The sequence below is a fragment of the Elephas maximus genome, chromosome 7 (assembly GCF_024166365.1).
Source record: "Elephas maximus indicus isolate mEleMax1 chromosome 7, mEleMax1 primary haplotype, whole genome shotgun sequence".
In the NCBI taxonomy this organism is placed as follows: domain Eukaryota; kingdom Metazoa; phylum Chordata; class Mammalia; order Proboscidea; family Elephantidae; genus Elephas; species Elephas maximus.
Genome location: NC_064825.1, coordinates 18,776,712 through 18,848,800, shown reverse-complemented (window position 1 = coordinate 18,848,800; position 72,089 = coordinate 18,776,712). Strand labels below are relative to the sequence as shown.

The following is a 72,089-nucleotide window of genomic DNA, read 5'->3' as shown; positions in this document are numbered from 1 at the left end:
TGTTTGGTAGAATTCTCCAGTGAAGCCATCTGGGCCAGGGATTTTTGTTGTTGTTCTTATTGTTGGGGGGTTTATTACTTCTTCAGTCTTTTCTCTTGTTATGGATCTGTTCAGATGTTCTACCTCAGTTTGTGTTAGTTTAGGTAGATAGTGTGTTTATAGAAATTTGGGCATTTCCTCTAGGTTCTCAAATTTGTTGGAGTATAATTTTTCATAGTATTCTGTTATGATCCTATTTATTTCAGTTGAGTCTGTTGTAATGTTCTGGGTGTGTAGGTGTTTACTAAGGTTATATCTTCTTGGTGAATTGTCCCTTTAATCATGATATAATGTCCTTCCTTGTCTTTTATTATGAGATTAGTGTTGCCATTCCTGCTCTTTTTTGGTTACTGTTTGCTTGGTATATTTTTTTCATCCTTTTGAATGTATTTATGTCTTTGTGTCTAAGGTGTGCCTCTTGTAGATAACATATTGATGGGTCATGTCTTTGTACATTCTGCCACTGTCTGTCTCTTTATGGGTACGTTTAAGCCATTTACTTCCAGTGTGATTATTGATAGATATGAGTTTATTGCTGTCCTTTGCTGTGCTTTTTCTTTTCTTTTCCTTTTTTTGTGGTACCGATGTTTTCTTTGTTCCTTTTACTTTCCTGTGTTGAGTTCCTTTCCTTTGTGGGTTTTCTTTTCATTTCCTTTGTGACTAAAGATTTTGTGCTTACTGAGTCTGTATGTTTATCTTCTTTTTTATTTTGATGAGTAGGTTTGTTAACTTTCTTTGTGGTTACCTTTAAATTTACCCTTCTTTTCCTAAGTTTAACCCAGTCTTTTAATACTTGATTTCACTTTGACTTTCTCTCCATTTGAAAGCTCTATACCTACACTGTTTATTCTCCCTTTTATTGTTTTGACATTGTTGTCATTTGCAGATTGACATCTTTTGTTTTAAATCTTTTAGCTTTGTTTTATTATTGAGAGTTTTTAACCTGGGTTATATCTGGCTGATGCTGTCCTGTGTTCTAGACTCAGGTTGTTGTCTGATGTTGTTGGTCCTCTAATGAAGGGCTCCCTTTAATATTTCTTGTAAGTTTGGTTTGGTTTTTACAAATTCCCATAATTTCTCTTTAACTGGAAATGTCCCAATTTCACCATCATATTTGAGAGAGAGTTTTGCAGAATACATTATTCCATGTCGGCAACTTTTTTCATTCAAGGTTTTATATATGTCACCCCATTGCCTTCTTGCCTGCATGGTTTCTGCCAAGTAATCAGGGCTTAGTCTTATTGTTTTCCCTTTGTAAGTGACTTTTTGTTTTTCTTGAGCTGCTCTCAGGATTCTTTCTTTGTCTTTGGTTTTTGCAAGTGTGATTATATGTCTTTTTGACTTTCTTTGGGGGTCTATTCTACATTAGGTTCACTGAGCTTTTTGCATGGACAGCTTTTCGTCTTTCATGATATTTGGAAAGTTTTCTGATAGCAATATTCAACAATTCTCTCTGTGATTTCCATTTTCTCCATCTGTTCTGGAACTCTGATCACATGCAAGTTTTCGCTCTTGACTGTATCCCACATAATTCTTAGGTATTCTTCATTTTCTTCATTCTTTTCTCTGACTTTTCTTCAAACAAAGTGGCATCAATGGATTTGTCTTCAGTTTTGCCAGTTCTGTCTTCCATTGCTCAAAATTTGCTTCTAAAACCTTCTATTGAGTTGTTCATTTCTGAAATTTTGTCGTTTATCTTTTGGATTTCTAGTTGCTGCTTTTGTATGATTTCTAGCTGTCTGTTTATTTTTGACATTTTGTTCTTGCCTTATTTTCCTGAATTCTTCTATTGCTTTGTCTGTGTTTTCCTTGATTTTGTCTATGTTTTCATTGGTTTTGTCTATGTTTTCCATTATTTTGCCTATTTTGTCCTTGGTTTTGTCTGTATTTTCCTTGATCGCTTTCTTAATTTCTTGTAGAGTACTAATATTAGACTTTTAAATTCTGTATCAGGTAGTTTTAATGCCTTTTCTTCTACCAGATGGTTATCTGATCTATATTTTGGTCACTTGCTGGAGACATCTTGTCCTGATTTTTTATGTTTTGATATTGTCTGCTGTCTCCTAGGCATTAAGGTAGTATTTTCTTTATTTATTACAACCTGCTTTTCTGTTTTGTTTTGATACGTCATAGCGGGCAGGCTGGTTATATTTTGCTGCTTGCTCATCTGTGATTACGATAGTTTTCACCACCTTGTCCAGGTGGGCAGGGCAGCAGCAAGCAGGGCAAGCTTACTTTGCTTTACACTGGTTTGGTGAGGTGGCTGAGGGTGGACTAGGTGAGCTCAGTCTGTCTCCCAATGTTGTTCCAGCTTTGTGGGAGTGTTCACAGCCCCTCACAAGACAGGCGAGGGTGTCAGACAGGTAGAGGTGTGGGCTTGCTTCCCACTGTTCAGTAGCTGGTTGAGTGGTGGGAAGGGAGAGGCAGTATGAGTTAGGGTTAGCAGTGGGCCTGTGTGTGAGAGGCACTATAGATGCGGTGGCGCAGTGGAGACCAGTGGGCGGGGGGGTGGCATAAAGGACAGAAGGGTGAGGCGTAGGAAAGCATTTTTCTGTGGTTACCAGGTGCTCTGTCAAGATGGCCATGGAGGGGCGGGGCCAGCGGAAAAAGAGGGGTGCGAGGCCAGGTTGCTCAAGTGCAGTGCAGAGGGGCAGGGCCAGTAGGTGGGGAGGGGCACACGGCCAAGATGCTTCACTGGGTTGCAGCTGGATGGGGCCGGTGGGGAGGAAGTGGTGTGGCGTTGGGTCACTGAGCCACAGTGTAGCAGGACAGAAGGGGTACAGGGCTAGTTTGCTCAGCTACGGCACAGCTGGCCAGGCCAGAGGGAGCGAAGAGTTCAAGGCTAGGTCACTTAGTAATGGTGCAACTGAATGCGCTGGCGGGGAGGGAGAGGTACACGGCCAGGTCACTCAGCTACAGTACCACTGGACAAGACCCATGAGGAGGGAGGTGAGTGGGTCTGGGTCACTCAGTTGCAGTGCAGCTGGACTGGACCAGCAGGGATGGAGGGGCACGGGGCCGTATCACTAAGCTGTGGTACAGCAGTGCAGGAGTCTGTAAATCTTTACCAAAGCTGGCTACCACATCCTTCTCCCCCAGAGCATCTGGTGGGTTTGAATAACTGACCTTTCAGTTAGCAGCCAAGTGTCTAACCATTGCACAATCTAAGCTCCTTATTATATACTGTTGTAATGTTAATTTTGTTTTAAATTAAATTTGATTCTTTGCTATTGTTTTCAATGAATGTATATTTCACGTTAAAACTTAAAATCCATAGAGAAAAACATTTAACCGTCCTAGAAGCCTGGGACATAGTTAAGGCTCCTTTGTAATATGTATTAGGGAGGTACACAAACTGAGGACTTGCATGGAGTGTTCATTCACATGCAGGATTTCGCCCATTGTCATCCTCAGTTCTAAGACTACAGGACACTTAGCCGTGTCACTAAAGCTAAGGTTGTCTAGGACCAGGGATAGAGATGCACTCTTTGGCAAAAGCATTAAAGCAAAGAAGCAGAGAGGTCTGGGGTTGTTGGGAACCATGAATGTGCAGTGTTCACATAACAACTGGTGGTTAGACAGAAAATTACACACACACGAACATATACGTGTGTGTGCACGTGTGGGTGTGAGTGTGTAAGAAGGAAAGGTTAGGGGTGTAACTGGACTCCTGTTCCTAAGGAAACAAGTATCTAGAATCAATAGAAGAGGCCAACATGTGTTCCAACTTCCGAAAAGTGGCACAACTGACTCAGGCCCTTACAGCATTGCCACTGATACAGAGACACTTACACAGACCGTATCACCTACTGGATGCCACCAGTATAACTTTATAAACAGTTTATTACACTTAGAAATGAAGCATGGGCTGCTGTTGGTATTTATGGACAGTTGTTAGGTATATGTTCAAAGATAGAATTCACAAATGTTGCTTGATACAAATAGGGATAGTTGATACTCATGGGTATTAACATAAGACAGATGAGGACAAAGTCTTAACCGATTGTGAACTGAGAATACTGTTACTCCATAAATTATAGATTGTCATTGCTTTTATGTCAGTAATAACCATTGTTATCCTTAAGGAGGGAAAGTACACGTGTGTTTAAGGGATGTTATAAAGTAGGAAATGTAATTGCACTGCAGCAGGTGAACATGTTTACAGGCCTCCTGTTTCCACATTGGAATCCATGGACTCTGGTATTATGGAAAGGGTTAAGAGCTTTGCCAATACCTGTCGCATGTCCATTTGTACTGCATTAGCCTCTGTCGTTACATGAAGTTCATTCATTCCTAATTGACAAAATGCAGTGACCCAAGACCAGAAAGGATGAAAGTATTTAGCATTGTCTTAAAAATAGAAGTTAACTCAGCAAATTGTTCATTGCACAACTCTAGAGGGCACCATTCACTATTATGACAATTTTTTAGCAAATGGCCGTTAAGTATCTCAAAAATAAGTTGCTGCTTTCTGATCTATTCAAAGTCAGTGCTAAAAATCAGATAGATCTGATGGAGAATCTTTCCATAATATCATGAATAAACCAAAACCAAACCGGTTGCTATCGAGTCAATTCTGATTCATAGTGAATAGGTATTCTCCAATGGAAATGACTGAAAATTGCAAGGCTAATTGTGCACTGTGGAAAGACAAATACTCAGGCCTTTATTGAACATTGGTTTTGACAGTAAAATCCTAAGAAACCAGAATGCCACTGTGGTCTTTCTTTTCATAATAGGATTTATGGGGATCAAAAGATGAGTGGATCTTTGACCCAAGACCACTTTATCATAAGCCCACTGAGACCCAAAGATATCACATTGTAATTTCCCCTAGTTCCTCAATGGATTGTTGGAATAGATATCCTCTGCAACCAGCGAAATCTCCACAATAATTTACGATGTATGAAATAATGGCCTTAGTAGCGGAAAAAGCCAACTAGAAGCACACTTAGCTCTCTAACTCTACCAATAAGAAATCAAAATCAACGTTTCATCCATTATCAGTATCTCTGAAGCCTTGAAGAAATTCAGAATTGAGGATTCATATCACATTACCATCTAAAATTCTAGTTTAGTCACTGCAGAATGTAGATGATTCTTAGAAAATAAGAGAAAAACATTGTAAGCTTAATCAGGTGGAGACTGCCCTTACCATTCTTGTGCCTGAAATCTGATAGCATTTCATTGAAAACATCTGTGACCCCTGGGATCAGTCATCATCAATGACTTATGGAAGCCTTTGGTTGGGATAAGATGATTTCTTCTCTGCCTCCCAGAGATTCCCAGGGAAATTGACCCCAGTTGCCCATAGAAATAGCCTGCTCAGTAACTCACCCCGGATTGGCTTCCTTCCCTTCCTTGCTTTGTTCACATCACTACACCTTACTGGTGTTTCCTGTGTGTATCTTACCCTTACTTGGTTATCTTGCCTTTACCTGGTTATCTCCCAAGTAAATAACCACTTACACTCAAATCCTTGTCACAGGGTTTTCTTCTGGAGGAACCTAGCATAAGAGAATTCCATGTTAAGTTAAAAAAACAATGCATTATAAGTCAATTCCTTTACAATTAAAGGAAACTTTGTTTGTAAGGAGAATGCTCTGGAATATCCCAAGATTTGATGTATAGACAGACTTAGTTTATTACTAAGAAACTTAGTTTATTACTAAGAAATTTAGTAATATTGACATCGACGTAATAAGCATAAATAAACAGCCTCAGCTTATGAAGCCTCATGCCCAACTTGAAGTCTCCAGAATCTTCTGGGCTTCTAATCATCCCAGAATTTATCATTCCTCTTCCTGGCTACCAGATTTCCTGGAGTCATCAGTGGCTGAATCTTGTTCCCAGGTGGTTTCAATTTCTCAGAAGGACTATTTTTGTCAACTTCCCTCCCCAGACATAAACTGACATAGCCACAACTTCTACTAAAGTGCTACATGGTCTCTTCTACCTCTTCTCTTTAACCACATCCACTTTTCCTATGCTTGAACCCTGGCATCCTATGACACTAGTTTGCCCAAGTCCTATTAACCACCACAACCAGCCCCAGGACAGCTAGGTGCTCTGACTTTAGAGGCAATCTGAAAGTCTGGGAACAGCCCACCCACTCACTTTCCATCAGCCCCTGCCTATGGGGCAGAAAGATGAACATAAGGTATGTAGACCATAAGCAATTGATAGCAAGGACAGAAATTAAGCTGCAACATTCCTTTCAATGGGATATTAAGAAAAGAATACTCCTGCATTTCTTGGGCATCTATTATCAGACCAAATTGAATGCTTGCTCTCAGCTGCCCCAAGGTTCAAGAGTAAGGTAGTATGCTGTCGAGTTGTATTAAACGACCCTGTCCAATTGTCACAATGGTCTTGGAGTGACACCAACATGAAGGGTAAGACTTGAATTCTTAGTTGTTTGGGTTTTTTTTTTTTATACAGAATTTATTTTCGTTGTTGTTGAGAGTATACACAGCGGAACATACACCAATTCAACTGTTTCTACATGTACAGTTCAGTGACACTGATTACATTCTTTGAGTTGTGCAACCATTCTCACATTCCTTTTCTGAGTTACTCTTCCCTCATTAACATGAGCTCACTGCCCCCTAAGTTTCCTATCGAATCTTTTGAGATGCTGTTGTCAGTTTGATCTCATACAGATACATCTTAAAAGAGCACAATGGTCTAGGCAGATATTCTTTACTAGCAACATCAAATTATTGTTTGGTTTTAAGAAGATTTCAGGGGATATTTTTGGTTTAAGGTATAAAGATTATCTCAGGGCAATAATTTCGGGGATTCATCCAGAGATTCATCCAGCATCTCTGGATTCCATGAGAATTTGAAATTCTGCTTTGCATTTTATTCCTTTTGATCAGGATTCTTCTATAGAATCTTTGATCAAAATGTTCAGTAATGGCAGCCAGACACCATCTGCTTCTTCTGATGTCATGGCCAAGGGGCAGTTGTTCATGGAGGCAAATAGCCACAGATTCCATTTGCTCCTCCTATTCCTTATTCTCTGTGAGAAGTAAGTTCTTCAGACAAGCCAGATAGCCATGGTTTTCTTCGCTCTTCTCCATGTTGGCATCTTTAGGCCTCGTAAAAAAACACCACCCCTGATGTTTATTAGCAGGGATAAAAAGACATAATTCTGGGCTAACCACCTCCCCTCCTCAGAAAGTCAGAGGAGGCATGATGCAGCAGAATGTTTTGTTAGTAAAGTTAAAAAGATACAATTAGTCACTCAGACTCAGGGTATGAAATAGATGGGAGAGGAAGTTTTCTGAGTCTCTTCAGCTTTGGTGCAGGTGGAGCACATACATTGTAAGCTTACAGTCTGCCTAAGTGGACCTACCTGGCCAGGGGAAGACTAGCAGTAGACACAGTCCCATTTAAGCCCCTCAGCCATGGCACCAAGTGGAATGTGCAAGGAAGAGTCATCATCTCTGCCCAGATAGCTTTTGAGGGTGAACTGCTCATGATGGAAATTTTCCTACTGTACGCTGTCTGATTCTTGTAAGTAATAAAAGCTGCTTTCCATGTGATAACGTGTGTTCAGGCTCTGATTGGAAGGAGATGTTTATGGAGCAAGCCATATTAGTTATTGGTGCCCTTTTTCTAATGGCCTCCTGGCTATCTAGAAATCAAGTACAACCTGTACTGTGAGCACCACACGGCTTTGGAGTGTTGTCTTCCAGTTATGGCGTGGTTGAGCAGGACATGTTGTCCTACATTGTCCTTATTCTGTTGCTCCAGGCAGATAGAGACCAATGGTTTCACCTCGAATGGCTGAATTCTTGTTTAAAAGCAGTAGAAACTGAAACTCATCTAAGCAAAATTTATTAACAGTAGTGTCCACATGCTTGTTTCCCATTGCTCCTAAAGTTCAATTGCTTTTATGGCCTTAGAACTTGAAAGAAATATCATTGTGTCCGTGAAAGAGCAAGTAACTTATGAGGACTACCGCCTTGCACAACCTGCTGCCCTTATTAGATTCTGACACCTGCTATGATGTGCTCAGTTCAGGAAAAGAATTTTTCCACACTTATAGGGCGTATGACACAACCTGGACCAGCAGGAAAATTTGGCCACCAGAAGGCTCTGTAACTCAAAGCTTTGGAACAGCCATTCAAATATCTGTGGCACAACTGCAATGTATGCAAGGAGTAAGAAAAATTGCACCAGGAAGGCATGATTATATATCCGAGTGGCTTTCTTCAAACCTGAGGAATGGGGAAGGGAGCCTGAGAAAGCCAAATTTCTATTCCTTCAGCCATTTCAGTGCTTCAGATACAGATGGCCCAGAGATGAAGTGTCCTTTAGTTTCTGGGAAGTTTTGAGATTTTCCCTAGAGTGGACTGAGCTTCTAGCTAAACAAAAGCCTTAGGGGCATCCTGTATGTTTCAGGTTATACATATATAAGACCCCCTGCTGCCTGGGCTGCATGTATTCTGTTCACATCCTACTGTTTTATCTGGCTTATCATCTGTAACTCTCCTTACTTATAAACTTTTTTCCAGGCATTCCAGACTTTCAGTCCTTCCAGCTCTCTCCCCATCTGAGGGCCAACTCGTAACATTCAACGTTCTGAGCCCGGCCGTTTAGGTTGCAGACTCATATACTTGACTGGTCCTGCTCTTAAGCAAGAGGGCTGTTCCCTGGCATGTAGACCTTCCCAGAACAGGGGCCCATGTTAGCCCAGATCCCCTAGAAAATAGATTCTAACGCACAGCTTAAGTGCCATTGCTTTATTGGGAGGGCAATCCCAGGGCAGCAACAGTTAGGAAAAAAGAAGCAAGGCAGGGCTTACCAGGGAAGTTCTGGTATTTCGACCTCCTTAATTCTAAGCTTCCTTGGGATTCAAGCTTGAGTTAGCCACCCTATCCGATTATTAACACTGCTTCCAGATACTCAAGCCAATTTGTTAACTCTTCAATCCTGGATCAATGCATTTGGCCTTATTAAGGCTTATATTTTATTCCCATATTTTAACATCCTTGTAATCCACTCCCATAATGCTCCTCAGACTCCTAGGAAGGGCTATATTTAACAACCCAGGAAAGAGGGAGAGGCATATGTTGATTACCTTCCCCACAAAATTCTGTGCCTTATAAAATCATTGCCAAGCTGTGATTCTTTGTATCTCCAACCTTGTACTCTATCTGGAGCCCTGGTGGCATAGTGGTTAAAATCGCAGCTGCTAACCAAAAGGTCAGCAGTTTGAATCCACCTGCTGCTCCTTGGAAACCCTATGGGGCAGTTCTACTCTCTCCTATAGGGTCACTATGAGCCGGAATTGATTCAAAGGCAATGGGTTTCGAATACTGTATCTAAATGTCAGTCAGATTCTAACTAGAGTGAAACCTGTGAAAGCCAGAACTCAATTGGACTGCCTTACTTTTCTGGGTCTCACGCTTTTCCACCTTTGACAGGATGTCATCTAATCACTTTCCTATTGCTCTCTGTTGGTGGAAAATATTTGAGTTTTCGTTGTCTGACAGGTTTCTGCCTTACGCAGGTTCCAGCCTTTGTAGGTTTTACTGTATTAGGGCCCAGGTGTCAGAACTTAGCCTGGTGTCTGTCTCAGCCCCACAAGATACTAAGAAAGTAATGATATTTAGGGATCTCAAGCAATTGAGGCCATTAACTAAAAGTGTGCCTTGTAGAAACAGGACAAAATAAGTCCTTGCTTCAGTAAACAAAGCTCTAGGACATATTTTGATAGAAGGTTGAATCCTCCAACCTTTGGGGGTTTGCCAGAGTGCCCCTTCTCCCCACAAAACAGCCCTATCCAGAACAACTATCCTCATTCTCTGCATGACCCTCAGATGTTTCCCAGGCAAAGGTTGGAAGCCATCTGCACTCATTTATCCACAAGTTTGAGGAACAGAAGGAAGCTGCCTATGGATGTGAATCTCTTTAGACAGGAAACAATCATGGAATGAGAAACAACTACCAAGCAAAACTGAGCTAAAGACAAAGGCAAAGACCACAATGGGCTCTGAAAATAAAAAGTCCATTAGTTCTGGAATTATCCACTGGATGACAAGCGATGTATATAACGTATACACACACACTTTCATACACACACACACACACATCTGAGCCTGCCACTTCCAGTAGAGTCCTGCAATCAGCTAAGAAGCTATTTAAAGGAAACCTTCTACCACCAACCCACCACCCTCAAGACCCTAGTCTCAATTTTGGTTCTTGAACTTACTCCTTACAAACTATAGTCTATTCAACAGAAGGCCTCTTAAATCCTTTCTAATCTACCTACCACAGCACGTAAAGACCTTGCTCTGACAAGGGACTGGAAGAGCATGTTTCACCCAAATAATTACTAAAAGAGACCATAACAAATCGAAGCCTTCACAGCCAAGTTGTTCTCATCCTCCTAGGATGAGCCTTGCAGTCTCAAGGAGGGCTTTTTCTACCATGAAAGGTTCCCAGGAAATGTGCAGGAGTCAGGACACATATCAAAATAGCTAAAAACTAACCAAACCAAACCCAGTGCCATCAAGTCAATGCCGACTCATAGTGACCCTATAGGACAAAGTAGAACTGCCCCACAGGATTTCCAAGGAACAGCTGGTAGATTCGAACGGCCAACCTTTTGGTTAGCAGCCAAGTTCTTAACCACTGTACCACCAGGGCTCCAAAATAGCTAAAAGGTACATTTATACTCCATCCTTTGAATGTCCAGTGATAGAGAAGTGTCATCTAAGAAATAAATGTGTTCATGGGTAATCCAGCATAATTGACTAGGTAACCAACACTGTAAAGCTAATTGGTTAGTGGATTATGTGAAGTAAAACAAAACAAAAAGGTAGTGATAATAGGAAACTAAAACAAGTAAGGATGAAGGCTATATTATCTGACTGATTAGTCATATTACACGTACCAGCAATCACACCCAGGGAGCAGACACACCCAGATGTATAGCTCTGGTCTATTAGTGCTGCCTCAAAGACTAGGTCACTGTGTACTCAACAACAGCCTATAGAGGTAAAAACAGCACAAGTCATGATGATGCTGGCTGTAACTATCTCCTGCTCTTCAATTAGATACGATACTTAAAATTGCTTGTAAAAGTCAAATAATTTTTTACAAAATATTGTCAAACGTAGGAAAAACACAGAGATTTTGAGAGAGCTTATAAACATGGACTGTTGAGGTCATTGTGCTTAGAAAATACGGTATTGCTTTACAGAGAAGGAAGAAATTGGTGGTAAATTCGGACTTAACTGGTGCCCATGGAAAATTTCTCATCTGCTCTCTGAGTTCATGCTGTTGCCATTCCAGTTCCAACTGCCATTGAGTCAATTCTGACTTATAGTAACCCCATGTGTACCAGAGTAGAACTGCACTACACAAGCTTTTCAATGGCTGATTTTTCTTCCAAGGTGCCTTTGGGTGGACTCAAACTGCCAGCCTTCCAGTTAGCAACTGAGCATGTTAACCATTTCCACCACCCAAGGATTCCATGCTGTTGCAACAGTATATTAATATCTTTGGCAATAAGAATTTCATTTATTCACATAATAGGAAATCTGAAAATAGAACAGTCTAAAATAAGAGTGATTTTCTCAAAAAAAAAGAAGACCTTTAGGTTGACAGGGCTAGGTGACTGCTTATGACCAAAGATGTCTTCTATTTTTCTACTCTGCTTACCCCAGCACTTCTGTAACTTCTGTTCCCAAAGTTGCTTCATGGTCCAAGATGACTACTGAAACTTCATCATAGTTGTGTCTATGCAGGCAGAAGGAAAGAGGAGAACCCCACTCCTACCCCAGCTGTGTCAGCAACCTATAAAACGGAGTATTTAAGAAGGCTTCCAACTTCCATCCCCTCAGTAAGAACTTAATCACATGGCCACACCTATCAGCAAAGGAAGCTAAGAAATGTAGACTTTTTGCTGGATTGACAATGTTGATTTTACCCAAGTTCTGTGATCCTAGAAAACAATCTACAGGTTAAGGAATTTCCCCTACCCTTGTGTTCCCAGAAATGGTTTACAGCAAAGAAACACCCTTCCCTATATGACTTAGATAAGACTTACTGGTGCCCTTTTATTTATATAGGACAAGACCAGACATAAACCCTTCAAATTCCTGTTCTTTGCCTCATAAATGATTAGCAGAAGAACTATTTTGTCCCCACTGATGAATGTGAACAAAATACTAGTTAACCAAACTTTAACTAAGTTTCTCACCTTTGCCGAGGCCCCTGAATTTTGATCCACTCTCAATCTGAACTAGGTTATAACTCTATTTTAATGGTCCTTCCCAGAATAGGCTGTCTTCAGGGTAAAACATTCTCTGATCTACTGTCCCATCCCTTCACCGTTCATCCCATTTTCTCACACTTCGTTCTTTCTAGCCTTGAGGCAGTGATGGTTCAGTGGTAGAATTTTCCAGTTCCATGAAGGAGGCCAGGGCTCAATTACTAGCCAGTGCACCTCAAGCTCAGTTACCACCAGTCAGTGGAAGCTTGCTCTGAGTCTAAACAGGTTTCAGTGGCACTTCCAAACTAAGACAGAGTAGGAAGCAAGGCCTGGTTACCTACTTCCAAAAATCAGCCAGTGAAAACCCTATGGATCACCATGGTCCAATCCCCAACCAATCATGGGCATGGCACAGGAATGGGCAGCATTTTCTTCCATTGTGCATGGGATCACCATGAGTTTGGGGGCCTACTCAATGGCAGCAAACAGCATGAGACGCTTGCAGATCTCATGATCAACATTCTCTCTATTGCAATAGGAGCCCCTGCAATTGCAGTAATCCTTCTCTCCACTCTTGCAATAATCTTTTGGAATAAAATCTCTCCTTCCCTAAATCTAGGTTTGTTTTTTATTTGACATGTGTTGCTACTCTAATTAAAATCAAGGGTCTGTTACAACAAAAGAAAGGAAGGATAGATATCTGATAGCAAATAAATGCTACCTCATCTTTCAAGTCATTCTCAGGAAATAATTTAATTTAATCATTAGATACTAGGCTGTAGGCCTTTTTCACAAGTCAAAGTGCTGATATAATTTCTTGATAAATTACACAGGAACAAAATAAACACATGAACCAAAAAAAAAAAAGTTCTGATATATTGCAAGTTAGTCAGCCAAAATCAAAGCTTGAGCTAAACATCTCTGCTGGGCAATCTTTCAGGAATCCAATTTGCACCTCTGGGCACTGATGGCAAAGGGCCCTGTGGAAGACAACCGAACCCCAACAAGCATCATCTCATGGAAGGTTAAGCGACTGTTCCACCGGCCTTAGCCTGTCAGCAGGGAATGGCCTCCCATAAGCTCTGAAGAGAACAAGACTAAGTATCTTGTGATAGCTAGCATTCCTGCTGCCCATCTTCAGGTAGAAAACTTAAAGCCTGAGGTCTGTCCATACACATGTTCCCAAGGATCAGACTCTAGCAGTAGGGTTCTATCAAGGAGGATTGTGGCATTGCAACGAGACATCCCTATCTGTTTGTGACCCATAATGACCTACTGGGATAGACTCGTAATCATGGACTTATTCTTGAACGTTTGTAAAATATGCCTTCAGAACCCCACTCCAATGGGCGAAACAGCCATACCACAGAGAGCGAAGGCATATCAAGCCTAGGCAAGTACTGGAAACAACCCTGCTAGAACAAGAATTTTCACACCAATCTCAAATTTTTTGTAATGCTGTAGACCCAAGTTGCAGATCCACTACAGCACCACTAGAAGGAGCACAAGTAAAGTTGTGGCTGAAGTCTAGGAAAAAAAAAATGTCTAGAAAAGACCGTGCTAAATATGTTCTGAGGTTACAGTGGGGGGTAGATAAAACTGGAAAATTAATAGGTACGTGGACTGCACAGAGGAGTGGGAGAGGCAGTGCAAGAGCAAAAGTGGAGGGCATGCATAATGGGGTCATTTTTCATGAGGCCAGGGAGCAGTTTAAAAACAGCAGAATCCCATAATCAGACATTTCTAATCAGCCATGGTCATTCAAAAGAAAATTCATGAATAATGTGGGATCAAATGTTTCAAGGATTAGGGACATAAGATTTAGGGAAACTCAGCTTCCCTTTCTCAGTTAATAATCAACCTTAAATATAATGAACAGCAATTCCCAGAACAGGAGGTAAAGCTGAAATGAATTCTCTGACCCTTATCCCAAGCTTCCCTGCTACGTAGAATTTAGCAACACAAGGGGTTCTGTATGTACAGGTATGCTCTCCAGATTTGCAAAAAGGATGTATTTGACTAAACTCTAGGAAATAGACGTTTTGTAGGTCAAAATAGCTGCATATTCACAATTTCCTGTGGTTGTATACATACTTTATCTAAAGTCCCATATGCCTAAATTTCTCTCAAGATATGTCCTCAAAGTCATGAAGCAAGACCCTGCTTTTACTGTAGCTGATAGCCCCATTCTTTCCAGGCTACTGTTGTCTTTGCTGGTAACTTGATGTAACTTCTGACCATACGCCATGGACCCTGACTCTCACACTTATGACTTCTCCAAATCACAACTTTTGAAGGTGAACAGATCATAAGAGACCTGTGGAATACCATTAAGTGGACTAACACATGCATTATTGGAGTCTCAGAAGGAAAGGAGAAGAAAAAAAAGGACAGAAAGAATATTTGCGTGAATAATTACTAAGGTTCCAGGGTGGCGCAAACAATTTGCATTCACCTACTAACCTAAAGGTTTGTAGTTCAACCCCATCCAGCCGCACCGTGAAAAAGAGGCCTGGTGATCTTCTTCCATAAAAATTACATCGAAGAAAACCCTTTTACGGAGCGGTTCTACTCTGTAACACATAGGGTCACCATGAGTTGGGGGCCCAACTCCATGACAGCTAACAACAGCAGGACCTACCACTAACTGTGATAGAGTCACAGTATTAAGATTGAGATGCGATATATTTACAAAAAAAAAAAAAACTAGTAGCTGCTGAAGCTGCATGTGTACAATCAAAGAGTCCACAGAAGAATTCTGATTAAAAGGGGAAAAATGCAGAACAGAATTTCAAATTCTTATAGAATCCAGACTTTCTGGATCCATGGAGGATGGATGAAGCCCTGAAACTATTGCTCTGAGATAGTCTTTAAACCTTAAACCTTCAACCAAAAATATCCCCTGAAATCTTCTTAAAACCAAGCAATAACTAGTAAAAAAAAATGCCTACCTTGAGCATCACGCTCTTTTAAGAACTATCTGTTCAGGATCAAATTGACAAAAGTAACTCAAAAGATTAGACAGGGAGTTTAGGGGGCAGCAAGTTCATGTTAATGGGGGAGGAACAACTCAGAAAATGAGTGTGAGAATGGTTACACAATTAGAAACGCGTAACAGCATCATTGAATTTTACGCGTAGAAACTGTTGAGTTGGTAGACATTTTGCTACGTATACTTTTGGAGCCCTGGTGGCGCAGTAGTTAAGAGCTTGGCTGCTAACCAAAAGGTCAACAGTCTGAACCCACCAGTCATTCCTTAGAAACTCTATGGGGCAGTTCTACATTGTCCTATTCAACAACAATAAAAAAGTTAAAAAGCCAAAAAATAAATATAAGTTCTTTAAATTCAAAAAAGAACAAGGCACTAAACAGCTGTGAGCTGTGGAAGCTGTGAAGAATGGTTACACCCCTGATTTATAAATGAATTTCCATGATACAACTGGTAATTATTGGAGGTGCAATATCTGGAATGGAGGTGCAGATTTAGAGTCAACAGCTTCAGGGGGCATCTGAAGCCCCATGTGTAAACAGAGTCACTTTGGAAAGAGGAGAAGGCTAAGAAGAGATCCTAGAACAGAATTCAGGAGAGCATCAGCACTTAAGGAGATCCAGGTCCTAGACCATATGAGGAAAGTGAGGTGTCTGGGCATGAAATTTAAGGACATGCTCATTCCCAGGGCCGTGCAAATGCAGGCCAGAATGAAGTAGGGAAGGGAGGAACTGCAGGGGGGATGCAATGGTCAGTAAAGGTCTCCTTAGCTCACAATGAGGACTTAGAGGGTTTGTTTGTTCAGAAAGAGGGTAAGAAGCCTTCTGTGTCCTGGCAGTGTTAGGAAAGGAATAGCCTTGAAAGGTTTGCTATGTCTAGTGTCTATGCTGGATATCCAAACTGGACAGAATCATGTTGTTGGAATAGTCTTTGAAAACCAGTATCAAGTTTATGTTTGGGTAACTTAAGCACCCAAACATCACAGTGGAGCCAGATGGAAAAAAGATTTCACTTCCTCTGGAGCAATTTATCTTCAGTAAAGAAGGAAAAGATAAAGTTAATGCTTCTGCCTTCTGCTGGGTTTGGCATTCAGGCTGCCTCCAGTGGAAGCCTACAAATGTCCTTGTATTTGGGACATTTGTAGGCTTATCAGAATTTTCAGTAAGGGCTTTACTCAGCGTAAGTGTTGAGGTTGTAGCCCCAACACCTTTAGCAGTGGCAAAAGGGTTGCAATCAGATATTTCACTTTGTTTTTCTTAAGAGACAGTATCTTGAGAGTGGGTGATGGTATTAGTGGAATATACATACCTCCTTGTGGGTAGTGGAGGCCTCAAGAGCTGAAAATTGTGAGTATATGTTCATGATGACAGGGCCAGACCTCACGGGAACAACCAGAAGCAAATAGAGGTATTGAGATGCCTTCAGCCTTCCTGACTTGTCTGCGTGTGTGTGTCTGCGTTTGGTGGTTTAATCATGGAAATGCATCAGATGCTGAACATGTGGCTTTCTGGCCTAGGTTAGTGTGGCAGTTGCGTGGATTAGTGCAATTGCCAATAAGAACTTCCCAAATCAAATGACTCTTGGGAGATCAAAGAGAACTTATCAGAATTCTAAGGTGACAATTGCCCTAGAATTGTGGGCAACTGGCTCAAACTGAAAACTTGTCTTCCTCATGCGTGAAAAATACTCAGAAATGTCTTGCTGAGTTATCTTCAGAAAAACAGTTGAATGTGGGGTTTTAAAATGGTCTACTCGTTTTCCATGTGCCATGTGGAATTAGGTCAATGAATATAGCATACGCCTTTAACTTCTACCCATAAATCAGCCACCTCTTTCTTGCTGAGAGAATGAACATCAAGTGAGGGATAAAGATTCATCCAAGCTAATAATGAGAATTCTTGTAGTTACAGGTAGCCCCGTGACACAGTTCTGGCCAGTGAGCTGTAACAGGAAGATGTTATTTCTAATGCCTTTTGACTGAAAGCAGTTGTGTGGCTTTGCCTTTTTTTTTTTTTAAGGTTACACAAAGTGGCAGACCATGATGGGACAGGAATGCAGTCCTAGATGTTTGATACCATTCTGACCTCAGAGCTGGCACCTGCCCTCTAATAGTCTTCTCATATTGTGTTCAGCCCCTGCAACCTCACACTAAGATGGCTTGAAGAGTCAGAGGCCAATCTATTACGGCTCGTATAGCATTTCACATTCTTTTAGCCCTAAAATCATGTGGTCATGGGTCTTCATGTCTCCCAGGGCTCAGGACTAGGATATGTCTCATTACTAGCAGGCTCTAGAGGATTGAGTTACCGGGTAATTACAACCCACTGTAGTCAAATCAATTCCAACTGAGTAGAATGGCCCCATAGGGTTTCCAAGGCTGTAATCTTTATGGAAGCAGACTGCCACATCTTTTTCCCCCGCCAAGCCACTGGTGGGTTCAAACCATTGACCTTTTGGTTAGCAGCTGAGCACTTAAACACTGTGCCATCAGGACTCCCTTCAGGTAACTATAATGAACAAATTTTGCTAATAAAGGCAGGTCAAGACTTGAGCAGAATTCCTCCTACTTTCATTGGCAGTCAGCTTTGTACAAGAATTTGAAGGGAAATTTCTATAAAGAAAACTGTAACCCTAAACAAGCTAATATAGCGTATACTAATGCTCTCTGAAAAGCAGAAGGAGCCAGACTGGAGGCCCATCTCCCAACTAGGGGCAATGAGTACAGATCCAAGCTTTTATCTGTGGTGCCAATATGACATGCAAAAATGACAGTAGTGTTTTTTTGTTGTTAGGTGACACCCAGTCAATTCCAACCAACAGTGACCCTATGTATGACAGAACAAAATGCTGCCCAGTCCTACCCCATCCTCACAATCGTTGCTATGTCTAAGCCCATTGTTGCAGCCACTGTGTCAATCCATCTCGGTGAAGGTCTTCCTATTTTTTCGCTGACCATCTACATTACCAAGCATGATGTTCTTCTCCAGGGAATAGTCCCTCCTAATAACACATCCAAAGTACGTAAGAGAAGTCTCACCATCCTTGTTTCTAATGGGCATTCTGACTGTACTTCTTCCAAGACAGATTTATTCTTTCTTCTGACAGTTCATGGATATATTCAATATTCTTCATCAACACCATAGTTCAGAGGCATCAATTTTTCTTCAGTCTTCCTTATCCACTGTCCAGGTTTCACATGTTTACGAGGCAATTGAAAACACCATGGCTTGGGTCAGGTGCACCTTAGTTCTCAAAGTGACATCTTTGCTTTTTAACTCTTTAAAGAGACCTCGTGCAACAGATTTGCCCAGTGCAATTCCTCATCTGATTTCTTGACTGCTGCTTCCATGGGTGTTGATTGTTTTTCTAGGGCTATGGATTATGGGAAAGTAGGGAAAATTTTCAGACACCCAATATAGAATGAGAGAACAGCCAAACCTAGTTCTAGTATTATGAGACAAGGACTTTTACGTGCCTGGCCTAGTTTTAAAGATTGGCCAAAGCTTCTTGGAGTACTATAGAAATATGGTACTGAATATATTTAGGTCAGAATTTTGTAACCAAGATGTGTGAGGGGGTCAACCATGCCAACCTATTTGTGAGGGAACTGCTTGGAGAAAGCCGATGACTGTGTCTGAAAGGAGTCACATCAAAGCATCTATGCAGAGAAAGTTCTGCAATCACTAACTCCTCTCTGAAGTAATTTCTTCTGCTACAGTAAGCAGCTAGATGGAGTATTTTTTTGCAGGGGGATGGGAATATGTTTTAATGGTATAAGAGGGAGAATGTTTGTCTCAGAGGTAAGAAGCCATTTGAAGCAGATTTTCCTGATAGGCTGTATTTGTCTTTGGGCTTGAGACTGTCCACAATCTCTACAAGTACATTTATGGTCCAAAATCACTGAACTAGTATCACTGTGAGAATGTCACGTCTAAGACCACAAGAAGGAACTAATTCTAAGGGCTCCAATTAGGAATATAGTTACCTCTCCTCTGAAGGACAAAGTTTCCCAAACTCACTAGACTCTGAGGTCCAGGGTTTCTATTATTCACAAACTATATTCTGGTGTATGGTAGACCATCAATGACAGAAAAAGGCTTCTTAAGCACCTCAGAGATGGTCTTTTCTGCCTCTGGCTGGGCTGGTATCTCTACCATGAATGTCCAGATTTAGTTTTACAGTGATTGAGGGATAGCATAAGAATAATCCTTAACAACATGTGTTGAACTTCAGAAAAAAATCAGTACTCTGACTCCTTGCACATATTTCTTGTACTTCACAGGAAAGAAAGAGAAAAGGACAGTCAAGCTGTGGGTCTCAGGTACTTCTCTACGCCTCATACTTGCTAGAAAAAGCACCCTGGCCTTGGGGCGGTTAATTATTAAGATTTTTCTGGAAGTTTCTTCAGAGCACCTGTGGCCATGACTGCCTCTATAACTATCCCACTCCATGAGGTCACTGTGTGGGCTGTGAAGATTCACCTTGGTGTGTTCCTAGGATTCTGGCTATAGTCCTGGTACTCACCAACTCCTTTCCACCTACAGTGGCTGCTTCTGATAATGTCTTTCCTCTCAGAACCTACTGTGGCTAAAGGTCTCCACCAATTCTCCCATTTTCTAAGAAGTTGGCATTAGAATGACTTGTTGTTTTTAGGTGCCATTGAGTCGGTTCCGATTCATAGGTACCCTGTAGGACAGGGTAGAACTGACCCACAGAATTTCCAAGGAGCAGCTGGTGGATTCAAACGGCCAACTTTTTGGTTAGCAGCCGTAGCTCTTAACCACTGTGCCACCAGTGCTCCTGGAATGATTTAGACACTATCATTTCCATTATGTAGTGAGGTTGAGAAGTTACATAATCTTTCCAATATCGCACAGTTAGTATGTAACTGAGCGAAGTGTGGCGTGAAATTGTACTTCACATATAAACACCTTCTGGTACCATTTATGTTGTCCTATTTCATGCTAAATGAATTCTATAAAATCCTGAGTCCTGACCTCACCATTTTCCCTGAAGCCCCAGCAGAGCCTGAATATTGGGTAAATGTGTCTTAGCTCAAGTTAATTCCTGAGCAGGAGACTGGGTACCCTGGACAGGAAGTAGGATGGTTCCAGATAGGAGTGGGCTCTTTCCTCGACTGGAAATATAGCCTCACAGCCTCTGTGAATAAACCTATCAAGGACATCTCAGAAGATGTCAGGAGGCCAACTCAGGATTAGAGCCTGAAGTTTTCTAAAGACTAAGCCCAAGGAGGAGACTGAGCCTTTCTGGACCCCCTAAGGGATTGTTCTGGGGAATCAAAGGGGAGAACAGTACTGTCCACTCTCCACACATGGGGATCCTCGGTTGGAGAAGAATAAGGGCTTCCAATCACTAACACCCTTACACCCCACCAGCCCACTTCCTATGATGACTGTTGCCAGCCTTGCTAATGACTGTTGCCAGCCTTGTTAGGAAGCATTAGTCATTGATTCGCCTACAAAACTATTTCTGGAACTTCTGAGCCTTGTTCACTTGAAGACAGAGTTCCTGATCCTCCGTGATGGAGGGCAAGGGTATCATTTCCTCATTTCAATATTTTTTAAGAACAAAGCACTACCTGGGGTCTTCAAATCTTAAAAGTGGTCATTCAAGGTACAACAATTGGTCTGTATTCACCTGGAGCAGCAGAGAAAGAGGGAAAGTCAGGACCAGGAGAAGGAAATGAAATGTGTGCCTAAATGCCTCCATGAACAACTGTCTCCTTTGCCAGGAGACCAGCATAACTGGATGGTGCCCAGCTACCATTACTGAATGTTTTGATCAAAGATTCTATAGAAGAGTCCTGATCAAAAGGGAGAAAAACACACAAGAGCATTTCAAATTCTTATGGAATCCAGACTTTCTGGAGCCACAGAGACTAGATGAACCCCTGAAACTATTGCCCTGAGATAATCTTTAAACCTTAAACCTTCGACCAAAAATATCCCGTGAACCAAGAGGCAGAAAGGACCACATAAACCAGAGACTACATCAGCATGAGACGAGAAGAACTAGATGGTGCCCAGCCACAACCAATGACTGCCCTGACAGGAAACACAACAGAGAACCCCTGAGGAAGAAGGAGAGCAGTGGGATGCAGACCCCAAATTCTCATAAAAAGACCAGACTTAATGGTCAGACTGAGACTAGAAGTACCCCGGAGGTCATGGTCCCCAGAGCTTCTGTTCGCCCAAGACAGGAACCATTCCCAAAGCCAACTCTTCAGACAGGGACTGGACTGGACTATGGAATCGACTTGATGGCATTGGGTTACTGGGTGGGTATGGGAAGGAAAATGATACTGGTAAAGAATGAACTTCTTGGATCAAGTAGACACCTGAGACTACGTTGGCATCTCCTGTCTGGAGGGGAGATGAGAGGGCAGGGGGGCCCAGAAACTGGCCAGATGGACTCGAGGAGAGAGAGAGGGAAGGAGTGTGCTGGCTCATTAGGGGGAGAGCAACAAGGAGTGTAAAGCAAGGTGTATATAAATTTTGTATGTGACACTGACTTGATTTGTAAACTTTCACTTAAAGCACAATAAAAATTAATTAAAAAAAAAATCCCCTGAAGTCTTCTTTAAACCAAACAATAGTTCAGCTTAATTAGTGAAGAATGTCTGCTCTGAGCATTGTGCTCTTTTAAAGAACTATCTATATGGGATCGAATTAACAACATCAACTGTAATGGTTAGATGGGAGCCTAGGATCTGGGCCAAGGTACTTTACTTCTGTTTAAGGCAAAAGAGAGGGATTTGTTACAAGTTTGCTAGCTCATTTCACAGTACTCAAGGAAAAAATGTAACTGCATGACCCTACGCACAACGGCACAAAACCCTACCTGGTCTTGCGCCATCCCCAGATCAAACTGTTGTGATCCACAAGTTTTCGTTGGCTGATTTTCAGAAGTAGATCACCATTTCTTTCTTTCTAGTTCATCTAAGTCTGGAAGCTCCGTTGAAATCTGTTCAGCATCACGTCAACATGCAGCCTCCACCAACAGATGAGTGCTGGCTGCACATGAGGTGTATTTGCCAGGAATCAAATCCAGGTCTCCCACATAGAAGGCAAGAATTTTATCACTGAATGACTGATATCTCTGTTAGTCATTAGGGAAATACAAATCAAAGCCACAATGACATTATTACCGCACACCCACTGAGATGGCTATGATTTAAAAAAAAAACAGAAAACAAGTGTTGGCGAGAATGTGGAGAAATTGAAACTCTCATTCATTGCTGACAGGATTTTAAAATAGTACAGTCACTGTGGAAAACTGGTGATTCCTCAGAAAGAAAAACATAGAATTACCATATGATCCAGCTATTCCACTCCTAGAAAATATATATATATAAACACATATATATATAAAGAATTGAAAGCAGAAACCCAAACACTCGTACACCAATGTTCAGTGCAGCAGTACTCACAATAGCCAAAAGGTGAAAGTAGCCCAAGTGTCTATTAACAGATTAATATATTTAAAAAAAAAAAAATGTGGTACATAAATACAAAGAAATATTATTCATCCATAAAAAAATAAAGTCCTGATATGCTACAACATGGATGAACCTTGAAAACACTTAAAAGAAAAAAATTAAAAAAACAGCTGCCGTCGAGTTGATTGCGATTCACCGACTCATGGTGACCCCAAGTGTGTCAGAGTAGAACCGTGCTCCACTAGGTTTTTAATGGCTGTTGTCTTTCCAAAGTCAGTCATCGGGGAATTCTTCCCAGGTGCCACTGGGTGGATTTAGTGACCACCAACATTTCCGTTGGTACCCCAGCATTTAACTGCACCATCCAGGCACTCCTTTGAAAACATTGTGCTAGGTAAATTAAGTCAGTCACAAAAGGAAAAATATTGTGTGATCCCACTTATATAAAATATCTAGAACAGACAGGTGTACAGGGACCAAAGTGTGTTAATGCTTACCAGCGGCATGTGGGAAAAAAGGGGACTCACTGATTAGGGGACACTGAGCTTCTGTTAAGAGTGATGGAAATATTTGGAAATAGATATTCATGATGGTTGAATAACATGATGAATGTATTTAATATCACTAAATTTTACATGTAAAAAATGTTCAAATGGCAAATATTTTGTTACATATATATTTGCCATAATAAAACAAAAGGCTATTGCATAAACTAATCTATGCTGTAAGAAGTCCGAATCATAGTTACTTTTATGGGATTAGTGACTAGAAGGCTGCATGAGGAAAGCTTCCAAAAGTTCAGGAAATGTTCTGCTTCTCTTCTGGGAGCTGGTTACATGAATATTTTTGATTTATGGATATTCAAACTACACACTTATGGTATGTGAATCTTCCTATACACATATTGTGCTTCAATAAAAAATTAAGATTAAAAAATTCAGATTCTAAACCCTAAGTGCCTTTTTGTAATAAAACTTACATCCAAGTGTGAAATTACAATATTGTTAAACACATAAATTAAATATTTTCAATCAGTTTCTAGGAAATTTATATAATTTTCAGGAAATCAAAGTTTTCATTATACCATTTGTTTCAGAAGACTGGTCTTTTGAAATACAAAATGCTTCAGGCATTAGTGGAAAATGAAATACCTCAAGTCTCATTTCCAGCTGTTTAAAGCATTAAATTCTTAAGTGCCACGTAACAGGTATTTGAACTTCTTAAATTCTACTTTTATAGAAAACAAAAAGCATGATTATATTAAATGTATAATTCTAGGACCAATGAAGTAAAAAAAACCTTTTTACCTTATTCTCAATTTTTCTCGTTTCTATTTCTTAAAGCTTTTCTACTTATGTTTGTTTATTTGAATTGAAAACATGAGTCCTGTGAACCTCTTACATCACTCCTTGCATAGTGAGCGACCTCTTTGAGCCTGATGACAAGCCTGGTTAGGGCAGATTTTAATAGGCAATAAGGGATTGTTTTTGACTTTGTTTTGCCTACCTTTCCTGGGACCTCTCGCTATTACGTCGACACAAAAGGTTTTTCAAACTCTTTCCTTATAATATCACTAAAACCCAGTCTCACTGACCTGATTTGTAAACTTTCACTTGAAGCACAATAATAAAAAAAAAAAAAGATTATCTGTAAAAAAAAAAAAAACCCAGTCTCAGAACTGGCATAAGAATTGTCTTGTCCTTTCTTATAAGAACATTGCACTACCTGCTAGCACAATGGGGACAAGGTCTTTAAAGTAGATTGGAGTCAGGGTCAGCCGTCAGTAAGCCTCCATATTGCGCACCTCACCTAGCTGTTTCAGCATGGTGGAAGGGGTTGAGAAGGGGTTCAAACTTCACTTCACCTACACATAAGTGGTATAGCTATGGGTAGTCAACTGTCCTTATTAGTCAAATGAGGATAATACCTACCTCATAGGGTTTTTCTGAGGACTACATGAGATCCACGTATACTATTTACCACCTTGTCAGGTGCAGAATAAACACTGAATGTTAGATATGATTAAACATTCATAATTACATGTATGTGTATATGCTTCATAGAATTGGGACAAAATTGTTTCTTCTTGACTTTATTCCTCAGCTCTAGACAAATACTATGAAAAGTGCCTCTCAACAAGGTTATACCAATTTACATTACTACAGAAGTATGGATAAGCCTATTTCCTAGCTTCTGTACAAAAACTGAGCTGTGTTCTCTCATATAAATGCTGACTTGACAGATTCAATATTAGGTCTTAATTTTCATGATGATTCATGAGACTCAATTTCATATGCTAATTGACGATTTATAGTCTGTGAATTGCCGTTCAAGTCATTTGCCTATTTTATTTGTTGCTGCTAGGTGCCATTAAGTCCGCTTTGACTCAGAGACCTTATGCGTAATAGAATGAAATAGTGCCGAGTCCTATACCATCCTCACAATCGTTGCTATGTTTGAGCCCATCGTTGTAGCCACTCTGTCAGTCCATCTCATTGAAGGTCTCCCTCTTATTCACTTGAAAGCATTAAATTCTTAAGTGCCACGTAACAGGTATTTTGACTTCTTAAACCCTCATAGAAAACAAAAAGCATGATTATATTAAATGTATAATTCTAGAACCAATGAAGTAAAAAATACCTTTTCACCTTATTCTCAATTTTTCTCATTTCTGTTTCTCAAAGCAGTTTTAGCAAGTATTATATCCTTTTCTAGCAATTGGTCTTTCCGGATAATGTGTCCAAAGTAAGCAAGATGAAATCTCTCCATCCTCACTTCTAAGGAGTATTCTGGCTGTATTTTCTCTAAGGCTGATTTCTTCATTTTTCTGGAAGTCCGTGGTATAGTCAATATTCTTCACAAACATTTGAACGTGCCAATTCTTCTTCGGCCTTCCTTTTTCACTGTCCAGCTTTTGTATGCATATGAAGTGATTGAAAATTAGGTGCACCTTCGTCATCAAAGTGACATCTTTGCTTTTTAATATTTTGAAGAGGTCTTTTGCTGCAGATTTCTCCAATGCAACATTGATTACTTGACTGCTGCTTCTATGGGCATCCATTATGGATCCAAGTAGAATGAAATCGTTGACAACTTCAATTTCTTCACCATTTATCATGATGTTGTTTATGGGTCCAGTTGTGAGGATTTTTATTTTCTTCACATTCAGGTGCTATCTTCATCAGTAAGTGCTTCAAGTTGTCTTCATTTTTGGCAAGCAAGTTTGTGTCATCTGTACTTTGCAGGTTTTTAATGAGTCTTGCCCCAATCCTGATGCCATATTCTTCTTCATATAGTCCAGCTTCTTATTTTTTAGGATGCACTACGTCTAAGGAATATAAGATGTCATTTGTTGAAAACACTTCTAGTTTTTCACTTATCTCTAATTTTATTTATGATGTTTGGAATACATATAAACCAGTAAATCAGTTGCCGTCAAATTGATTCTGACCCAGGGCAACCATATGTATGTCCTAGTAGAACCGTGCACCATAGGATTTTCAATGGCTGACTTTTCAGAAGTAGATTGCCGGGAATTTCTTCTGAGGTGCCTCTAGGTAGACTTGGGCTTCCAATCTTTCAATTAACAGCTGAGCGTGTTAATCATTTGCACCATCCAGGGACTCTTTGGGATATACAGAGGATTCAAATATTCACATAATCAAATGAAATGTTTCTGCCTTTGATATCGTGCGTAGAAAGTCCCTACCTCCAAAGAAACTAAAAGATTTTTCTGTTTGACTAATACTAAATAATTTTGCTCCTTCAGGTACTCAATCAATCTGAAAACATTTTGGTACAATAAGATATTGCTTTTTTTTTTTTTTCAAATTATTAACCATTTTCCCTATCACCATTTATGGGTTTGTCTCTTCCCCTAATGATATAAAACTCTGCAAAAAAATATATGAGAAAATCATATACTACATTATATATCTTTAATCATGTTCTGGAATTTCTAGTCTATTGACATTTCTGTTTTCCTACATTTCAACTGTTTTGATTTTGTTTATTGGGATAGGCAGAATTCTCAGACGGCCTCCAATATTCCTGACCCCTACTGTGCACACACCTTCTTTCAGTTATTAAATCAAACACTAATCTAAGTACTGCTCTGAAGGAATTTTGCAGATGTAATGAGGTTTCCAAATCAATTAATCTTAAGGTAGGGAGAGTATACAGGTGGGCCTAACCTAAATTCATGAGCCCCTTAAAAGCAGTTAGTTTTCTCTGACTGGTCACAAAAGAGAAAGTCAGAGAGATGCCTTCTGGTTGGCCTGAAAGAAAGCAAACATCCATTTTATGAAACATCCATCTTAAGGGAGTCGCATAGCCAGGGATTGCAGGTGGCCACTAGGAGCTGAGAGTAGTCCAGCCCACAGCTAGATGGGCAATAGGGACCTCAGTCCTACTACCTCAAGGAAATGAATCCTACCAATAACTAGCAAGCTTGGAAGAAGACCCCAAGCCCAGAGGAGAACTCAGCTGGATGACAGGCTCCATCAATCAACACTTTTTTCAAACATGTCATCCGTTCTCATGTTTGAGAACACTATACTTCTAGATGCACTTCAAAATTTTTCAGAACTCAAAAAGTCCTGTTGATCTTTCATGGTGTCTGTGATGGTTGTGTGTCAACTTGGCTGGCCCATGATTCTCAGTGGTTTTGCAGTTGTGTAATGATGTAATCACCTCCATGATGAGATCTGATATAATGTAATCAACTCCATGATGAGATCTGCTATGAGCAGCCAACTAGTTGAAAAGGAGTGTCCCTGGGTGTATAGCCTGCATCCAATATATATGGACTTTCTGGCAACGCTTAGCTTTTGCTCTGCTATGGATCCTGCATTTGGCTCATCATCATCTGACCACCAGTTCATGGAACTTGATCCAGCAACTTACTCTTACCTACCAATCAGGTTCATCAGTTCCCACAGGTATGTGAGTCAGAAGAAGCCTCCAGCCTGATGCCTGACCCATGGACTTGGGCCTTTTCAGCCTCTACAACCATGACAGTCATTTCCTTGAGATACATACACACACACACACACACACACACACACACGCTTCACAGGTTTTGCTTCTTTACAGAACCCAGCCTAAGACAATGTCCTCATGCCACATTTATCAATTGCTTTAGGGACAGATCCAGATGGCCCTGGCAGCTCATTATCTCACTCCTGTGGTAGCTTATCAAAGAGCAGGCTCAGCAGATCTCAGGTGGCTCAATGGAAACAGCAGACCAGGGTGCTAGCCACTTGGCTCCAGTGAGCCCTCCATTTCAAACAAGACCACTCCTCAATACCCTCCTAGAGCTCAATGCTTGTTAGAATGAGTGGGCTTTCCTACCTACCTGCCTGTATGTTTTTTCCTGATGACCTATGTGCCACTGAGGCAATGGTGGTGGTTATTGGTAAACCCTTGGCACAACATAACTATTTCTCATATATTGTTCCCGCAATGCAAAACTGCTCTTGATTCTCACCCCACCACGTAGCTTCATACATCTGAGCCCTTTGCATCAAATCTTCTAATTGAAAATTACGACGTGTGTTGCTACTGAGAGCCCTTAATTTTTTCAGCAATGTTTTATCACTACATTTAAATCATTACTTTTTTTTTAATCTTAACTCTAAGGACTTTAGCTCTCAAACCTTTACAAGGAAGTTCATTTTTTTCTATGTACACCTAATCGATGCTGATATAGAGAGAAGTGATTGAATTCTATATTCCCTTTTTTTGTTTGTTTAATTTTTAACTGGATACAGTGTTTACTAATAAGTTAGGTGTAAGTTCATGAAAGAATAAAGCATTTGTGTTTTTAAATGGGACAATTTAGTCAGGGAAGTCCTAGGAACCTGAAAGAATGAATCTATAATAGTGTCATTCAGGCCATAAGCAGGTGATTGCTACCTTTCACGCCTACTCCCAAGGAATGAGTGCATCCTTGTGGGGGCTAGACAGCAAAAGGGGACCAGTTGTCCTGACATCTTAACTTCTGCTAAGTCAGGTCACTTCATTTCTGGGAGTCCAAGGCTCAGAATTATTACCCAAAATGTACCTTCTTGTCTGCAATGGTATTTGAGAGCTCTTAATTTTTTTTTTTTAAACTTGTACAGCTTCTCATCCTAGGGACCATTAACCACCCGTAGCCATTCACGAGTCAAATGTATCCTCTATACCCAAGCCCAAAGAAATTAAATTTTTTTGCTGCTCTCTGAATCTGTCTTTCACTTAGCATCCTAACACTTATTCCCATTCTGCCTTACTCTTCATGTTTCCTCATCTCCACAGCCTTTATGGAGGGATGAAACTGTGAAGTCACTAGAGTTTGCAAAGCAGACCTAGATAAGCAAAGATTGCCCCTGTACAAGCTCAGCAAGAATTTTGAGGAGTCCCTGGGTGACACAGACTGTTAACCACGTGACTACTAACCGTACTGTTAAAGGTTGGTGATTCGAACCCATCCAGCAGCACCTTAGAACACAGGCCTGGTGATCTGCTTCTGAAAACTCACAGCCTTGGAAACTCTATGGAACAGTTCTATTCTGCACATGTGGGGTCACCACGAGTTAAAATCAACTTGATGGCAACTAACAAGTAACAAAATTATTACCATAATGTTTAGGTTAATTTACCTCCTAAATCATGACACTGCAGGTATAAAAGGCAGTGAACCCACAGTTCTGTGCTCCACCAACTAGCAGATATCTTACTCAATCGCTGCGACAACAGAACCTCAGCTGTGCCTCTGTGAAATGCAAGGAAACCATGCTCACCCACCTGCAACTTTGCCTCATGTATATCCTGTTCATATTTTACTCACTGCTTTGATAGGAGATCAGGCTGAAAGCAACTTTGAAGGGAGACCATGTTGTCATATTTGCCTATCCCTGAACCCAGATCAAGTTCTGCTCTGACATAGCTCAACCCTACTCTGCTCAGGTATCTATATCCTCAGACCTATTTTTAATCCAGTCCTTTTCTCACCTCATTTTTCAGCTACTTCTCCTTTGTGTGTTGTATAACGCTGGGTGGCACAAACACTTAAATGCTCGACTATTAGCTGAAAGGTTGTCAGTTCAAACCTACCCAGAGATGCCTCAGATGGCAGCCCTGGTGATCTGTTTCTGCAAGGTCACAGCCTTGAAAACCCTATGGAGCAGTTCTACTCTGTACACATAGGGTCGTCAAGAGTCAGAATCAATTCAACGACAACTAACAACAACAACAACTCTACTGCGGACAAAGTACTTTCCTGTTCAAAACTAATTCTTAATTGTTTCCCTCTTCTTTCTTATCAATAACTGACACTTGGCTCCAATCTTCCTACTGTCTTCTCCCATGGAATCCTTACCGTCCCAACGTCTTCCAACTCAGTGGAAGAAGTGGAGGCGACCAGCTTGCTCCTAGAGCCATACCTAGACTACTGATTCATCACTCTTTCTCCGCTGTCCTTCACTTCAAGTTCATGCCATTCCTATCGGTTTAAAAAGAGTAAAGAATCAAAAGTGTTTTAGAATGCAATTGATCAGGATATAAATATACAGTAAATTTATTATAAATAAGAACAAAATTATTAACCATGATAAGATGTAAAAATAAGTAGGACTTTATTTTGGCAGTAAACTCTTATTATTGTGGTATCACCTGGAAATAGTAAGGTTTTCAAACTGCATAGAGCTTATATGTTAATCTGCACAAAAGCTATTCTATGTAATTGTCTTCAATAGAAATTGTTTTCAGATTATACAGTTACCCACTTAGGATTAATAGTGTAAGACTCTCTTCAATCTTCCCAACAATTTACTCTGGTATAAGTGCTTCAAAGGAAGGGGAAGTCCTCGAAAGCACTGAAGACTCCAAGACAAGTTGTAATTCACTCAAAACAAACTTAATATAGTTAGTAGAAAAAAAAAAACATACACTGAGTCATGCTTTGTTTTATAAAACTCTATAAAATTAAAAGATTTGAATTAAACTCCTAACACCTGGGTGCTATCTATAGTTAAATATTGGCTAATATGTTTGAAACACTAAATACGAAGAGAAACTATGTAGAATCTTATATACATTATCAAAAATAACTATGGAACTTGAATTACAATTTAAAATGAGATCACTTAAAATATGGATTGTACATTCTTCTGATTTTCATGGAAACAGATTTAATCTTGACGGGTGAGTTGTTTTTGATCCATGTACCCCACTGAATTCCAGTTCCGAGTAATTTTCTGGGGAAGTGATGAATGCCATTCAGATTTGCCAGGCCACACTGACTGAACCACCAGCCAGTGTTGTTACTGAAGTGACTGCAGCTCTTTACAGACTGACCACAGACCAGGCACATGGGACGACACCCGTCGTTATCAACATCTGACGCGCTGAAAGGCATTGCATTTTGATTATCTTCCTTTCTGAGGCCCCGGAATGCATCACCTGGATGAAATAGATTTTTTTTTTAATAGTTGAATTTAAAGACACTTTTCATTATTTTCATTGATCATTACCAGCCTATTATGCAAAATCATTGCACCTAAAAATAAGGTTTAAATTATTTTTCTACTATTTATCATGTTAAAAAATCTCTCTTCCAGGTTGCAATATGCCCAAACCTGGTGATAAATTCCTCAGTGTGATAAGCATCATTAAGTGGACATTTGATATAAAATCACAACCGGAAATAGAAGTTTTGGCTGTGCAGGCAGAATCAGATGGTTTAGCCAAAAATAATGGTGTATATACCTATCATATTTCAGAAAAAAGTAATAGTATAGGTTTAAATTCATTGAATTAATTAACTAATTAAATTAATGTAGATTGATGATTTTAAAAAATAAAAATCCCTTACACCTAATAGGTGTTCCTACTTCCTACCATTTTACTTCACTGTAAACAGAGAGGTATAGAGGAAGGTGAAACACCTACCTTTAAGAAACTTAGATTTATAGTTGCAAAAGATGTTTGGTTTTATTTAGGAGCCACCAAGTTTATATAAAACCAATTTCCTCAAGAAAAATTCAGCTACTCCTGAGATGTGCCTTTTCTCTGTATCTCCTCACAAGATACGTGGACTAAATTGGATAGCAGCTAAAACAATACCATTTTTAAAGGGCTTACACTGCACATTGTATTACGGCATCCTCGATCTTCACAAAAACCCTTCAAAATTAAGTACCTTGTCCAAGGCAACCCAGTTAACTAAGTAGTAGAGACAGGAGTTTTGTTTTATAAAAGTTAATAAAATTAAAAGACTCTAATTAAACCCAAAGCACTTAAATATCACCTATAGTTAAACTTCGGCCAATACATTTTGAAACACTAACTAAAAAAAGAAGTTCTGTAAAATCTTGAGAGACACCAAAGCCCGTATTTGTTTCATTATGCTTCTGAGTATTTGGCATCTCTTGAAATATATCTTTGAGGACTGTGGAGAACTTCATTAGCACCAGTGGCCCATCCAAGACCCCAGCTCTGCTGATTATCCAAGCCTCTGACTGCCCTTCATAGGAAACAAAATAGCCACATTTCAGGTGTTTGTCAGGGAGAATATTATTTTCCATACCCTACAGGGCAATACCTTTCAAAAGTTCAAAGAGACAGACAACACTTATAGGGCATTGCCTGAATTATGCGATCATTCCACAAGTACTCTTCCTTGAATAAGTCCAACCACCAGAAAGATCATCCATCATTTTGGCTCCTCACTGTATTAAATTTAATAACTTATTTTTTAAATATACTGCATAGATCTATTTCTTAAGAAACAGCCCTTTGAATCTCACCACTGTTTTCTCTGAGAGTGTGGGTGGAGAATATGACACATTGTTTTCTCTGAGAACTCAGAGACATTTCTCTCAAGTTTTAGAACCAGGAATATTTGTGCCTCTCATGGAACAACTGTGCTGCTAAAATGTTCAAATTCATATTTCTTTTTTGGCTCTGAGCTAAAAGCCAAATGTGCAGCCTACCTCTCCCACACACGATCACACTTAACCCTCTGGTTTTGTCTGTTTCTAGCTATCCTTACGTTCCACTGACTCCTTTTTTTTTAGTTGTCTTGATCATATTAAGTGATCAACAGCTGAAAGTTATTTAACAACCTTGTTGGAAAAATGTAGAGTAGATGGCAAAATCTGAGGGTTCTGCAATGAAAAAAAACTTTTGCCATTCATTACAAATCTTATCCTCTAATTAGATCCAGTTGTCTTTTAGAGAATTCCAGGACGGATTACCCAATAAGCAAGGTATGCACGGGCTTACTTACTAATCTGTAGTGCACAATTTTCCTGTTTTTCACCACATCAAATGGAGACATGGTGAAACCCATGTGAAATTGTGCACTACACATTAGTACGTAAACACAAGTGAGCCCGTGTGTGCTGTGCTTATGTAAGCTAGTGCATACCTTGCTTACTGGTTAATCCGACCCTGAGAGCACCCATACATAAACGTTTCCTAACATAGCATATTTTGTATTTATGTCTTTACACTCTCAGAGATGAGGCACTGAAAATTGTATACAGGTAGTCCCCAGTTTACGTTTTCTAGTTACAACAAACCACATTAATGACCTTCCATTTTCTTTTTTTTTTGTACATTTTATCGTTAGTAATTTTTTAATATGTACTACATACAATGTTGCAGTGTATAATTTCCTAATGTTATCATTCTCAGACGTAATGTTTCCAACCCCCAAAGACAAAGATCGTGTTTATAAAGATACTGATAATAAAAGGCAATAATAATTAAAACATAAAAAAAAAAAAAGAAAATGAGGTATTCAACATCCTTGAGAACCAACTTACAATGAACAGAGGCCAGGTAAGTCAGGGACTACCTATATTGTAACCCTTTAAACTTTTACCTACATAAATTTCAGACTTTTACCTATTATTCCGAGCCTAAGCCCCTCACATGTCATAGATGGCAAGCATACCAGACAATTATCTGCTCTGTAATTTTCCTCCCTCTGTGCCTTGACTGCAAGCTGCTTCTTTTGCCAACATTCATGTGCGAAAAACCTGTCCATTGCTCTGAGTACAGACCAGTGGCTCTCAACTGCAAAGGTGCCAATATATCCATCCATGGAATGTGGGTACCACAGAGGTATAAGTAGGGTATGGAAGGTATGGCATGTGTTGCGTTGGCCCTGGGCGCATGGTGCCATTGAACAGTTTCTATTAACCCAGTACAGCCACCGGCGTATCTGCAGAAAATGGCACCTATGGCAAGCACTGAAATTGTGCCCCTGTCCAAACATCTGACACCCCTCCTTTAGATAACTTTACTATAATATCAGCTCAAAAATACAAGTTAAGCGCTTTAATCTTTTAATTAACACGTTACTGTGCCTGAGAAAAGATGTTGGGACGTACCAGGTTAATAGAAACTGCTCCGTGGTGCCAAGTGCCCAGGACCAGTGCAGTACCCTAAGTAAATAACACCATTAAGCCCAAACTTAGTGAATCAGATTCTCCAGGAACATGTACTTTAAAAAGTTTCCTAGATTAAATCTAATATTAACTCCTTGTTGATAACTACTCTTCCCTAAATATTTTCTAGATATAACAGTTGGAATCATTCTCTCTCTCTTTTTAACCCCAAAGCACTATCAGTATTCTGTGTTTCAGTTTTGTTTACCTCCCACTCTATTTTGTGATAGGTTAGAGAGCTGAGAACATAGCTTATTCAATTTTGGATTTCTAACAAGCACTTTCTATAATCAGCAACAACATGAGAATTGAATTTAGCATTTCTGAACTCAAGTACCTTTAAAATTTTAGCATCAGAATGTAAATTTAACATGAAGTACTTTGAAGTGCTAACAAATTAAAATGATTTGGAAATGAGTAGATGCACTAAAGCATAGAGAAAACGGCACTAAACTAGTTGTTCTATATCAACCAGGATTCTTGCCCTGCCTCAGATGTAATAAACTGTGAAGCTTGGGCAAGTCACTTAGTCTGTCACGTTTCCTCAACTGTGAAGTGAGAAGAATGGAGATCAGCTCAAATGTTCTATAATTTCTAAATGTCAGCCTCTCCCAGCCTATCTCACAGGTTATCTGTCCAAAGAATCAACTGAGATCGCATATGGCAAATTGTAAAGATAGAAAACACCTCAAAATTTTGATTTGGTACAATGATCATAGGACAGTGTCACAACTCAAGACATGGCAGTTTTCTCAGTTTTGTTATCACGTATGTGTCATATATTTTTAGCTTCACCTAATATTGAGTCAATTCTTTTTAAATCTTTTGGATAATTTTATGAGTAAAAACTTACCAGCATTTCCTGAATATCGCCCTAAGTGCAGTTTAAAAAATCTTGTTTCGTCCTCTAGCCAAAAATTTTCGTAGGATGCGTATGCTAATGTGTTATCTTCAGATTTCAAAGCCACATACAGCATAAAACTGGTGTTTTTCTGATTCACAATATAAAAAATCTTTTTCAGTCCTAGCCAAAATTCTCCTGTAAAAGAAGATGCTTTGTTTTAATATATTTTAATACAAATTAGACTAGCCCTTTATTATTGAGTGTCTGGTGTTGTTTAATGTTTGGATAACTCTGAGATGACTCACATAAATAATTTGAGAAGACTGGATGACTCTAGCTCAAATTGTCAACATTTGTATGATTTTTTTTTTTTTTTAAATCCAACCACTTCTTCTTCACTAGGCTGGGGATAAGACACTCTCTTTCATTTTTATCTCTCCAAAAGTTCATTTAAAGATTTGTTGTTGTTGTTGTTAGGTGCCATCAAGTCAGTTCCGACTCATAGCAACCCTATGCACAACAGAATGAAACACTACCCGGTCCTGAGCCATCCTTACAGTCGTTGTTATGCTTGAGCTCATTGTTGCAGCCACTGTGTCAATCCACCTTGTTCAGGGTCTTCCTCTTTTCCACTGACCCTGTACTCTGCCAAGCATGATGTCCTTCTCCAGGGACTCATCCCTCCTGACAGTGTGTCCAAAGCATGAAAGACGCAGTCTCGCCATCCTTGCCTCTAAGGAGCATTCTGGAGGTACTTCTTCCAAAACAGATTTGTTCGTTCTTTTGGCAGTCCATGGTATATTCAATATTCTTCACCAACACCACAATTCAAAGGCGTCAATTCTTCTTTGGTCTCCCTTATTCATTGTCCAGCTTTCACATGCATATGATGTGATTGAAAATACCATGGATTGGGTCAGGTTCACCTTGGTCTTCAGGGTGATATCTTTGCTCTTCAACACTTTGAAGAGGTCCTTTGCAGCACATTTGCCCAATGCAACGCATCTTTTGATTTCTTGACTGCTGCTTCCATGGCTGTTGATTGTGGATCCAAGTAAAATGAAATCCTTGACAACTTCAATCTTTTCTCTGTTTATCATGATGTTGCTCATTGGTCCAGTTGTGAGGATTTTTGTTTTCTTTATGTTGAGGTGTAATCCATACTGAAGGCTGTGGCCTTTGATTTTCATTAGTAAGTGCTTCAAGTCCTCTTCACTTTCAGCAAGCAAGGTTGTGTCATCTGTATAACACAGGTTGTTAATGAGTCTTCCTCTAATCATGATGCCCCGTTCTTCTTCATATAGTCCAGTTTCTCGTGTTATTCGTTCAGCATACAGATTAAATCGGTATGGTGAAGGAATACAACCCTGACGCACACCTTTCCCGACTTTAAACCAATCAGTATCCCCATTGTTCTGTCCGAACAACTGCCTCTTGATCCATGTAAAGGTTCCTCGTGAGCACGATTAAGTGTTCTAGAATTCCCATTCTTCGCAGTGTTATCCATAGTTTGTTATGATCCACACAGTCGAGTGCCTTTGCATAGTTAATAAAACACAGGTAAACATCCTTCTGGTATTCTCTGCTTTCAGCCAGGATGCATCTGACATCAGCACTTATATCCCTGGTTCCACGTCCTCTACTGAAACCAGCCTGAATTTCTGGCAGTTCCCTGTCGATATACTGCTACAGCCGTTTTTGAATGATCTTCAGCAAAATTTTGCTTTCGTGGGATATTACCGATATTGTTCTATAATTTCCACGTTCGGTTGGATCACCTTTCTTGGGAATAGGCATAAATATGGATCTCTTCCAGTCAGCTGGCCAGGAAGCTATCTTCCATATTTCTTGGCATCAACGAGTGAGCACCTCCAGCGCTGCATCTGTTCGTTCAAACATCTCAACTGATATTCCATCAATTCCTGGAGCCTTGTTTTTCGCCAATGCCTTCAGAGCAGCTTGGAATTCTTCCTTCAGTACCATCGGTTCTTGATCATATGCCTCCTCTTCCAATGGTTGAATATCGACTAATTCTTTTTGGCATAATGACTCTGTGAATTCCTTCCATCTTCTTTTGATGCTTTCTGTGTCATTTAATATTTTCCCCATGGAATCCTTCACTATTGCAACTCGAGGCTTGAATTTTTTCTTCAGTTCTTTCAGCTTGAGAAACGGCAAGGGTGTCCTTCCCTTTTCGTTTTCCATCTCCAGCTCTTTGCACATGTCATTATAATACTTTGTCTACTCGAGAGGCCCTTTGAAATCTTCTGTTCAGTTCTTTTACTTCATCAATTCTTCCTTTTGCTTTAGCTGCTCAACACTCAAGAGCAAGTTTCAGAGTCTCCTCTGACATCTGTCTTGGTCTTTTCTTTCTTTCCTGTCTTTTCAATGATCTGTTGCTTTCTTCATGGATGATGTCCCTGATGTCATTCCACAACTCGTCTGGTCTTCAGTCACTAGTGTTCAATGTTTCAAATCTATTCTTAAGATGGTCTCTAAATTCAGGTGGGATATACTCAAGGTCATATTTTAGCCCTTGTGGACTTGCTCTGATTTTCTTCAGTTTCAGCTTCAACTTGCATATGAGCAATTGATGGTCTGTTCCACAGTCAGCCCCTGGCCTTGTTCTGACTGATAATATTGAGCTTTTCTATCATCTCTTTCCACAGATGTAGTCAATTTGATTTCTGTGTGTTCCATCTGTTGAGGTCCATGTGTATAGTCACCGTTTATGTTGGTGAAAGAAGGTATTTGCAATGAAGAAGTCGTTGGTCTTGCACAATTCTATCATTCGATCTCCGGCATTGTTTCTATCACCAAGGCCATATTTTCCAACTACTGATCCTTCTTTGTTTCCAACTTTCACATTCCAAGTAAAAACCAATCCCCAGTAATTATCAATGCATCTTGATTGCATGTTTGATCAATTTCAGACTGTAGCAGCTGATAAAAAGCTCCTATTTCTTCATCTTTGGCCCTAGTGGTTGGTGCGTAAATTTGAATAATAGTCTTATTAACTGGTCTTCCTTGTAGGCGTATGGATATTATCCTATTACTGACAGCGTTGTACCCCATGTGTCTGTCGGTTTGTCGTACTGTGGGGGCTTGTGTGTTGCTGTGATGCTGGAAGCTATGCCACCGGTATTCAGATACCAGCAGGGTCACCCATGGAGGACAGGTTTCAGCTGAGCTTCCAGACTAAGACAGACTAGGAAGAAAGACCTGGCAGTCTACTTCTGAAAAGCATTAGGCAGTGAAAACCTTATGAATAGCAGCAGAACATTGTCTAATACAGTGCTGGAAGATGAGCCCCCCAGGTTGGAAGGCACTCAAAAGATGACTGGGGAAGAGCTGCCTCCTCAAAGTAGAGTCGACCTTAATGATGTGGATAGGGTAAAGTTTCCGGGACCTTCATTTGCTGATGTGGCACGACACAAAATGAGAAGAAACAGCTGCAAACATCCATTAATAATCAGAACCTGGAATGTACGAAGTATGAATCTAGGAAAATTGGAAATCATCAAAAATGAAATGGAATGCACAAACATCAATATCCTAGGCATTAGAAAGCTGAAATGGACTGGTATTGGCCATTTTGAATCAGACAATCATATAGTGTACTATGCTGGGAATGACAACTTGAAGAGGAATGGTGTTGCATTCATCATCAAAAAGAACGTCATTTAAAGATTAATAAAGTAAAATCTCAAGTTTCACCTTCAGGCATGTCAACAAAAAGAGAATTGAAATTTTATGACAGATAACAAAATAGGGCAACAAAATAATGACAGATAACCAATGACTGTGGAGGTTTAACCTCAAAATCAGCAGCTCCTAAAGAAACATTTGCTGCAAATACTCAGTGGAAATTATTTTTTTTCTGTCTTGGAGAATACTTTCTGAACAAGTGTTTGTTATAATGGAGTTTGTTAATTGCCTATGACTGCAAACACCATGTAGCAACATTGGCGTATTCCCAGGTTTAGTCAATGTTTCTAGAAGCATTGTAGATCTAGGATAAATTCTTAAACTTCCTAGTTCAACTACATATTTCTTGCATGCATAGTCTAGCTGATGGCATTTTATCTCCCTTTTACGTACCATGCCATACCTCAAATGTGTACACCCCTGTTCTGAGATATATCCCTCTACCTGAATTACAAAATTACTGAAAGAAGTAAGGGTGTAGACAAAACAAGCTTCAAGGAGTAGAGAATACTGTGATAGAGATGAAACTGAAACTCTTAAAACTATAGCATTCCAGGGTTTACAGGCGCATTTAAGCTACACAGTCCCTTAGAATTGAAAAGTTTCCTAAAGAAGTGTAAGAAGAAAGGGAAAATAGTAAACTGGGTCCCTAAGGGATCTGTTTAGTCTCTCAATCTTTAACTCTTCAATTTATGTGTCCCTGCCTTCTTTCCCCTCTACCCCAGCCCCAAATTTAGTACTTAATAATCTCTTTTCCTTAATCCTAAATTTGGAAACTTGTTGGCACAGTGGTTAAGAGCTTGGCTGCTAACCTAAAGGCCAGCAGTTCGAATCCACCAACTGCTCCTAGGAAACCCTATGCGGCAGTTCTACTCTGTCCTATACAGTCACTATGAGTCAGAATCAACTCGATGGCAACAGGTCTGGAAGCACAAAACAGTCTCAGTTTATATGAAGGATATCTGAAGATCTTATTACTCAAAACTCACATAATTTCCCCATAGAAATATGCAGAAAGTAAGTAGATGACAATTCAGAGCCTGTAGATCTACGATTACTTAATTCAAAAGGAAGCACTAAATGGAGAATCAGAGGTAATACTGAGAAAATACAAGTATATTAAATGCCCTCATACCAAGACTGCTATTTGATTTTACTTATTCACAGCATTTTATTACATTAAAAGTCTCTTCTAAAATCACCGGCATCTAGTAGGGTTTTTTAGCCCCAGAACTAGCACCACCACTTGCTGACCCCTTGGATGATGTTATTGTGGGAAATTAAAGATTTTAAACTATACTAGCAGTAATTATTAAAATAGCAGCACAAAAATTACCAAAATCACCCACAGAAGTTCCAACTAATGTAAAATTCTACAGGGTTCAGAAACACTGGTGTTTCTATTCTCCAGCAAAAATAGTGCTGCCATGTGGCATAATGTAAACAGATATTACAATTCACCTGGGGTTTATATTTTTTCAAATTTTGAACATATTAATTTGTACTGATGTTTTTATAAAACACTACATCTGGTTGACATAATTTGAATTTTTATAGCAGTGTACCTCAATTCTCCATTTCATTTGCTTATACAGGCACAGCATACACCTCAAGAATGTTAAGGTCCATGGCAATCCTGCTCGGTCAGTTTTTTATTCTGCAAATAGTAGGTGAGAACCTACAATATGACAGAACACTGCTCGTTACATAGTAGGTACCTAATAAATTCTCAGGCTAGAATTTTCACTCAAATTATATTTTGACAAATATCTATAAATAAAGATATCAAGATCCCAACCAAAGACCTACTTATGACAAAAGAGTGCTTTAACTCATATTTTGATATTCATGAAGATTTGACCTGTCTTATTAGAGATCTGATCAATAGGGACATTGTCTATAACAGTAATGCTAGAAAGCAGAAAAAGGATAGGGGAGAAATACATAAAATCTGACCTAAAAGGTCTCCAAATCCATCCAGATAGTCACACCACAACCTTTGAAAATCAATAACTCCATCAATTCTTTTTTGTATCACAGTCCATCCACCTCCTCTGTAATCCATGTCACACATTACCTAAAATTGACACAGAAAAGAAAAATTATATACTATTGTATTTATTCTTCTCTAATATTATAAAGCTTATGGTTCATCCTTAAGCCTAAAGAAAAGATATTTCCACCAAAAGTTTCCAATGCAATTATATGCCATTAATATACTCAGATTTTTAAAAACCTTTAGAAACAATACTGTTTATTATAGAACAAACTTGCAGCTTGCCTAATTATCCCTGTATCAGTTATTTTTAAAAATGCATAAATGATTGTAGCATCTTAAGTTTATTCTTTTACTCCTCAACTCTAGATGTATTTTTCAGCTTAGTAATAACAGTACTGATCCGATGTGGCAGTGACATATATGTTTCTTTGTAAATTATTTTCTCCTTTGAATTAAAACATTCATTTTTTCTGTAGTGTTAAACATGCCTGACCCTGATTACTCTTTTTTCCAACGAGCCTAGAAGGCCTGCGTTCAGATGGGCATCTTCAGACAGAAAGGCATATGTGTGCCCACATCTGAGCAGGGTCCATAGATGCATCTGTTGGTGCTGTGTAAAATGTTCCTGAGAGCACCCGCATAAAGGACCTGTAGGAGTGACATGGGGAGGAAACCTCTCTCTCCTTTAGAAACTTCCCACATGGAGGCAGAGAAAGGCGACGTGGAAAAAGTCAGAGAGCCAACACTTTCCCAAAAGAGAAGTAATTATTCATCCCACTCCTCACAAAATTAGAAACCTTCCCTTTCCACATCTGTTCAAACCCATTTTTGAATCTGTAGGAGGAGTAATTTAGGTAATTTTTTAAATTATTCCCCACTTAATTCCCAATTTTTTGACATTTTGTCAATAAGGATTCAGAAAATAATATTAGTGGCTCCAAGAAGAGAAACTGGTAGTATCTACTCAGAAAAAATATTTTATTGTCTCATAAAGACTATCAATAAATACTGTATCGATTAGTATCATAAACTTTCTTATGCACAAAGAAAAATTACCCAAAAAAATAAAGCTATGTATAAATATATCAATAATACATAATTTCTAGTAGACATTTCTGCTAGAAATGCTAGCATAGAACTACTAAGGATAGAGATGTGAATATTTTACTCAAAGAATGGATCAGGAGGACTTCTGGCCAACATGGCACCATAAAAGCACCACGCCATGCATCCACAGCAAAGACTCAAAAAACTAAGTAAAACAGAGACAAACATCGCTCCTGGAACCCAAAGTGTCAAATGAAGAGATAAAAGAACTCAGCCAAGCACCGAACGGAATAAGAAACTGACAGCAAGGAGAGAGACCTGCGGAGTTTCCCTATCAGCTAACACAGCACAGATCCACCACCTTGGACTCCTGTCGGAGATTGGCAGACAGGGACCGCAGGAAAGCAGCTTCATGGAGCTCCCAGCAGGAGACAGAGCACCCAGTAACCAGTGATACAAGCTTTCCTACCCCCCATCCTCTCCCCACTGCTCTACCTCCACGCATCCTGGCTGGCAGTGGTGGCTCCACCAGCCAGGATTGCAGCGTCTGTGCCACTTGGATTTGCCCTGCCCACATCAGAGATCAGCAGACAGGGAGTACGGGAAAGCAACCTCACAGATTTCCCAGCAGGAGACAGAGCACCCAGTTATGCTTTCCTAACCCCACCTTTCTCACCCCCCCCCCACCCCCCGCCTCCTCTGCTTCCAGTCAGCTGCAGTCTCTTGGCTAGAAGGCAACAACTTCCACCCCGGCCACCTGAATTCACCCCACCCACACTGGCCAGCTACCTGAGTGCCATTTGTCTGTTGCTAGTGTCACTTTTATCCATTCCTTTTGGTTTCTTCCATGCCTCCCACAACCTCCCTGCCACTTTCTCTTGAACACCGGGCTCCTTGTGCCATCTTTCCTTCTTTGTGAAAGGCTATTGATTATGGAGCACCCCTCCACTAGAGAACCACTCCCCTAGCCCCAGACACCACAGGGGTGGGATCCCTGGGGCTTTTTTTTTTTTTTTTTGCTTTATTTTATTTTTTCTTTGATTGTTCTGTTCTATTTGTTTGTTTGCTTTCTTTTTCTTTTTGTGCCTTGGGAGCCCCTTCTAGCTGGGCTGCACTGCATGGCTCAGGAGCTACTTCCCCAGTCGGTAGGATCCCTGGGGGCATTTTTTTTTTTTTTTTTTTTTTTTGGTCTCTCTTTTTTACTGTCTTTCTTCATTTCTCAGTTCTCGTCTCTCTATACTTACCTTCTTTTCCTGTCTCCTGGATACCTGACACTGTGTGACATCTATACTCCCTCTAACCAGGCTATACTGCGCAGCCTGGGAGCTACTCCCTTGTGTTTGCAATCACATGGGTGGGACCCCTGGGGACTTTTCTTTTTCAAATTTTTATCTAGTTACATTTTCTTCTTTTCCCCATTTTCTTTTTGTTTTCTCTATTTACTGGCTTCTCACTTCTCCACTCTAATGGCAAGCTCCCTTAGCACTCTTTTTTTGTTTGTTTTTAGCTCCTGTTTTTCTCTCTGCTGTCTCCTCTTTCCCATACCCATATTAGCTCCATGCATCACAGCCTTCCCCCTCCTTCCTGACTATTGCACTTGTGCCAAACATCATAGACGAGCAGCACAGGCACAGCCTACTGAAATCTGCCAACACTGATTCCCAGCCCAACCTGTCGGCCCTAGTACATGCCAAAAACAATCCATCCCAGCCCCTCCCCTTCAGCTGGACCTGCCCTGCTGCACTATAGCTGAGCAACTGGACCTGCCTATAGGACAAGGAAGTGAAAGTATCGTGACCACAGACAAGCAAACAACAAAGAACAAAGAGCCTGCCTGCTCAGGCATAACCAAATAAAACAAAAAAGCAGGATGAAACAAACAGATGTACAGCCAATAAATGAAGAAAATAATTACTGAATGTTCCAAAGACACCAGGCAATATCAAAACATATTTAAAAAAAAAAAAAAAACAAGACACGATGGTTCCAGTAGGCATCCAAAAAAAACAGCAGATGACTTTCCAGTTGAAGGAAAGGCACTAAAATTACCTGATACAGAATTCAAATCTCTAAATTCAGAGCTATCCAAGGGTCGAAGCAAAAAGCAGACAAAAATGAGGAAAAAATAGACAAATTCATGGAAAATACATACCAAAAAAATGGAAGAATTCAGGAAAATAATACAGGAACAAAATGCCAAAATAAATTCACAACTAGAAATCATGCAAAAACTACAATTAGAAATCAAAAAGACAAACAACAAGATTTCAGAAATGGACAGTGTCACAGAAGGGCTGAGGAGCAGGTTTGAAATAGAAGCAGTGAAATTCAACACAAATACTTGGATACAACTCTGTTTGAGGAAAAATCAGAAAAAAAAAGAAAAAAAATGAAGAAACCCTGAGAATTATGTGAGATACAATCCAAAGCAAAAATTTGCGTGTGATTAGAGTTCCAGAACAGGGAGAGAAAGTGGAAAACACAGAGGATCATTGAAGAATTCCTGACAGAAAACTTCCCTAATATCATGAAAGATGAAAAACTGACCATCCAAGAAGCTCAACAAACCCCGTATAGGATAGGCCTCAAAAGAAAATCATCAAGGCATATCAGAATCACACTAGCAAAAACCAAAAACAAAGAAAAAATTCTAAGAGCAGCTCAAGAAAAACAAAAAGTCACATACCAAGGAGAAAAAATAAGACTAAGGTATGATTATTCAGCAGAAACCATGCAGGCAAGAAGGCAATGGGATGACATATATAAAACCTTGAATGAAAAAAATTGCCAACCAAGAATAATATATCCTGCAAAACTCTCAATCAAATATGATGGTGAAATTAGGACATTTCCAGATGAACAGAAATTGTTAAAGGGAGTCCTTTAGTTAGAGAACCAACATCAGACTGCAGCCTAAATCTAAGACACAAGATTGTACCAGCCAGATACCAACATAGGAAATTAACTCTCAAGGACTATCCAAAACTGAAAGAAATACAACAAGGAACCAGAGAGGTTAATCTGTAAATGACAAAAAATGTCAGAACAATAAAAAAGGGACTAAATGGTGTATGTATAGAACTTTCTAACGGAAAGGAAGACAGGGCTATACCAAGTAATAATAGACTGGTTCAAACCTAGGATGATAAGGGTAAATTTCAAGGTAACCACAAGAAATTTAACAAACCTACTCATCAAAATAAAGAAGAAAAACATAAAGTCTCAGTAAACACAAAATCCACAAAAACTAAAGAAACAAAAAAGAAATCCACAAACAAAAGGAATTCAGCACAAGAGAGTAAGCGAAACAAAGAAAACATCAGCACCACAAAAAGAAGCACTACAAAATGATAACAATAAACTCACACCTATCAATAATTACACTGAATGTAAATGGCCTAAATGCACCCATGAAGAGACATAGAGTGACAGAATGCATTAAAAAAAAAAAACAGGATCCGTCAATATGTTGTCTACAAGAGACACGCTTTAGAAACAAATACATAAATTTATTAAAAACCAAAGGATGGGAAAAAATATATCAGCAAACAGCTACCAAAAAAGAGCAGGAGTGGCAATACTAATCTTAGATAAAATAGACTATAAAACAAAATCCACCATAAAAGACAAAGAAGGGCACTATATAATGATTAAAGGGACAATCCATCATGAAGACTTAACCATAATAAACATCTACGTACCCAATGACAGGGCTCCCAAATACATAAAACAAACTCTAACAGCACTGAAAAGAGAAATTGACAGTTCCACAATAATAGTAAGAGACTTCAACACACCACTCTCAGTAAAGGACAGAACATCTAGAAAAAAACTCAACAAAAATACAGAAAGCTAAAGGGAACAATCAGACAACTTGACCTCATAGACATATATAGAACACTCCACCCAACAGCTGCAAAGTACACATTCTTTTCCAACACACATGGAATGCTCTCCAGAATGGACCACATCTTAGACCACAGAGCAACCCTCAACAAAATCCAAAACACTTAAATAATACACAGTATCTTCTCTAACCACAATGTCATCAAATTAGAAATTAACACCATGAAGAGCAAGGAAAAAAAATCAGTTACATGCAAACTGCATAACACCCTGCTTAAAAACCACTGGGTAATAGAAGAAACCAGAGATGGAATCAAAAAAATTCCTAGAGTCAAACAAAAATGAAAACACCTTATACCAAAACCTTTGAGAAACAAGAAAAGGCAGTCCTCAGAAGTCAATTTAGAGCAATAGATGCACATATCAAAAAAGAAGGGACAAAATCAAACCATTAGCTACACAACTTGAACAAATAGAAAGACAACAGCAAAAGAAGCCCACAGCCACCAGAAGAAAGGAAATAATAAAGATCAGAGCAGAAATAAATGAAATAGAGAATAGAAAAAATCAACAAAACCAAAAGTTGATTCTTGGAAAGGATCAACAAAATCAACAAACCACTGGCCAAACTGACAGAAGGAAAACAGCAGAGGGTGCAAATAACCTAAATAAGAAGTGAAATGGGGGATGTTACAACAGACCCACTTGAAATAAAAAGGATCATAACAGAGTATTATGGAAAACTATACTCCAACAAATTTGAAAACCTAGAGGAAATGGACAAATTTCTAGAAACACACTACCTACCCAAACTAACACAAAATGATGTTGAAAATCTGAACAGACACATAAGAAGAGAGGAGATTGAAAAAGTGATTTAAAAAAAAAAAAAAAAAAGCTCCCAACAACAAAAAAGCCACGGCCCAGATGGCTTCACTGGAGAATTCTATCTAACATTCAGAGAACAGATTACACCAGCATAACTCAAACTATTTCAGAACATAGAAAAGGAAGTGATACTTCCAAATTCATTCTATGAAGCCAGCGTAACCCTGATACCAAAACCAGGCAAAGATACCACAAAAAAGAAAATTACAGACCAATATCTCTCATGAATATAAATGCAAAAATTCTCAACAAAATTCTAGCCAATAGAATTCAGCATCATATCAAAAAAATAATACACCACGACCAAGTAGGATTCATACCAGGTATGCAAGGATGGTTCAACATTAGAAAATCAATCCACATAACCCACCACATAAATAAAGAATCATGTGATCATCTCAATCAACACAGAAAAGGCATTCGAGAAAGTCCAACACACATTCCTGATAAAATCTCAGTAAAATAGGTACAGAAGGGAAATTTCTCAACATAATAAAGAGCATCAATGAAAACCAACAACCAACATCATTCTTAATGGAGAGAGGCTGAAAACATTCCCCTTGAGAACAGGAACAAGACAAGGGTGCCCTTTATGGCCACTCCTATTTAACATTGTGCTAGAAGGCCTATCTAGAGCAATAAGTCAAGAAAAAGAAATAAAGAACATCCAAATTGGTAATGAAGAAGTTAAACTGTCCCTATTTGTGGATGATATGATACTATACATAGAAAACCCAAAAGACTCCACGAGAAAATTCCTCGAACTAATAGAAAGATTCAGCAGAGAAGCAGGATACAAGATAAATACACAAAAATCAGTTGGATGCCTATACACCAATGGAGAGAATGATGAAAAGGAAATCAAGAAAACCATACCGAGTTAAAGAGGCGGGGCCAAGGTGGCAGAGAAGTTAGACGCTTCCGGTGGTCCCTCTTACAACAACGAACCAAAAAAACAAGTGAATCGATTATATATATGACAAGTTAGGAACCCTGAGCGTCAAAGACAAAGTTAAGAATTTGGATTGAGTGACAAGCGGAGGGAGAGATGGTGCGGAAGCAGGAAGGAGTTGCCGAGTCAGCAGCAGCACATCAGCCCCTATTCCCCTGCGGCAGGGCTGGTGGTAGTGTTCAAGGATATGGCTACTTCAGCAAAAGAAGGCAAGTGAAGTGGCGCAACCCTGACCCCCTGAAGGGACAGTGGTGGAGCTGGTAGTGGATTTTAGGATGCAGCTGCTTCAGCGTAAGAAGGCAAGCGAAGTGGCGCAGCCCCGAACCCCTGGCGTGACCACAGCAGGGACCAAGAAAGCACACAAAATCTACACATGCCTCCAGAATCTGAGATAAAACAGGGCTCTCAGCACAAGATAAGTGGTTTTCTCTAATTTACCATGAAGATCTAATAGCTCCTCCTTTTGAAAGAACTCTCTCCTATCTATCTGATCCCTCCTCCCTCTGCCCCAGCCAGCTTCATTAACAGTTTATTTCCCTGGGCCTGAGATAGGTCCTGCTGTGCTTCCTGAACTATTCTCCCGGCCTTGGAGAAGGAACAAATTAACAAATGGGGGAAAAATACTCTGCCGACTCACCTAATCTGGAAACTCAGAGCAGAAGTGGCCCCAGTCCACGTACAAGCACCTAATCTGGAAACTCAGAGCAGAAGTGGCCCCAGTCCACGTACAAGCAGTCCACAGACTTTGTCTTTCACCCCTGCATAGATCCACATGACCCCATTACAGCAGATGGGATCTGGCTGCTATATTGCAACGATGAATCTGTTTGAGGTCTGACTATAACTGTTTCAGTAGTTTGGTGGAGAAGCAGGTTATTGATGCTTGATACCACTGTGCCTATTAAACAAGGCCCTCATCTACCCACAGAAGGGGCCTGAGGACTAGGGGCTCCACCTACGCCACCTAGCCATCTACAACAGGGGTCCAAGGATAAGTGTTGCCTACCAGTACTTACAGTTAAAAGCATTGGATGCCTATGGTAAGGCGGCAGAGCCCACCCACCAGAGTGCTCTAGAGAACAGGGATGTGCCTTCCTCACAGACATTCAGGGGAAGGTTGTCAGCTCCCTGCCTTCCTCAGAGCGTGACCCCCTGCTGCTACCAGAAACCTGTGCATACACCAATTGCCAATTCTCCTCTAGATTCTAGGTGAGAGCCTACACCACACACTAGGTGACCAACTACTGGGACACCTGAGCTGAATCTATACAAGAATAATGAAAGAACTCCTAGGCTCATATACCTGGTAACAGCTCTAGCCATCTGATAACAGGACATTAGTGCTTCAAAGGCTCCAATAATCAAGTTAGCTCACTCTAGTAGCCTATTTGGGTATATTGAAGCAAAACAAAGCAAGAAGCCAGGACACAGTGAGTAAAAATAAAATAAATAAATACAATAACTGAGAGACAACAGTCGATATCAAATCACATAAAGAAGCAGACCATGATTACTTCAACAAACTCCCAAAACAAAGAATCAAGGATTCTTCTGGATGAAGATGTATGCCTGGAATTACCAGATATAGAATACAAAAGATTAATATACAGAACTCTTCAAAACATCAGGATGGAGATCAGGCAAAACACAGAACAAGCCAAGGAGCACACAGATGAAGCAGTCAAGGAAATTAAGATTATTCAAGAACACGATGAAAAATTTCATAGGCTGCAGGAATCCATAGAAAGCAATCAGAAATTCAGAAGATTAACAATAAAGTTTCGGAATTAGACAACTCAGTAGAAAGTCAGTGGAGCAGAATTGAGGAGATGGAAGTCAGAATTAGTGACATGTAAGATAAAACACTTGGTGACAATATATTTGAAGAAAAATCAGATAAAAGAATTTTAAAAAATGAAGAAACCCTTAGAATCATGTGGGACTCTATCAAGAAGAATAACCTACAAGTGATTGGAGTACCAGAACAGGGAGGGATAACAGAAAATACAGAGAGAATTGTTGAAGATTTGTTGGCAGAAAACTTCCCTAGCATCGTGAAAGATGAAAGGATATCTATCCAATATGCACATCGAACCCCATCCAAGGCAGATCCCAAAAATGTCACCAAGATGTATTATAATCAAACTTACCAAAAACCAAAGATAAAGAGAAAAGTTTAAGAGCTGCCAGGAATAAGTGAGAAGTCACCAGCAAAGGAGAGTCAATAAGAACAAACTTGGACTACTCAGCAGAAACCATGCAGGCAAGAAGGCAATAGGAGGACATATATAAAACATTGAAGGAGAAAAATTGCCAACCAAGAATCGTATATCCAGCAAAACTGTCTCTCAAACACAAAGGTGAAATTAAGACATTTCCAGATAAATGGAAGCTTAGACAATTTGCAAAAACCAAACCAAAACTACAAGCAATACTAAAGGGAATTCTCTGGTTAGAAAATCAATAATATCAGATATCAGTCCAACACTAGAACACAGGACAGAGCAGCCAGATATAAACCCAGACAGGGAAATCACAAAAATATATCAGGATAAAAAAATGCTCAAAACAGAGAATCACCGATACCATTATGTAAAAGATGACAACATTAAATCATTAAAGGGGGACTAAATACAGTAGTCATAGATCTTCCATATGGAGAGGAAATCAAGGCAATATAGGGAGATACAAGTTAGGTTTAAATGTAGAAAAATAAGGGTCAATATTAAAAAAAAAAAAACAATATTAAGGTAACTACAAAAGAGACTAACAATCCTACACATCAAAATAAAATACAAGAAAAACATAAGGACTCAGCAAAAACAAAATCAATAACAATGAAAAAGAGGAACACACAATTTACAAAGAAAAACTACTCAGCACAAAAAAAAAGTGGAAAAATTAAACTGTGAACAACACACAAAAAAAGGACATCAAAATGACAGCACTAAACTCATACCTATCTATAATCACATTGAATGTAAATGGACTAAAAGCACAAATAAAGAGACAGAGTGGCAGACATCATCCGTCTATATGCTGCCTACAAGAGACACACCTTAGACTTAAAGACACAAATGAACTAAAACTCAAAGAATGGAAAAACATATACCAAGGAAGCAACAATCAGAAAAGAGCAGGAGTGGCTATACTAATTTCTGACAAAACAGACTTCAAACTTAAATCTACGACAAAGGATAAGGAAAAAGGACACTATATAATGATTAAAGGGACAATATACCAGGAGAATATTACCGTATTAAATATTTATGCAAACAATAGGGCTTCAAGATACATAAAACAAACAGCACTGAAAAGCGAGATAGACAGCTCCACAATAATAGTACGAGACTTCAACACACCACTTTCAGTGAAGGAAAGAAAGAACATCCAGAAAGAAGCTCAATAATGACGCGAAAGAGCTAAATGCCACAATCAACAAACTTGACCTCACAGACATATATGCAACACTCACCCAACAGCATCCAACTATTTTCCTTTCCAACATACGTGGAACATTCTCTAGGATAGACCACATATTAGGCCATAAAGCAAGCCTTAACAGAATCCAAAACATCGAAATATTACAAAGTATCTTCTCTGACCGTAAAGCCATAAAAGAGAAGTCAATAACAGAAAAAGCAGGGAAAAGAAATCAAACACTTGGAAACTGAACAGTATCCTGTTCAAAAATGACTGGGTTATAGAAGACATCAAGGATGGAATAAAGAAATTCATAGAATCCAATGAGAATGAAAACACTTCCTATCAGAACCCTTGGGACACAGTTAAAGCAGTGCTCAGAGGTCAATTTATATTAAAAAATGCATACATACAAAAAGTAGAAAGGGCCAATATCAAAGAATTATCCCTACAACTTGAACAAATAGAGAGCAACAAAAGAAACCATCGGGCACCAGAAGAAAGCAAATAATAAAAATTACAGCAGAATTAAATGAAATAGAAAACAGAAAAACAATCGAAAGAGTTAACAAGACCAATTGAAAAGATTACCAAAATTGATAAGCCATTGGCCAGACTGACAAAAGAAAAACAGGAGACGAAGCAATTAACCCAAATAAGAAATGCGATGGATTATATCACAACAGATCTAGCTGAAATTAAAAGAATCTTAACAGAATACTATAAAAAATTGTACTCTAACAAATTCGAACACATAGAAGAAATGGACAAATTTCTAGAAACACATTACCTACGTAAACTAATGCAAACAGAGACAGAACAACTAAATAAACCCATAACAAAAGAAGAGATCAAAAAAGTAATTAAAAAACTCCCAGCAAAGAAAAGCCCTGGCCCTGACAGCTTCGCTGGAGAATTCTATCAAACTTTCAAAGAGTTAACACCACTACTACTAAAGGTATTTCAGAGCATAAAAAAGGATGGAATATTCCCAAACTCATTCTATGAAGCCAGCATAACCCCTATGCCAAAATCAGGGAAAGACACTACAAAAAAAGAAAATTACAGACCAATATCCCTCATGCACTTAGATGCAAAAATCCTCAACAAAATTCTAGCCAATAGAATTCAACAACATATCAAAAAAATAACTCACTGTGACCAAGTGGGATTCATATGAGGTATGCAGGGATGGTTCAACAGGAAAAAAACAGTCAATGTAATCCATCACATAAATAAAACAAAGACAAGATCCCCCTGATCTTATCAATTGATGCAGAAAATTCATTTGACAAAGTCCAACACCCGTTCATGATAATAACTCTCAGCAAAATAGGAATAGAAGGAAAATTCCTAAACATTAAAAAGGGCATTTATACAAAGCCAACAGCCAACATCATTCTAAACGGACAGAGACTAAAAGCATTCCCCTCAAGAGCAGGAACCAGACAAGGATGCCCTTTATCACCACTCTTATTCAATATTGTGCTGGAGGTCCTAGCCAGAGCTATTAGGCTGCATAAAGGTATAAGGGGCATCCAAATTGGCAAAGAAGAAGTAAAGGTATCTCTGCTTGCAGATGACATGATCTTATACACAGAAAACCCTAAGGAATCCTCAAGAAAACTACTGAAACTAACAGAAGAGCTTACCAGAGTATCAGGATACAAGATAAACATACATAAATCAGTTGGATTCTTCTACACCAACAAAGAGCATTGAAGAGAAAATCACCAAACCAATACCATTTACAATAGCCCCTAAGAAGATAAAATACTTAGGAATAAATCTAACCAGAGATGTAAAAGACCTATACAAAGAAAACTTTAAGACACTACTGCAAGAAACCAAAAGAGACCTACATAAGTGGAAAAATATACCTTGCTCATGGATAGGAAGACTCAACATGGTAAAAATGTCTATTCTACCAAAAGCGATCTATAGATACAATGCAATTCAGATCCAAATACCAGTGATATTTTTTAATGAGATGGATAAACAAATCACAAACTTCATATGGAAAGGAAAGAAGCCCGGGATAAGTAAAGCATTACTAAAAAAGAAGAACAAAGTGGGAGGCCTCACTCTACCTGATTTTAGAACCAGCCTGGTGCTGATACAACAAAAGCTACACTGACCAATGGAACAGAATTGAGGATCCAGACATAAATCCATCCATATATGAGCAGCTGATATTTGACAAAGGCCCAAAGTCTGCTAAATGGGGAAAAGACAGTCTTTTAACAAATGGTGCTGGCATAACTGGATATTCATCTGCAAAAAAGTGAAACAAGACCCATACCTCACACCATGCACAAAAACCAACTAAAAATGGATCAAAGACCTAACTATACAATCTAAAATGATAAAGATCGTGGAAGAAAAAATAGGGACAATGCTAGGAGCCCTCATACATGGCACGAACAGTATACAAAACATTACTAACAATGTACAAACACCAGAAGAGAAATTAGATAACTGGGAGCTCCTAAAAGTCAACCACCTATGCTCATCCAAAGACCTCACCAAAAGAGTAAAAAGGTTACCTACGGATTGGGAAAAGTTTTTAGCTATGACATTTCCGATCAGTGTCTGATCTCTAAAATCTCCATGATACTATAAAAACTCAACAAAAAAAAGACGAATAACCCAGTTTAAAAATGGGCAAAGGATACGAAGAGGCACTTTACCTAAGAAGACATTTAGGCTGCTAACAGATACATGAGGAAATGCTCACGATCATTAGCTATTAGAGAAATGCAAATCAAAACTTCAATGAGCTTCCATCTCACCCCAACAAGGCTGGCATTAACCCAAAAAACACAAAATAATAAAGGTTGGAGAGGTTGTGGAGAGACTAGAACACTTAAACATGGCTGGTGGGAATGTAAAATGGTATAGCCACTTTGGAAATCAATTTGGCCCTTTTTTAAAAAGCTAGAAATATAACTACCGTAAAACTCAGCAACGTCACTCCTTGGAAAATACCCTAAAGAAATAAGATCCTTCACAAGAACAGATGTATGCGCACCCATGTTCATTGCAGCACTGTTTACAATAGCAAAAAGATGGAAGCAACCAAGGTGCCCATCAACGGATGAATGGATAAATAAATTATGGTATATTCACACAATGGAATACTATGCAATGATTAAGAACAACGATGACTCTGTGAAACACTTAGTAACATGGAGGAATCTGGAAGGCATTACACTGAGTGAAACTACTCGATTGCAAAAGGACAAATATTGTATGAGACCACTATTATAAGAACTCTAGATAAAGTTTAAACAGAGAAGAAAATAGCCTTTGATAGTTAAGAGGGCAGGGAGGAAGGGAGAGGGTTCTTCACTATCTAGATAGTAGACAAAAATTTTTTTAGGTGAATGGAAGCGCAACACATAACACAGGGATATTCAGTATAACTGGACTAAACCAAAAGCAAGGAAATTTCCTCAATACAACAACAAAAAAAGCTTTGAAACAGGACCCATACCTCACACCATGCACAAAAACTAACTCCAAGTGGATCAAAGACCTAAACATAAAGACTAAAACGATAAAGATCATGGAAGAAAAAATTGGGACAACCCTAGGAGCCCTAATACAAGGTATAAACAGAATACAAAACATTACCAAAAATGATGAAGAGAAACCAGATAACTGGGAGCTCCTAAAAATCAAACACCTATGCTCATCTAAAGACTTCTCCAAAAGAGTAAAAAGACCACCTACAGACTGGGAAAGAATTTTCAGCTATGACATCTCCGACCAGTGCCTGATCTCTAAAATCTACATGATTCTGTCAAAACTCAACCACAAAAAGACAAACAACCCAATCAAGAAGTGGGCAAAGGATATGAACACACATTTCACTAAAGAAGATATTCAGGCAGCCAACAGATACATGAGAAAATGCTCTCGATCATTAGCCATTAGAGAAATGCAAATTAAAACTATGATGAGATTCCATCTCACACCAGCAAGGCTGGCATTAATCCAAAAAACACAAAATAATAAATGTTGGAGAGGCTGCAGAGAGATTGGAACTCTCATACACTGCTGGTGGGAATGTAAAATGGTACAACCACTTTGGAAATCCATCTGGTGTTATCTTAAACAGTTAGAAATAGAACTACCATACAACCCAGAAATCCCACTCCTAGGAATATACCCTAGAGATACAAGAGCCTTCATACAAACAGATATATGCACACCCATGTTTATTGCAGCTCTGTTTACAATAGCAAAAAGTTGGAAGCAACCAAGGTGTCCATCTATGGATGAATGGGTAAATAAATTGTGGTATATTCACACAATGGAATACTACGCATCGATAAAGAACAGTGACGAATCTCTGAAACATTTCATAACATGGAGGAACCTGGAAGGCATTATGCTGAGCGAAATGAGTCAGAGGCAAAAGGACAAATATTGTATAAGACCACTATTATAAGATCGTGAGAAATAATAAACCTGAGAAGAACACATACTTTTGTGGTTACGAGGGGGGGAGGGAGGGAGGGTGGGAGAGGGTTTTTTATTGATTAATCAGTAGATAAGAACTGCTTTAGGTGAAGGGAAAGACAACACTCAATACATGGAAGGTCAGCTCAATTGGACTGGACCAAAAGCAAAGAAGTTTCCGGGATAAAATGAATGCTTCAAAGGTCAGCGGAGCAAGTGCGGGGGTCTGGGGAACATGGTTTGCGGGGACTTCTAAGTCAATTGGCAAAATAATTCTATTATGAAATCATTCTGCATCCCACTTTGAAATGTGGCGTCTGGGGTCTTAAATGCTAACAAGCGGCCATCTAAGATGCAGCAATTGGTCTCAACCCACCTGGAGCAAAGGAAAATGAAGAACACCAAGGCCACACGACAACTAAGAGCCCAAGAGACAGAAAGGGCCACATGAACCAGAGACCTACATCATTCTGAGACCAGAAGAACTAGTTGGTGCCCAGCCACAATCGATGACTGCCCTGACAGGGAGCACAGCAGAGGACCCCTGAGGGAGCAGGAGATCAGTGGGATGCAGACCCCAAATTCTCATAAAAAGACCAAACTTAATGGTCTGACTGAGACTGGAGGAATCCCGGCGGCCATGCTCCCCAGACCTTCAGTTGACACAGGACAGGAACCATCCCCGAAGACAACTCATCAGACATGAAAGGGACTGGTCAGCGGGTGGGAGAGAGACGCTGATGAAGAGTGAGCTAATTATATCAGGTGGACACTCGAGATTGAGTTGGCAACTCTTGTCTGGAGGGGGGATGGGAGGATAGAGAGAGAGGGAAGCCGGCAAAATTGTCAAGAAAGGAGAGACTGAAAGGGCTGACTCAAGAGGGGGAGAGCAAGTGGGAGTAGGGAGTGAGATGTATGTAAACTTATATGTGACAGACTGATTGGATTTGTAAACGTTCACTTGAAGCTTAATAAAAGTTATTAAAAAAAAAAAATGAAAAAAGCCAAACCCAGTGCCGTCGAGTTGATTCTGACTCATAGCGACCCTATGGGACGGAGTGGAGATGCCCCATAGAGTTTCCAAGGAGCGCCTGGCGGATTCGAACTGCAAACCTTTTGGTTAGCAGCCGTAGCACTTAACCACTAGGCCACCAGGGTGTCCAATGAATAAATAAAAAAATATATACTACTTATTACTAAATCAAGAAGCCCGGGTTAAAATGCTTGGCTTCTGGCTGAAAAATCTGCAGTTCGAATCCACCAGCTGCTTAGCTGGAAAAAGATGTGGCAGTCTGCATTGGAAACTAGAGATTTACAGCCTTGGAAGCCCTGTGGGGAAGTTCTGCTCTGTCCTATAGGGGCGGTATGAGTCAGAATCGACTCCACAGCCCCGGGTTTGTTTGTTTTTTAATATTACTGAATCAGTAATCAATTTAAAGTCTGTTTTTTAATATGCATTTAAACTTCCGACTCTAAAATAAAGTATATATACGTATACACAAAAAAAAAAAAAAAAAAAGCCTTGAAGTCCAGAGTAGCAGGGACGGGGTCTGGGAACCATGGTTTTAGGGGACACCTAGGTCAACTGGCATAACAAAATGTATTAAGAAAATGGTCTGCATTCCACTTTGGTGAGAGGCATCTGGGGTCTTAAATGCTAGCAAGCAGCCATATAAGATGCATAAATTGGTCTCAACCCACCTGGATCAAAGGAGAATGTAGAACACCAAAGACACAAGGTAAATATGAGCCCAAGAGACATAAAGGGCCACAAAAACCAGAGATTCCATCAGCCTGAGACCAGAAGAACTAGATGGTGTCCAGATACCACTGATCACTGCCCTGACAGAGAACACAACAGAGAATCTCTGGTGGAGGAGGAGAACAGCAGTGGCACGCAGATCTTAAATTCTCATAAAAAGACCAGCCTTAATGGTCTGACTGAGACTGGAGGGACCCTGATGGTCATGGTCCCCATACCCTTTGATAGCCCAAGATTGGAACCATTCCTGAAACCAACTCTACAGACAGGGATTGGCCTGGACTATAAGCTAGACAATGATGCTGGTGAGCAGTGAACATTGAGGCTCAAGTAGACACTTGAGAATACGTGGGCAACTCCTATCTGGTGGTGAGATGAGAAGGAAGAGGGGGACAGAAGCTGGTTAAATGGACATGGGGAATCCAGGATGGAGAGGAAGAATGTGCTGTCTCATTAAGGGGAGAAAACCTGGGAGTGCATGGCAGGGCATCTATGGGTTTTTGTATTAGAGACTGACTTGATTTGTAAAGTTTCACGTAAAGCAAAATAAATTAATTAAAAAAAAGAAAATAATACCATTTATATAGCCCCTAAAAAAAATAATAAAATGCTTAGGAATAAATCTAACCAGGGATGTAAAAGACCTATACAAAAAACTACAAAACACTACTGCAAGAAACCAAAAGAGATCTACATAAATGGAAAAACATACCATGCTCATGGATAGGTAAACTCAACATTGTAAAAATGACAATTCTACCCAAAGCAATTTACAAATATAATGCAATCCCGATCCAAATACCAAAAACATTATTTAAAGAGATGGAAAAACTAATCATTAACTTTACATGGAAATGGGAGAAGCCCTGTTGAAGAAGTAAAGCACTACTGAAGAAGAATAAAGTAGAAGGACTCGCACTACCTGACCTCAGAACCTACTATACAGCTACCACAGTCAAAACAGCCTGGTACTGGTACAACGACAGACACGTTGACCGATGGAACAGCATTGAGAGCCCAGACGTAAATCCATCCACCTACGGTCACCTTATTTTTAACAAAGGCCCAAAGTCCATCAAATGCGGAAAAGACTCTTTTTTAACAAATGATGCTGGCAAAACTGGATGTCCATCTGCAAAAAGAATGAAACAGAACTTATACCTCACACCATATACAAAAACTAATTCAAAATGGATCAAAGACCTAAATATAAAGCCAAAAAACTATGACGTTCATAGAAAAAAAAATTAACACTAGAGGCTCTAATACACGGCATTAACAGAATACAAACCACAACGAACAACACACAAACTCCAGAAGATAAGCTAGATAACTGGGACCTTCTAAAAACTGAACACTTATGCTCATCAAAAGACTTCACCAAAAGAGTAGAAAGAGAACCTACAGTACCAGAAAAAGTTTTGGTTACTACAAATCAGAAACAGTTCTAATCTCTTACATCTACAAGAAAATCCAACACCTCTACAACAAAAGGACAAATAATCCAATTAAAAAATGGGCAAAGGAAATGAACAGACACTTCACCTAAGAAGACATTAAAATGGCCAACAGACACATGAGGAAATACTAGTGATCTCTAGCCATCAGAGAAATGCAAATCAAAACCACAATGAGATACCATGTCACCCCAGCATTACTGGCACGAATCAAAAAAAACAGGAAATAACAAATGTTTAAGAGGCTGAGGGGAGATCGGAAGTCTTATGCACTGCTGGTGGGAATGCAAAATGATACAACCATTTTAGAAGACAATATGGAGCTTCCTTAGAAAGCTAGAAATAGAAATACCATATGATCCAGCAATCCCACTCATAGGAATATATCATAGAGAAATAAGAGTTGTCATATGAATAGACATATGCACACCCATGTTCATTGCAGCATTGTTCACAACAGCAAAAAGATGGAAACAACCTAGATGCCCATCAAGAGATGAATGGATAAACAAACTGTGGTACATACACACAGTGGAGTATTACACAACGATAAAGAACAATGATGAATCTGTGAAGCATCTCATAACATGGATGCATCTGAAGGACATTATGCTGAGTGAAATAAGTCAATCACAAAAGGAAAAATATTGTATGAGACCACTACTGTAAAAACTCATGAAAAATTTACACACAAAAAGAAACAATCTTTGATGGATATGAGGGTGGGGAGGGGTGGGGATGGAAAAACACTAAATAGACAGTAGATAAGTGGTAACTTTGCTGAAGGGTAAGACAGTACACAGTACTGGGGAAGCCAGCACAACTTGTACAAGGCAAGGTCATGGAAGCTCCATAGACACATCCAAACTCCCCGAGGGACCAAATTGCTGTGCTGAGGGCTGTGGGAACATGGTCTTGGGGAACATCCAGCTCAACTGGCATAGCATAGTTTATAAAGGAAATGTTCTACATCCTACTGTGGTGAGTAGCATCTGGGGTCTTAAAACCCTGTGAGTGGCCATCTAGGATACTCCACTGGCCTCACCCCTTCGGGAGCAAGGAAGAATGAAGAAAACTAAAGACACAAGGGAAAGATTAGTCCAAAGGACTAATGGACCACATCTACCATGGCCTCCAGCAGACTGAGTCCAGTACAACTAGATGGTGCCCAGCTACCATCACTGACTGCTCTGATAGACAATAGAGGGTCCTGAACAGAGCTGGAGAAAAATGTAGAACAAAATTCTAACTCAAAAAGAAAGACCGGACTTGCTGGCGTGACAGAGACTGGAGAAACCCTGAGAGTATGTATGGACCCCAGACACCCTTTCAGCTCAGTAATGAGGTCGCTCCTGAGGTTCACCCTTCAGCCAAAGATTGGAGAGGCCCATAAAACAAAACGAGACTAAAAGGGCACACCAGGCCAGGGGCAAAGACTGGAAAGCAGGAGGGGACAGGAAAGCTGGTAATAAGGAACCTAAGGTTGAGAAGGGAGAGAGTTGACATGCCTTGGGGTTGTTATCCCATGTCATAAAACAATATGTGTACTAACTTTTTAATGAGAAGCTAGCTTTTTCTGTAAGCCTTCATCTAAAGTGAAATAAAAATAACAAAAAGAAAAAAAAGAATGGATCAGCATTTCAATCTTCCTCAAACACTAGGAAAAGATTTTTTTTATTAATTTCTTATGTAATCATGTAAAATTGTTTATCTTCAAAGAAAATTAAAACCATATGTGGAAAGAGAAATCAGAAGTATTCTTAGTAAGCCCCAAGCCAGTATGCACAATTATTCTTTAATATCCATATGGTAATTAAAGCAAATCTGTATTTATATAGCAAAGTTCTGCCTGCCTTAAGGGCAATATAAGACCCTGCTCCAAATGGATTTACTTTAAAGAGTCCAACCATGAAAACTCAAATAGAAAAGTGAAAGATAAACTGTCTAGTCCTTTTACTGGACTGGGAATTAGAATTAAGAAAACCAAAATTTTCAAACTGGAGCTTTTATTAGTTTATAAAATTTTTTCAAGAAAAAAATGTAAATATCAAAACAAGTAAAATGTTAATGTTAATTAAATTGGATGCCTATTTTATTCCACATAATAAGGGGAAAAGGTCTGTAGGTGGCACAGATAGTTTGTGCTCAGCTACTAACCCAAAGTTTGGCAGTTTGATCACCCTGCAGTACCGTAGGAAAAAAACCTGCTCACCTGCTTCTGTAAAGATTACGGCCAAGAAAACCCTAAGAGGTAGTTCTGCTCTGTGATACTTGGAGTCACCATGAGTTGCCATTGGCATGATAGCAAGGGGTTTGGTTTTTAGTTTTCAATAAAGGAAAACTTTACCTCAAATGGGTGACTAGCTCCTTCTGGGTGGATTATATATAAGCCACTTGGTGTTTTGGTGACAGAGCCAATGGTGTCTTTAATATCAGTGCAATCCAAACCTGGAAAGGTAAAATTAGTTATTTGGGGTACGTTCAAATGTATGTTTAAGATTTAATCATTTTATAAGAGAGATTTGATAGTGCTATCTGAAATTGGTATTAGAATCTCCAAAATAATGTGATGGACTTCTTGGAAATGAAAAATAATCTCAATTTTAGAAATAAAGAGAAAATATATGGAAGAACAGGGATTAAGGAATTTATGCTGCAATGAGCCTTCACTGATAAAATCACGGTTATTTTAGTGTTCTACACAGTTTAAAAGTTTCATTTGGGATAGACACTTATTTAACATATTTTAAAATTATGTATCCTCTTTCCCAATAAATAATGCCCCTTCAGGAATTTAGGTTTATCTTATTAGGCATAATGTGTAAAGGAAACTATATAAATGGAGATGAGGAAACCCAGGGATAAATGGATTAACTACTGTTGACACACATTTGACTACTCTGCTTGAAACTTCAGAGACTCCAATGTGTTTACGGACTACTAAACCCTGGTGCCGTAGTGGTCAAGGGCTATGGCTGCCAACCAAAAGGTCTGTGATTCAAATCCATCACGTGCTCCTTAGAAACCCTATGGGGAAGTTCTACTCTGTCCCATAGGGTTGCTATAGGGATATAGTGACTTCCTATAGGAAATCACTTCACCAAGAAGAAATTACCGCTCAAGGCAATACTCTGCTCTGTTCACTGTAGTTAAAATTGGAGTACCCCATAGTCACTCTCTCCAAAGAACCCCACTCCTCAGGGGACTATAAACATAGATACATGGAGATGGATAATACATTTTACTGTAAGATACTCTATTTTGTGGTATCTCTTATGAATGTAATAAAATAAGTTCAATCCTGACAGCCTCAATTACCTACGTAAATAAAATGTGAGACCTTGGGATTCAGGAGTCAGATGCCAGGGTCAGAGTTCTGGTTCTACTCCTTACTAGCCAAGAACTATTAACTAAGTTGCTTAACCACTTGGAACCAAACAATGGTTTTGCCTGACTAGTGACGAATGCCTGCCTTGAGTATTGTGCTCTTTCAGATCTATCTATACGGGATCAAATTGACAACAGAAATTCGAGAAATTGGATGGGAACCTTGGGAGGCAGTGAGTTTGTGTTGATAGGGAAAGAGCGACTCAGAAAGGAAGGGTAGGAATGGTTGCACAGCTCAAAAAATACAGTCAATGTCCATGAATTGTACATGTAGAGGCTTTTGAATTGGTGTATGTTTTGCTGTGTGTATTCTCAACAACAACAAAAAATTTTTTAATCATTTTAAAAAAGCTACTTAACCACTCAGAGCCTAATTGTCTTCATGTGTAATATCAGAACAATAACAATACTATCTATCAAATCTATCTTGTAAAAAGTACAGCAAGAATGCTCCTTAGAAGCGAGGACGGCAAGACTTCGTCTCACATGTTTTGGACATGTTATCAGGAGGGACCAGTCCCTGGAGAAGGACATCATGCTTGGTAAAGTGGAGGGTCAGTGAAAAAGAGGCAGACCCTCAGCGAGATGGATTGACACAGTGGCTGCAACATGGGCTCCAGCATAATGATCGTGAGGATGGCAAAGGACCAGGTAGTGTTTCATCCTGCTGTACATAGGGTCGCTATGAGTTGGAATTGACTCCGCGGCACCTAACAACATCTACTTCACAGTGTTATTCTGAAAATTTACATAGTAAGGCATTATGTAAAGCACTTAGCACATTGCCTAGCACACAGTAAGTACACAGATAATGCTATCTACAAAATGTTAGCTATAAAACAATGTTATATTATGTTTGCTTTACACCCCTGGAAATGGAACAAATAAACGTAAACAAATTATTTAGAATTTCTGAGTTTCATTTTCCTCATCCAGCAATGATGGTGATCATAAAAAATCCTTATATTGCTCTTACTATTTACTATTTTAAGAGCTTTTCATGTATTTACTCATTTAAATCTCACAACAACCCTATAAGGTAAGTACTATCAGTCTGCTAATGAGGAAACTGAGGCTGAAGAAACAGTGGATCAGGGATCTGAAGCCAGCAGTCCGGCATCAGAGTCCTTGTTCTTAACCTCCATGTTACACTACTTAGCCAGGGATACAAAACACAAACCCATTGCCATCGAGTTGATTCTGTAGATACGGGAAATAAATGAGATACAACAAAGTAATAAAAAATAACATGTGAAAAAGCCTGTCTTAGTACCTGGCACATAGGATATTCTCAGTAACGTTCATTCCTTTCCTTTTGGAAGGAAAAAGAAAGATCATATACTAGGCCCTCAATTATATTTATTTGTTTGGAACTTCTTGGTATTAATTTATAAATTGTAAAGTTTTTAAGGTTTATAGGGCACCTTTCTTAGGAGCCCAAGCCTCTAGGAATTAATCTACCATATTTTATTACAAAATTTCAAGTTTATTTCTGTCTTGTTTCTTTTTCAAATTTTATATCCAAATTCGCAAGCGTTTGAACATGTTAAAAAAAATTTTTTATAGGCGGAAGGAACTCTGAAATTATCTCTTCTTCTAACTGGAGGTTAATTATTACTAACATATAAGGGGAGGCCAGAGCCCAGTTACATAAAACAATGCTATTTTCAACAAATTCAGGATATCTTTATACAGCCATGACTTGTAAGTGATCAGAAAAGTTTCCCAATTTAGGAAAGGACACATTATCTGCAATGTAATTTGCTTAATGGCAGGTGTTACCTGTCTAGTCTGCTAGATAGAAATGAGCTATGTTTAAAAAAAAAAAAAAAAAACTTTTCAATGCACCAACCTATTCAAGAAAAAGGAGCCCGGGTGGCACAGTGGAGCCCTAGTGGCTCAGTGGTTAAGCGCTTGTCTGCTAACCAAAAGGTCAGGAGTTCAAACCCACCAGCCACTTCCTAGAAACCTTAGGGGAAAGTTCTACTCCATCCTATAGGGTTGCTATGAGTCAGAATCAACTTAATAGCAATGGGTTTTTTTGTTTGCTTGTATTTTTGGTTTGGTTCAAGAAAATTTTAAGCAATAGAAGACAAATATTAAAAGGCTGAAATATGAATGTTCTCACCATGTGACTGAACTGGTCTGTGAGGAAAAGAATCCAGCTGTTTTCTGAAAACTTCTGTAGTCAAAAGAAGAACTCGATTCATGAGCTCATTAACCTAAATACACACATGCACACACATACACATTAAAGCAAATCTGTATTTGAACAAACCTTATTTAGCTGAATTCTCTAATATCTCCAAGCCCCTTATAAACCCAGCTCTGAAATATGTAATGATGCATATTTTTCTAAATTGAGCCCCTTACTGCTTTAACAAAGCATTAAAGGCTTAGCTAGAAACTCTGGTGGTGTAGTGGTTAAGAGCTAAGGCTGCTAACCAAAAGGCTGGCAGTTCGAATTCACCAGGTTCTCCTTGGAAATCTCTATGGGGCAGTTCTACTCGGTCCCATAGGATCACTATGAGTTGGAATCAACTGAAGGGGCAATGGGTTTGGGTGGGTTTTTTTGTTTGTTTTTTGTTCTGTTTTATTTTTTTTGGTTAAAGGCATAGCTAAATAGCAATCATTAAGCTCAGTAGCATCTACCTCCCTAACATTGCCTGTCTGCCCCTTTTCTGCATCTGACTGCTGTTGTAGTTCTGCTCCTCATATCTTGCCTGAACCACTGCTCTAGTTTCTTCATTGGCCTCCTCCCTCTTCCCTCTGCCCTTCCCCAACCATCTTCCACACAAGCTCCCTATCTGATCATGTCATTTCACTGCTCAAACACCTTGGTGGCTCTGTGGTGTGGCATGATTTAGTTCCTGCCTACCTCAATTTACCTTACACACTCTCAACCTCACCCACCACTCCACCCTGCACCAACCCCAAGTAGTTCCCATCTGACCCAACCTTTGCGACCTTGGAAGCATTATTCATCTTCCATGACTCAGCTCACAGGCTTCCTTCTTTAGGAGGCCTTCTTGAATCTCTCCCTCTTTTGTGTTCTCATTCTAACAACATCCACAACACTTTTTCAATACAGTATTTTGTCCTTCTGCTCCCATAGCCTGTATATCCCTTGATAAAAAAAAATTTTTTTTTTTTTTTTTAGCAGGCCCTTTTTTTTTTTAATTCTTTTCCATTTGCCTGAGACTTACTATCATGCCTCTCAAATAGTAGGCACTAAGTGAATGTCTATAATATGATTGCATGAAAGAATGAAAATGATTGTGCCTTCAACGAACTCTATGTCCATATACACATGCAATAACAACATAATACTAAAAACATCATACCTGATTAGATAAATAATCCAAGGAAGCTTGTTGCTCATCCATCATATTTCTTAGTAGTTTTTTGGTACTTCGTGTGTAGGAAACAATAGAATTTTGCAAATTTCCTTAAACCATAATAAAAATGGGGGCTAAATATAATATTATTAGAGGAAATGAAGATATAAAATTTCAAATGATTTTATATAAATACATAAGCACAATAGTATCTCATTTATAAATACTCAGAATTATATATTCTAATTAGTACATTTTTCTTAACTCAGGATTGTTGTTGTTGTTAGGTGCCATCAAGTTGGTTCCAACTCATAGCAACCCTATGCACAACAGAACGAAACACTGCACGGTCCTGAGCCATCCTTACAATCGTTGTTGTGCTTGAGCTCACTGTTGCAGCCACTGTGTCAATCCACCTCATTGAGGGTCTTCCTCTTTTCCGCTGGCGCTGTACTTTGCCAAGCATGATGTCCTGCTCTGGGGAGTGATCCCTCCCGACAACATGTCCAAAGTATGTAAGACGCAGTCTCGCCATCCTTGCCTCTAAGGAGCATTCTGGCTGTACTTCTAAGACAGATTTGTTCGTTCTTTTGGCAGTCCATGGTATATTCAATACTCTTCGCCAACACCACAATTCAAAGGTGTCAATTCTTCGGTCTTCCTTATTCATTGTCCAGCTTTCACATGCATATGATGTGCTTGAAAATACCATGGCTTGGGTCAGGGGCACCTTAGTCTTCAAGGTGACGTCTTTGCTTTTCAACACTTTAAAAAGGTCCTTTGCAACAGATTTACACAATGTAATGGGTCTTTTGATTTCTTGACTGCTGCTTCCATGGCAGTTGATTGTGGACCCAAGTAAAATGAATACTCAAAATAATTATATAGAATAATATAGTATAGTAATATAGAATATAATAGAACAGTAATATAGAATAATCAAAATAATTTCATCTGTTATAATTGAGAGACATTCTGAATGTCAATTCTCACTTTGTAAGATGGGGTATAGACACAAGAGGTTCAAGACTCATCAGTTCTTACTAGATAAGATAGGAAAAAGTAACAGTCCCATACCATACCATGCAAGTTCATCTCAAAAATAAATCTTTGCTTATATTTTTTCTGTTAATGCTGTATTTTTAGATAAATAAATTGCAAACACACATATCCATATACACAACAAGATAAACCTTAGTCAAATGTTTGGGTTAGTTTCTGATTGAACTTATACTGTACATTTTTCTTTTTTTATCAAACTTGTTTTTTGCACCAATCTTACTTACAGAAAATTCACAAGAACAGTACAAAGAACTTTTTTTCCAAAATAATTTGAGAATGAGTTCTCATGATGTCCCTTCATCCCTGAATAATTCAGTATGTTATTTCCTAGACCAAATACATTCTCTACAATTCTGCCATCAAAATCAGGAAATAAACATTGACTACCATATCTTTTTCAGACCCTGTGAAAGTTTTGCCAGTTATACCAACGATGTCCTTTTTAACAAAAGGATCCATACATTATTGCATACATTATCCTTTAAAAATTTTTATTTCTATGTATGTTCCCAAATTTTACTCTAGAAGTAAAATACATTAATAATTTTTATCTTTTTTTAATCTACCTCACCCAGTTTCATCTCTTTTTTTTTTTTTATTTTCAGTATCTCACTTTCTATTATCTTTTTCCTGGATGTAGAAATCTGGGCTAATGGACCTAAAGTTGCGCTCACTGGTTTGAGAAGCTTGAGACACTTGTATTACACATAGAATTAGCTACATTAAAGCGAGCTTTTTATACTTCTGACCCAAGAGTTACAGCCCTATAGCTGAATCAGATCATCACCAACTCCCCTTCTGATCCTCCTTCTCCATCCCTGACCCTACATACATATGATAAAAAAAAAAAAAAAATTTTTTTTTTTTTTTGGAAAATTATTGTAATGTTACTAAACAGTTTGAAACAAAAATCAAGACTTTAATACTTTCTATTTTTTGTCATTTGCTACCATAAATCAAAGAAGCGCTTGGCTGTTAATGGAGTGGTTGGTGGTTAAAACCCACCAGCTGCTTCACTGGAGAAAAGGCCTGGTGATTACAGTCTAGAAAACCCTATGGGGCAGTTCTACTCAGTCTTATAGGGTCACTATGAGTCGGAATCAACTTGCTGGCACACAACAACAACAACCATAAATCAGCTGCAAATTTGTATTACACCTATTGTAATTGTTGCTTCATATGAATGAATGAAACTTTCAAACTAAGATGAAATTTGCTAATGGTTCAGACGAAAATAAGAAAATAGCCCTAGTTCAATTGTACAATACTATTATTAGTGCCCTCTGGTTTTCTGCTTCCCTATGCGGTCAATTGATGCCACAAGGCTCTAAAGAGGAAGGGTTCATTAATCTACCAAATATTTACTAGGCACCTTTTACTATGTAACCAACACATAAAGCCTCTAGCCTAGGATGATAAAGATGTAGATAAAATGACCCAGACACCATTGTGGAAAACAATCTGGAGGTTCCTCAAAAAACTAGAGGTAGAGCTACCATATCACCCAGCAATTCCACTCCTAGGTATATATCCTAGGGATCTCATAGAAGTAACATGAACAGACACACTCACACCTATGCTCATCACAGCATTATTCACAATAACAAAAAGACTGAAATAACCTAAGTACCCATCAACGCATGAATGGATAAGTAAAATGTGGTACACACATATAATGGAATACTACTCAGTGATAAAGAAAAATGAGTTTCCAAAACATCTTGGAACATGGATGAACCCAGAGGACATTATGTTAAGCGAAATAAGTCAATCACAAAAAATAAACGTTGTATGTTCTCACTTTTATGAAATGACATGAACAAGTAAATTAAAGTTCATTAGTGGTTACCAGAGATTGGGAGTGGGTAGGGGGATTCACTCTCTAGATAGTACACACTTGTTATTTTTGGTAATGGGAAAGGTAACAAAGAATGAGGGTGAAGTGCACACAGCTTGACAAAGGTAAACAATGTCACTAAAAAAGTACACAGGAAAAAAAGACCTGTTAGTAATTGCTATGGCATATAAAATGTTGAAACAACAGCAAAAACAATTAAAAAAATATGTGCGGGCATATATTTATGTATGTATGTAGGCATAAAGGCATAGGTATGTATAATATTTGTGTACATGTAGGTGTATTCATATGTATATGTATATGCATCTATGTGACTGTATGCACATATATTTATATATATAATAATGCTCATAGGGAGCACAGTTATGGATACTTCTTAGACATAACCAAATACCTTGCAGGACTGGACTCCTGAATTTGAAGGATTAGGACCATAGTCTCGTGGGATATCTCGGTCGATTGACATAATATAGTTCATAAAGTTGTGTTCTGCATCCTAGTTTGGTGAGTAGTGTCTGGGGTATTAAAAGCTTATAAGTGGCCATCTAAGATACAACTATTGGAGTCTACTTGTCTGCAGCAAAAGGGAAAGAAGGAAACCGAAAACTGAAAGAAGAAACTAGTCTACCAGACAGTCTACAATAACAATGGCCTCATCTACCTTGAGACCAGAAGAACTAGGTGGTACCTGGCTCCCACTACTGACCATCTGGTCAGGGCCACAATAAATGGACCCTGATAGAACCAGAGAAAAATGTGGAACAAACCTCAAATTTAAAAAAATTAAAGTTAAAAACCAGGCCTGCTGGACTTGTTGAGACTGCAAGACTCCCCAGGACTATTGCTGTAAGATATTCTTCAAACCTTGAACTAAAACTAACCCCTGAGGTCACCTTGTAGCTACATAACAAATTGGCTCAAAAAATAATGAATATCACCCATGATTACTTTGCTTCTTTAAAAAATCACGAGTATGAGAACAAATGGCCTACAATTACTTAAAATAAAGATGAGAATGTAGGGGGCAGGGAAACTAGATTAATGGATGCAGAAAAACCAGAATGGAAATAATAAAAACGTTCATGTACTCTGAAGAATGTAACCAACGTACTGAACAACTTGGGTAAAAATTGTTAAATGGAAACTTAAACTCCTGTGTAAACCTCTGCTGAAAACGCAATATTATTTTAAAAAAACATTTTTAATGAACAACAAAAAAATGACCCAGACAAATGCTAAAGTATATTTTTCCTATGCCTACACAAAAAATAATAAATCATATACCTTTACAATTTTGGTTATTCTTAATACTTACTACACATGAAATGCTTTTCTTCTCGTGTAACTTTAGGCTTAACATCATATGATTCTTCACAGTTTTCCTGGTAAAGAGTATCATTACTTTTGCTTTCGTCTTTTGCATTAGATTCATCTTCTACAACGTTGGCAGATGAAGAATCCTTTCAATAAAAAGAAAGAACAAAAAAATATTAAATATGTTATATGATCCAATACAATAAATAAGAAGACTATAGGAAAAAGGTGAGATTTCAGGACATACATGAGGATAATTGTTAGAAAAAAACATAATGAACTGGTTAGTTCAAACTTCCACAGATAAACCCTAAAGATAAATTTGAACTATAAATAGTAAGTGTAAATGAATGCAAAACTTTCACTCTCTATTTTCTCTCATATTTCAAGAGGGTTTCTTTAGGGTCTACTTTCCATAACTGTGACATTGTGGGCTTGACCTTTAACTTTTTTACATTTCTACATGTGATATAGTGTTGAGCCATTTCTCTTCCAGAAATCTTGCAATTTTAAAATTCTTTGAAAAGGGATTAAAAGGTTTCCTTGAGATGCATGCAACAATTCTATGACAAATAGACTTTCTGCCACCTTTATTAGGAATTGGGAGGAAATATGTAGGAGGCATGTCTCTCCTGTATAATTTAAAATAGTCACAGATTTGAAAGTTAAAGTATTCGTGGTTTTGAAAGGTTAGCAGTGACGACAGAAACAAAACTTAGCATGGAATTTTACTTTGCAAAATCAACAACAGATGTCATTATAAAAAGCCAACTACAGTCATTCTAAAGGTATCTCTAATTGTTGGTTTCTTCAACATAAAAGCATTCTTTGGTAGAAGTTATATAGATGTAATAATTCTGTCATTAAAAGAAAAAAACAACAAGTTTTGTTCTGTTTTGACCTGGATATTGAGAAAAAGGTAAAAAGCAAATCAAATTATAAAAGTGTTTGCCCCAAAAAATGCTTACATATTTTTTATTGTTGTAAATATATAGATGACACAACATTTGTCAATTCAACATTTTTCGTGTGTATAATTTAGTGAGACTGATTACATCAATCATGTTCTGTAACCATCACCAATATCCATTGCCAAATTTTCTATCACCATAAACAGAAACTCATTGCTTCCTAAACACTGATTCCCTCTTTTCCCATCCCCCCCCTTTCCTGGTAACCATTATTAAACCCTTTTTATGTACTTCCTATTAGTGAGATCATATAGGTCCTTTTGAAATTGACTTATTTCACTCAACATAATATTTTCAAGAGTCATCCATGTTGTGACATTTATCAGGACTTCATTTCTCTTTACGGCACAGTAATACTCCATTGTACCTATATATCACATTTTGTTTATCCATTCATCTGCTGATGGGCATTTGGGTTGTTTCCACTTTTCGGTTATTGTGAATAATGCAAGGGTGCTTGGATTTTGTTACATGGATCTATTTTTAACTTCCTGCTTTTTCCCTATATTCCTACAATAATTGACACATGAGATGTTTTCAAAAACTTAAGTTGCAAGGTATGTTTTTTCAGATCTAAATAAGGATCTTAAATTTTACCAAGTATTTTAGAGAATTAACTTATTTACTATTTCTACGAGCTTTCCTAGAATTGTTCTTGCTTCAGTCAGGGAACTTTGGAATTTGATTTTGGTATTTTATGACACTTAAAAATTATAAATCAATATTTAAGTCCGTGGACATTAAAATCCCAGCTACCGATAGTGTTGCATACACGATATTAGATATCATTCTGACATTGAGCTGAAAAAAATTTCTAATTTCCTTGGTAATCACTCAAAAGACAATAGTTGAAGAAAGAAGTTTACAGACTGGTTAAAAACAGCAAGGTGAACTTTTTATTACCCATCAAATATTTCATTATTAAAGTGAATTGGAAAGCTGCTAGCTAGTTTTTAACCTAGGTCAGCAATTTCTTTAAAATATTTTCTCAAGAAATGTGTTGAGCCAGTTCTCAGCTTATGATTTCCTAAGTTTAATAATATTATCATTTAAGTGAAATCTTAACATTTCTAAATAAATACCTAAAATATTTTCCAAATTATACTTTGTAGTACAATAAATTATTTAGAAATTCTAGACTCTATGTTAAAAGCTATCTAATCATACTTTCCCAGCAAAAGCAACATTGCTGAAATTCTTACCATGGAATGATGTACACAGTTACCTTGTATAGGTTCTCCACAAATAAAAGTACATATATTGAAGAATAAGAGTGAAGCTTGAAAAAGATGCATCATATTTTTCTTGGAGAAACGAAAACACTTCTTCAAATATCAGTCAGCTTTCTGTGGAAAGAGCTACAGTGCAAAGAGTCTTCAGTTAAAAAGTTCTGGAAGGTACACAACAAAAACAGGAGCCAACATTTGCTGGTTTCCACACCCTCATTTGAAACAACGCTCTTTATATGAAAAACAAGATAGCCTCTGGAGAATCTGTCTTTCTAAGTTATATAATAGTGCTTTTTTTTTTTTTAAATCACTGCATGCCTGCATGATAAATTCATGCTTTTGGAATCTAGGAAAATAATTAATTAATGTACTAATTAATT

At 38.9% G+C, this 72,089-nt stretch overlaps 1 protein-coding gene across 2 annotated transcripts; it reads right to left on the bottom strand.

The window, feature by feature from the left end:
* Positions 1-30,349: 30,349 nt before the first annotated feature.
* On the bottom strand, positions 30,350-71,816 carry ANGPTL5 (angiopoietin like 5). 2 transcript variants are annotated; one of them, XM_049890914.1, is made up of 8 exons: positions 71,683-71,816; positions 69,511-69,655; positions 65,282-65,385; positions 64,066-64,159; positions 60,898-60,998; positions 40,666-40,786; positions 35,011-35,196; positions 30,350-31,161 (listed from the first exon to the last, which is right to left on the bottom strand). In XM_049890914.1, exons 1-8 carry the CDS (start codon positions 71,776-71,778, stop codon positions 30,842-30,844), a joined length of 1,167 nt encoding a protein of 388 aa, XP_049746871.1. In that variant the 5' UTR covers positions 71,779-71,816; the 3' UTR covers positions 30,350-30,841. The 2 variants fall into 2 exon arrangements, with proteins under 2 accessions (XP_049746871.1, XP_049746872.1); XM_049890915.1 differs by lacking the exons at positions 64,066-64,159; positions 65,282-65,385.
* Positions 71,817-72,089: the final 273 nt, after the last annotated feature.

Excerpts from the sequence above, each read along its gene's own strand:
- ANGPTL5 (XM_049890914.1), bottom strand. The coding sequence starts at position 71,778 with ATGATGCATCTTTTTCAAGCTTCACTCTTATTCTTCAATATATGTACT. Across the intron at positions 64,160-65,281 it reads TGGATTATTTATCTAATCAG|GTTAATGAGCTCATGAATCG; the intron begins GTATGATGTTTT and ends GTGTGTATTTAG. Across the intron at positions 35,197-40,665 it reads TGGATTTGGAGACCTTTTAG|GAGAATTTTGGCTAGGACTG; the intron begins GTCAGATTTTAT and ends CTTCTTTTACAG.